Genomic DNA, 72,089 nt, shown 5'->3' on the forward strand with positions numbered 1-72,089 from the left:
TGAATAAAGCACCTTGTAAATAAATAAAGTTTATTTAGGAATGCACGGCCATGTCAGAAATCAAACTGTCCGACACCCAAAATTCCTGAATAAATCTCATGATTTTAGCACAGCTGGCTATGTGCTGCTGGATATCATAACCAGCTGCAGCCTATGTCCCTGCACCTTCCATAATGTGCTCACTCAGCACCCAAATTCACCAGTGTAATGCTACACGCACAACTCCACACTTTTGTCCAGCATCTTGTGTTCTTAACCCATTGCAAAAATAAAATACTTCTTTGGCCAGCTGTTTATGTATAGAGGAATCCAGGCAGCACTGCCAGGTCTTTCTCTAGACACCAGGTCCCTGTGTGTTAGTCGCATAGCTCGTATTATTCAGTGCGAATGGGTGGTTACCTCTGTAGGAATTCCTTGACAAAATTTATGGTGTTGAAGAAAAGGATAACAAATGACAAGAGTCAGGAGCTTCTTTTTACATGTTAATAACATTTAGTCTTTTGAAGATTAACAAGTACAGTCTTCAAAAATATAAAAGTCCAATTCATAGTAAACTAACTACATATAGTTTATATAGTTTTCAGAGACAAAGAACTGTGGCTTCAACTTATCAGATTCATTCAGTCACAACATACAACAAATTCCATTTGTGGACAATTATAGTTTGGGGTCAGGAGTCCATACCAAGACTGGCCTCCTCCAACAGTATCAGGGGTCCTTTTGTTCCCTTGGTGCACTTGACTTATACTGCAGTTGGGGTCGGCCTTTTGCATACAACAAATAAATTGTACTGAGTGAAACAGCGTACAATGGGCTAGACACTCAACAATTATATCTATCAAATTACCTTATGGTCAGTATCACTTTTTTATATAATTGCATGAGCTTTGTATATGTCAGCTTTTCACCAATGACTACTACCTGGGTGATTTGTCTGTGGAGCTTTTTCCTCATTATAGAATGGCACCATCTGCAGTTTAATCAAAATCAACCCTCGCCGCCACTTGAACTCCTAAGCATGACATCACTTGTCTTGGCTTTGCGTGGTTAACAGAAATAGCAATCACTGCTATATTCCCTGTGGGAAAAAATGGAAGCAAAGATCAACGCAGCTATTATTATAGTATTATAATAGGTGGGACTGCCATCTTTCATTACCAAAAGCTAGGTAATCCATTCTTCCCAGCGAATTGAGAACTTCCTCTTCAGAACACTTCAAAGCCTGCTGTTTATCACCTGCTAGAAGATCATCCCTCATACACGCACCACCACCACCCCATTCACACCATCCATTACCCATGTGCTGATCGTTCAGACACAGGAAATCCCGTCTTAATCCTAAAATAGCCTGTCTCCCTCCATAAAGGTCATCACGTTGCTTGAATTTTTGGACTTTGTTGAAAAATAAATTTAAGTATTTCCTATTTCTGATCGATATTCAATATAAAAGTAGTTATCCCAGAAGTTTAGCTAAAGTTCTTCTTTCAGTGTGCTGTATAATAATTGTATCTATTCTATGAACAAGAAACGAAGGGTGTGGGATGGAATGTGCACCAATCTTGCGTCGTTTTACTTGTCACCCAAGAGGGGGAGCTGTGAATCTTTATCATGAATTCCCTGGGTAGTCATGGATTTCTAACAGGCTGTTTAAAGAGGACAGCCAATCGAAAAAGCTAACTGAGACACCACCCCTTAGGTGTAAGATAAACCACAGTTCATTTTGTTTCTGTCAAAAATGCAGAGCTGTTCAAGGAATAGCAAGTGATCGGCTTCCAATAATATTAAATTATTTCATACTATGATGAGTAGAAGCACTGGGGGAAGATTCATTTCATTTCATATTTATTTTCAAGGCATTTTCTTAGTAAGCAGATATGGCCTCTTCAGAAAGATAGAAGGAATTGTTAAAACAAACCAACATTGTGTGAATTCCAGCAGACTGTTACATTACATTACATTACAGGCATTTGGCAGACGCTCTTATCCAGAGCGACGTACAACAAAGTGTATAACCGTAACCAGGGACAAGTGTGTTGAAATCCCTAGAGGGAAGTACAGTTCCAAGTGCAGACAGCGACTGCGTAGTTTAACTTGGACCCTGTAAGTTAATCTGATGAACACAAACAAAAGCAGCAGCAAAACAGTCTATGCAAATAATGCAGGCAATAATTAAACAAGTAGGCACAAGTGCAATAACTAAAATAAATGAAAATAAACAGCTTACCTAGCTACATACCTAAGCTTATATAGCCAATTAGAGACTACAGGGAGGTAGGGAGGGGTGGGGAGAGGTGCAACCTGAAGAGGTGAGTCTTCAGTTGTCACTGTGTCCTTGTTACTAGTGTGACATCTTAAGCTAGATAACACATAAAACATTTGATGTGATGCTTTTGATTTTGATAATTTCAGCAATTATCTATTATTATTAGCTATTATGAGTATGAAATTGTGCCAAAACATTTCCTTTTTTCCAAAACATTCATATGAAACAGGCACAAGCTTGTTTAAATAAAAACATTATTGCTGTATTTTAGCTTCTAGAGTCAGTTATATGGAGAACGTTCTTGCTATATAGGTATGTATTTTTACATGTCGTATTTGTATTTAATTTTACAAGTACGCTACTATTGTTGTGTTGTTCAGTGTTTTGTGGAATTTTTGCAGTTGTTGTTCTTTCTTATGGTTATTCCCTCATATTGTTTTCTCTTTCAGTTTTACAGGTTGGTATTCATTTAATTCTGTCATCTGGCCTGCCTTTCATTTTTCATTTTCATTTCATTTCCTTCTTTGGTGTGATCTGGGAACTTGCTTCCTTGTACCAAATGTTATACAATCAGTTCACCTTTATATGCTCTTGTTTTTAAATAAATCTGTCATGACACTGACCAGGTTTAGCCACTCAGAAAGCTCCTGACATTGACCATTACTCGAAGACAACCATCACTGATGCTCCTACTACTATTACAATTTATACTGCTATCACTACTGAGTTTACTACATATACAGAGAATACAACAACCACTACTTCTACCGAGAATACTGTACTACTGTACTCCTACTGGTAATACTGCTTCTACAGCTTTAACTATTGCTTAACTTCCTGCAGCTGAAGTCCTTCCTTCTTCCTTCTCGTACAACATTTTACTACAGATGCCTTACTCTAAGAAAGGCAAGGCATGTGTGCTATTATTTACTTATCAGATGGGTGCTCTTATGCTTAGAAATTTAACAATGCCTTCATGATAATGTTAAATAAAATAAAATGCACAAGGTGCAAGTCATCATTGGAGAAGCCACCATAAGAATAACCAGGCCACAGCTACAGAATAGTTTAAAAATGAACACCACTGTTGTGTGATCAAATATATACTACAGCTATAAGCTATAAGTTTTGTGACACACACTGCACTTTGCAATTATCCCTAAGACCAACATAACTGCAGTATTTGAACATAAGCATCAAACCTCATAAGCAACTTCAATTTTGTGTCAGATTGGAACGATCTGGTATATGGAATGTACCAGAGGATCCATCCATCTCTATACATATTGTAAGAATATCTACTGTCTGTTCTCACACTCAGTCATAAGTAACCTAGAATTAAAGACCTACACATGAAATGAAAAATACTGTGACAGATGGAATCTCAAACATTTCTCTCTTTGTGATCACACTTGTTCAGTTTGCTCAATCATACCACCATGCAGCCAAGGATTAAACATGCCTGTATTTTAAGAACCCAGAGACTTTGGGAGAGGCATTTGATCTGACTGGTGGTCTGTGTGGTTATACCTGGAGAGAAAGGAATCTGATGTGTGTCCTGCACAAGGTTGACTCTTGGGATCAACGTCCGTCCTCTTTTGCGTGGCCTGAGGAAGTCTGGAGCATAAGTTTTCTCCATGGGTGGGATTCCTGTCCATTAGAGAGCAATTAGCCAAATCCACCTCTTTAATTCTGAGCTTAAAGTCAGAGTCATAATGGCCACTGTCCTTTGCACCTTCAGTATGTCAGGAAAAGAGACCCACTCAAATCATGAGAATGTGTGTCAAAAGAAAAGGAACAGAAATTGTATAATTGCAAGAGGGAACATAATCATTTCATCACAACATGAGCATGATCATTTTTCAAACAAGGAAGCTTATAACAATGGTATTGCTTTTTAACTTAGGCAAGCAAAGGTCTCCTCCAAATGTGGTGAAATTACACATTGTTATACCTACAAATTGGTCTATTTAAGTCACATACATACAGTCTTTAACAATCATATGTCATCATATGATCTTTTTTTTTTTTTTTTTTTTGGTGCTTTGGGTTGTTTTGATGGCAGTTTGACCAGAAACAGGTCCAAGCTTCTTTTTACACTGAAGCTGGGGAGACTGGTTTGTGTAGATCCTCCAGAGTCTTGAGAGGAAGTAAGTTTGCCTACTGTCCTGTATTTCAAAAGAGAATTTACTGCTCCTTATACAACACCTCTCAGATTTTTCATCATTTCAATGGCAGAGAGCTAAATTTAGCAGGCATCTGAGATGTGGCTATTGAGCGATGCTCTCTACTGTAGACACGATAAGAGAGTTTAAAAGTCAAACAACTGTATGTATATTGAGCAGAATGAACACTAAACGATGCCTAGAAGTGCATGTGCAGATGCATTCTGTATTCTCAGTGATTTGGTGAAATTCTGGTATTAACACAAATTTCCCAATTCCCTGTGTTAGTGGTGACTAACATTTGAGGTGAAATTTCCTAAAATGTATCCTTGACTTCGGGAAAGGAGCTGGACTCAGAAATTAAACAAGTGAGATCACAATAGCCGCTCAATCATCAAACATGGAACAGTTTGTTTCTGATTATTCTGATTACTTGTACCCTGTCTGTACACGTTGTCAGCAAATGAGAACTGCAAAATGTCCTGCCAGGTCTACATAGTGTGTCTCATGAAATGAACTTAGTATGGCAAGAACGGGCTCTGCTCAGGACCAGAGAATGCTTTGATGAATCTCATTTTATAGCTCTCTGTCACCCAGTGGTGACACAACTTACTTTTGGCTAAGTGTGACCTCATGAAGGTGGGCCCCAATTGGAAGTAGCCATACTCAAGCACTGACTGGAGGAAACTAATTTTAAAAAAAACAATCTTGTGCCCTCTAAATGACAGGCACATCTGTGTCGATGCATGAATACCTGTTACTGCATTATATTTCAGCAGACAAAAAAGAAACAAAAAATATTTCTGCTTAATGGTGTATGAGAAACACATCTATGGTGGCCCTGAAGAACAGTCACTAGCATAGGACATATATGGTCTTGATACTGCATTTCTAAAAAAATATAAAGAAAATTTTACCACTCCTATAACTCAAATAATAAACAAGTCAATTTTTGAGAGCACTTTTCCTAGTGCCTTGAAACTGGCTATAATAACCCCTGTGTACAAATCTGGAGATAAACAGGAAGAAAGTAATTATAGACCTATGAGCATACTCCCCGCCATCTCCAAGGTCACTGAAAAGGTAGTAGCAGAACAACTGATTGCACACCTTGATTCCAAGGCCCTTTTACACCCTATGCAATTTGGATTCAGAAAAAAACATTCAACTGAAACGGCATGCTGCTACTTCCTTGAAGTCCTTAAAGCAAACCTAGATAAAGTTGGGGTGGTGGGAGCAGTCTTCCTCGACCTGCGTAAGGCTTTTGACACGGTTAATCATCAAACACTACTCAATAAGCTAGCTAACTATGACCTTTCCATAACAACACAAAACTGGATTAAATCATACCTAAATGGCCGACAACAGTGTGTGCGGATAAACAATAACTTATCACCTCTAAAAGCCTGCACTATGGGAGTGCCACAACGCTCAATTCTAGGACCACTGCTTTTCAGTATATACATCAATGATCTCCCATCTGAATGCGATGATGTTGAAATCTTGATGTATGCAGATGACACCGTGTTACCATGGGAAAAACGCAATAGAAGTCGCCACAAAATTATCAAAGGAAATGGAAAATGTTGCTAAATGGCTAAATGACTGCTGTCTTACTTTAAATGTTGGAAAGACTGTAAGTATGTATTTTACCAATAGGTACAAACTTAAGAGAGTGTCCTGACATCTGCGTAAATGGACAAAAAATTAAATACCTGGGTGTCACACTGAAATTTAACCGTGCAAATTTTAGACATATAAGAAACTCCCTCACGGTTGAGGCATCAAAGACCTATTTAAATGCAATGATTCTGTCACACTTTTTGTACTGGGGGGGGGGGGGCGCTTTGTTTTAGGGTTGGGATGTGGGGATTACTGTGTTTTGTATGTTTTTACTATTTTTGTATTTTGTACTTTGTTTTTTAATGTCCTTTCTATTTTACTGTTTAATGTACTTTCTATTTTACTGTCTTACTTACCTGCCCAGGGACTACGGGTGGAAATTAGCAAATTGCTATAACCCGGTACATTACATCTTTCCTTGTTTTATATAAGGTTAATGTTCTTTGTACACTGTCCCTGTCTAAATAAACTAAATAAATAAATAAAATTAGCTAACATTAGGTAACACAGCAGGTTTACTCTTTGTGCAGTTCAAAATGGCAATGTACCTGTATGTTATGCAGCGTGAACATTGTACAAGGCATTTAAAACTACAGTGTAAAAACGCCTACTTTTATTTTTCTAACATAAAAAAGTGTTTTAAGTTGTTATAAATTGTTAACATTGAGGCAATAACTTAAGTCAGTCCAGCAAACCAAGCTAGTTGTTTGTTTCAAAACCATTGAGTGAGTTATTAATACTTATATCTTTCAGTTGTGATTCAATACAAGGGGCGAAAGTTCTGATAACTCTTGCGTTCGTGTTGTGAAATGCGGGAAAGCTAACTTTCCGAGTTGACGTTTGTCAATTAAGTCCTCCACCCCCACCCCCAGTCTCAGTCTGGCTGTCTCGAGTCGGAGCTGGAGTCCACACAGGTAAGTTTTAACCTACTTTTTTTTCGTTTAATTAAGTTAAAATGGTGTCAGAATTTTTATTCAGTTATATGGTGTGATAAAATAATGCATAAAATAACTGTTGATTAACATCAACAGTTAAACACAAATTAGCGACTACCCTCAAACACACTACGTAATGACAACATTGCACTTTGGTCGTAATTTGGTAAGTCGCAACATTACCAACAGGTGACGTTGTGACAACATTGCTCTATGGTCGTAAAATAACCAGTCCTCATGGAGACTGTTCTGCAACGTTGCAGTAACGTTATAGAATTACGTAACCTAAATACAATGTAATTTAATAACGTAACGATTACGTTATATCACAGTCCTCATCCTTACTTCATTTGAAACATTACTAGTAGGTTGTCAGAACGTTTGTAAATGACGTATTGGCTTCTGTCTGTCTGCGCATTTACAAGTGGACCGTTAACGCGTTATATCCAATAAAGAGTTTTTTAAAAATTTTTATAGGATATGATGGATAAGCAGGTATAGGGTTCTAGGGTAGCTGACATGGATTTTATAGTAGGACTAGGTATAAAGCATGGAGGATAAAATATAGCTTAGGGTTAAGGGATTTAGAGTGTAAATCTATTGTCTGGTCCACACTCAGGAGCAGAAGGTGGTGGTAGGCTAATTCACCAATAAGCTGTATACAAACCGCTGTAAAACAAGAAGACGTTATTCTGGAACCTGAGCGCGTAGCGAGGCACACATCACCAGATAGCTAAACACTCTTAACTGACTTGACTGAAGTGGCCCTAGGTAGCTTCAATGATGAAGGAGCATAAAGTGAGTTATCAACGTGCACTTGTACGTCCGTTTAATGAAGATACAGCACTTTCATATGGTCAAGTTGTTGTAGTGTGAAACTGCAAACAATACAAAAGTGACTATGAAATAATGTAAACAAATATTATGAAATACAATGAAGTATGAACAGAAATAATTCCTACAAACATAGATGAATAAATCTACTCACAAACAAAGCTTCTCCAAGGATCACACAGGCAGATGGAACAAGATTAAAGGAGGTCTTGAATCATGCTGTTCTCTAGCTTGTTTTACAGGGAAAATGGGAAAATGATCATGTGACTAGCAATCAATGTGACTTTAAACAACCAAATAGAATGCAAACATCTGAAATAACAGGAATAAGTGACATTCACTTAATGGCCTATAGAAGGTGCTAGAAACACTTAAACAGAATGAATGCATGTAACATTACACTCCCCGCCTGGTATTGAACACAATACCACTATTAAAGACTGAACAGCTGTAGATTAAGAAAGAGTCTATGTAACCCTAGGGGGACATGAACACCACCACCTCAGTGATGGGGCGGAGGAAGGTCCTGGAGGTCCCTCCTCTGGCGACCTTGAGCTCCAACTTCCTGACCTTACCGTCGCTTGCAGGGAAGGCTTTCGTGACCAAAGCCATGGACCACTGGTTTCTCTTAACCTGGGTATCAGGAAGAAGCACTAGGTCTTCTTCCTTGGTGTTGGGATGGCTCTTCTGCCTCTTGGAACGATTCTGGAGTGTAGAGAGATACTCGCGCCTCCACCTCTCCCAAAAGCTCTTCTCCATTGCTGGCGGTGTAGATCTGCATCAACAGAGCACCCTGGAGGAGGATGAGGACTGCAGACTTTCTGAGTAAGGATCATGGTTGGAGTAAGAAGGGATGGAGCATTCGCATCTGTTGAGATGGTTGTCAGAGGTCTGGCATTGATTATGGCTGACACCTCTGCCATGACAGAACCTTGTGGGTAAGATGAGAAGGTTGGATCTGGGACAGCATGGAATCCAGAATCCTCCTGGAGACCCCAATCATCCTCTCCCACACGTCACCCATGTGAGAGGAATGGGGCAGATTGAAGATCCATATACAGCCTTTTTCGCTGAGGAACCTGGAGACGATGGGCTCCTTGTCATCTTGTAGGAGTACTTTCAGCTCTGTGCAGGCTCCCTTGAAATTTGTGCCACAGTCAGAGCGGATCAGCTTCACGGGACCCCTGGTGGCAAAGAAACGACGAAGAGCGTTTATGAAGCTCGATGTGTCCATGGGTCGATGAGCTCTATGTGAACAGCACACACGCTGAGGCAGGTGAAGATCACTCCCCACCTCTTGCTGTTGGCAGCACCTCCACGGGTGCGTCAAGTAGATACTCCAAGGGCTAAATACATCAATGCCTACGTTGGTGAAGGGCGGCTCTGTGCTTAGCCGATCTGAAGGGAGGTCAGCCATCTTTTGCTCGGCTGTCTTGCCTTGGAGCTTGTTACATATGACACACCTGTGCAGATGTCTCGCGATGCATCTCTTGGCTCCAACAATCCAGATGCCATCTGAGCGTATAGCTCCTTCTGTGAAGACCCGGCCTTGGTGCTCTCGTGGTAGTAGTTGATAAGTAGAGCGCCGATGTGGCTGCGACCACAGACAACGAGAGGGTGTTTCTCCTCTGTTATGAGAGTTGAGTGACGAAGCCAGCCCCCGATTCTCAGGAGTCCACCATCATCGAGGACAGGATCCAACTTCCTCAATGTTATTCGGGATGTCCATCCCTTGCTTCAGACAAGACATCTCAGTCTGATACGCTTTGTTTTGGGCACATCCAATGATGACTTGCTTCGCTTTTGACAGATTGTCAGGCATGTGGGCTTTCAAACATTGATGCCAGCCTTTACATTCTGTGTTCTGCTTTGAAGTCTTGGCTCTGATGGTCTCGGCGATGTGGATCAGAGTGGCTGTGGCTGTGATGAGAGACTGCCATGTTGAGAACCTTTCAAATCGCTGAGAGCCCAGGTTTATGTCGGTACATGCCGTGAGGTGAGATCGAACTTCTACATCAGACTCTGGGTCTACGAGGTTGTAAGATGTATCCACAGGAGCATCTTCTTTCATGGGTAGCAGCAGGAACTTGGGCCGGGTGAGCCAGCTGGTGTTCAAGAGCAGCACTGCAGGAACTGACCTGGTTGCTACATCTGCTGGATTCTGGCTGGTGGGTACGTAGTGCCACTGTTCAGGGCTCGAGAACTTCCTGATGCGTTCTACTCTGTTACTGACATACACATAGAACCTGCGGGTAACATTGCGAATGTAACCCAGCACGACCTTGCTGTCGGTGTAAAACCTTGTGACGTCAAGTTTGACATCCAATTCTCTGGACACCAGTTCCCGCGATCTCGACTGCTAGGACTGCAGCTCCTAGCTCAAGCCGTGGGACTGTATGGACTGACATAGGAGCCAACTTGGCCTTCCCCATGATGAATCCTACGTGGTCCACACCGTTGTCATCTAACACCTTCAGGTAGGCCACTGCAGCGGCGGCTTTCACAGAAGCATCTGAAAATATGTGCAGCTCCATGCGCTGGCCGTGAGAGACAGATGTGCTCGTGTAGCAACGAGGAGTCTCAAAGTGTTCAAGGGCTTGTAGTGAATCTCTCCAAGCGATCCACTCTGCTTCCTTTTCAGCTGGAAGGGGCTCGTCCCAGTCAACGGTATCGTGGGTGAGCTCTCTCAGCAGGAACTTTCCTTGTATGGAGATCGGTGCCACTTAGAGCCCGACTGATGCCAGATTTTTGGGTCCGATGCTGATCCCGAGTCCTAGCCCACCGATTACCGATGTTTTGACCGATATTTTGTCAAAAAGTGCAACATTTTCAAATCAATCTGAAAAACTTGTATTTTATTAAAGTTTCTATATTTAAGAACATTTAACTTATAAGCAAACAAATAAAAATAAACACACAAAGAACTTTTCAGATAAAAAAATGTAAAAGATGATATTAAATTAAATATATATATTAACACCATCTTTAAGTGTGTGAAATCAAAGTAACTCCACACCTTGCTGTTACTCCTTTCTTTTCCAGCCATCTATAAAAAATTAATTTAAAAAAATCACTTTTCCAGTTTCAAACATGTATTTTTATGAATATTATTATTATTGTTGTTGCTGTTATTAATTTGTTATTATTATTTCTTAGTATCTATTCTCAGTAAATTAATTATATTTTCTTATTTTATTCCTACTATATGATCTCAAAGAGTAAGACTTTATCTAGCGAGCTTCCCTGTCCATAAGAATTTGGTGGTGGAAATAACTACAATGCGCTCTGACGCGTGCCTAGATGACACACTCGCTCACAATAACGCATTAGCTATGGACACAGCCTCATTATTTCTTATTATATATTCTCAGTAAAATAAATGAATTATATTTTCTTATTTTATTTCTACCACATGATCTCAAAGAGTAAGCTAATGAGTGAATCAAGTGTAACGTTAGATGAAATTAAATTGACTGGATGAAATACGTGAAAAAAACAATGTGCTTTCGTGCAGGCTACCCTCGCTAACTGTTGGTTGATTCACTTCTCCAACAGCAATCCTTCTCTCATGTTATCACGACAAAGCTAGATAACATGGCTTAAAATGATCCACGTTAGAAGTGTTTTATCGGCGTTTTTACTGTCTGGTTAGCTTGCTACGATGACGCGTGACTAGATGACACACTCGCTTGCAATAACGCGTTGGCTATTGACACAGCATCATATAGTAGCTCATATCATTATCTCAGATAAAAAACAAATGTGTGATGTATTCAATCACCATTTTATTTTGGCTGGTTATTTATTTGAGAATACAGCAATGTCCTCTGGAAATGTAGATCCTACACTGCTTATGTGCTCACTGCCACTTCATAAAGGCTTGCTAGCCAGCTAGCTTGCTAAAGTGAACCAAATATGTTAGCTAGCTCGCTCGCTTGATAATGAGGATTGATAAACATAGTGGTCGTATAAACGCATTTAATTAAAAACTTTCACTAAATATACATACCTTTATTGCGGCAATTGAATCTGTGCAGACAAGTCTTGCAGTGGAGAATATTGGATGAGGCACAAGTGACAAACGTCTTATTACACGTCAGCTGCTGCAGTTCACACTTGTATTAGAGCTCCCTCTACTGGATAATTCTAGTAAATAGCAATTACAACGTTCGAACAGACAAGTACAAATAAATAATCAATGTTTCTTTTTGTTTATTATACTTATTTAAAAATCGGGACACATCGGCTGCATAACTGCCGATCCCGATGTTGTCAAAAAAGTCAAATAATGGCCGATATATCGGCTAAACCGATATATCGGTCGGGCTGTAGTGCCACTAGACCAACTGGATCGAACAAACTGTTCACAGTAGCAAGCACACCTCTGCGTGTAAAGGGCTTTTTGGTGCTGGCGACCCGGAAGGTGAACGTATCATTGCTCAAGTCCCAGTTCAATCCTAGACTGCGCTGCACTGGAAGAGAATCAATGTCTAGGTCGAGATCCTTCAAGTCGTTGGCATACTCAGAAGATGGAAATGCTTGCATGACTGCTGGACAGTTGGATGCAATCTTGTGGAGGTGTAAGTTGGACATAGCCAGCATACTTCGTGCTGCTTTGAGTAGACCGACGGCTTCAGTTACGAAGGGCAGAGATTTGAGGCCATCGTCCACATAGAACTCTCTATGTATGAACTCCTTTGCTGCATGGCCAAACTCATCTTCTCCGTGTAGAGCAGCTCGTCTGAGGCCGTAGATTGCTACCGCTGGAGAGGGGCTGTTGCCAAATACATGGACCCGCATCCGGTATTCCACAACCTCATCCATAGGGTCGTTGTTCTTGAACCATAAGAATCGGAGGAAATTCCTATGATCTTCCCTCACGATAAAGCTATGGAACATCTGTTCAATGTCTGCAGTGACCGCAATCTGTTCACGTCGGAAACGCATCAGAACTCCCAGCAAACCGTTGTTCAGGTCTGGTCTGGTCAGCAACACATCGTTGAGAGATACTCCAAGATGTTTGGCACTGGAGTCAAACACGACTCGGATTTGACCTGGCTTGTGGGGGTGATACACTCCGAATGGAGGGAGGTACCAGCACTCTTCTCCCTCTGCCAATGGTGGAGCCAGTTCTGCATGATCTTGGTCGAAGATCCGTTGCATAAAGGTGAAGAAGTGTTGCTTCGTCTCAGCCTTTCTTTCCAGAGTACAACAAAGAAAGTTAAAGCGACTCAGAGCTTGCTCTCTGTTGTTAGGCTGATGTAATCTTGACGTGCGGAAGGGGAGTGGGACTACCCAACTATTTCCTTCATCGATGAACATCTCCTTGTCCATTAGCTTGACGAACTGCTTGTCCTCGATAGAGGGGGCAACCCTGTTGTCATCCTCTGTGCGTTGGAAGATCTTGCTTCCCAAGGAGTCATCGTCAAAGCATGGAGCTGGAACACAAGCTAGCTGTGAGCTTTGCAGGTTGTGGGGACTGCGAGACCTTTGATTGTTCATAGTGAGCTTCTCTTTCAGGGTAAGATGGTTCAGGCAGGGCGTGAAGTGAGAGTGGCGCCCGTTCTCGAGAATATGAGTACGGAACACACTTGCGTCTTTGGTTTTGTGAGCTGCGCCTAGACAGGCTTCACCGATGATGATCCAGCCGAGATCCAAGCGTTGGGCATATGGCGTGTTATTAGGTCCGTTGCACTGGTCTCTAACCTTGTGGACCTGTAGGACGTCACGCCCAAGGAGAAGTAGGATCTGGGCCTCTGGGTCTAGTGGAGGAATGTGCTTAGCGATGGAGTTGAGGTGAGTGTGATGCTTTGCCACTTCTGGAGTAGGTATCTCTGACCTGTCTTCAGGGATGTAGTTGCACTCTATGAGAGTTGGGAGATTTATGCTGAGGCTTCCATCCAAAGGTTGCGCGATGAAGCCTGTGGCTCTCCTTCCAGACATCTCAGTGAGACCAGCACACGTCCAGAGTGTGTAAAGAGCATCTGTGCCTTTAAGACCAAAGATGTCAAAGAACTCTGATCTGGCAAGTGACCGGTTGCTCTGGTCATCGAGAATAGCGTAGAGTCTCACTGACCTGTCCGGTTGTCCATTAAGATGCACTGTGATGAGGCAGATTTTGGAGCAGGAGCGTGGGCTGTTGTTTTCTCCACAGACCTCCGTACACTTGGAGTACACAGTAGGAGATGGCTCACCCTTCTCCCCACCATTCTCTGACTCAGGGGTCCAACTATTCCATGGAGCTGGTCCGGGGTGAATAGCTGCTATGTGTCTGTCACTGTTGCACTCTTTACAATGAACTGCGATTTTACAATCTTTGGCGAGATGTTTACTTGAAGAACAACATCTAAAACATATGCCAGCTTCTTTGAGAAACGCCTTGCGTTCTTCTATGGTTTTAGTTCTGAAGCCTCTACAGCATTTAAGAGGGTGAGGCTTTTTGTGGATAGGACATTGGCTACTGACATCCGGCCTAGCACTGGGAGTCTCTGTAGTGTCAGAGTCAGATGTAGAGAAGACCTCTGTCTTGTGTGAGGACATGAAGTTTCCAGAGCTTCTCATCTTCTTCACTGCATTGTCTGGCTTCATTGTTGTAGCAGTTGAAGAAGACAGAAAGAAACTTGGGTCGTTGCGGATGTAGACCTCTCTGCAGACGAAGTCGGAAAAGTAAGCGAATGGTGGAAAATGCACCTTGTAGTGTAGCTTGTAATTACTCCCTTGAGAGATCCATTTTTCTTGGAGGCCGAATGGCAACTTCTCTACTATGGGGTTCAGGCCTCTAGCGGTGTCTAGGTAAGTCAGCCCAGGTAGGTTGCCTTCATGACGCGCTAATACTAGCTCCTCTAGCAGGTCACCAAGCTTTCTGAGCTTCTGAGGATCTTTATTGTTGATCCTCGGAAACTTCTCCAGTCTGTCTAAGAGAGCCTTCTCGATCATCTCTGCTGACCCATAACACTCCTGAAGATAAGACCATGCCATTCTCAGGCCTAGAGCTGGGTCGTTGACATGGACGGCTCGAATCCTCTTGACGTGTGCTGAAGACTGCGGGCCTAACCACTTAGTTAGCAGATCAAGCTCTTCACTGCAGGTAAGTCCTAATCCTTTAAGGGAGTTTAGGAAGCTTGACTTCCATGCCCAGTAGCCTTCAGGTTGATCGTCGAATTTGGTGAGACTGGAGCTCAGCAGTTCACGTCGAGCGAGGAATCTAGCAATGTCACCGAACCCTGTTTGGTCGGCAGAGAGAGTATGAGGAGCTTGTTCGTGGAGAGTGGAGTGGGGTGGCTGACGTGACCTCATGAGGTTGGAGCTGTGAGAGTTAGCATCAGGATGTGGCTTCACTAGCTGGCTGGTTGAGATATATGGCCTAGTCCTGTTGAGGCCACCATTGGAGAGGTCTGAAGCGGCACTGTTGGAGGCAGCAGGATTGCATTGCTGAGGCTGACAATGTGCTGAGTCAATGAGTGTAGGCTCAGGGGCTGCTTTAGAATGACATTCAATGTACTCGCTGGTTCTTTCTTGTGGAGATTGGGGTGGAAGAGCTGCGATGTTGAAGGCTCTGGAGCCTCTCTCCAATTCTGCTGCTGTACACTAGAGAGCGTCAGCCTCTGCCACTGCTGCTGCAATCTCTTGGTCTAGCTTTAGCGTCGCAAGAGCGGCGTCCATCCAAGCTTTTTCTAATGATAATTAGTTTTCTTTCTGAACGAAGGCTGTGCGGGCACGTGCAGCTAACACTTTAGCCCGTGCTTTAGCTGCGGCTAAGCTAGCAGAAGACTTGTTTGTGCTTGAACTGGAGATGCTAACCACCGACCTGGTAACAAACATCTCATCTGCTGGAGGAGCTGTCTGCTGTTCTTCTGTGAGTGGAGTAGCGTCCATCTTGTAGCTTATGAGAGAACAGGCTGGAACAACTGAAACGGCTAATGAAGAGTACTTGTCTTGTTCACGAGGGTATCTTCTGTGTAGAACCCGCTGTGATGCTGTTTTTTCACTATTCTGGAACTTGAGCGCGTAGCGAGGCACACATCACCAGATAGCTAAACACTCTTAACTGACTTGACTAAAGTAGCCCTAGGTAGCTTCAATGATGAAGGAGCATAAAGTGAGTTATCAACGTGCACTTGTACGTCCGTTTAATGAAGATACAGCACTTTCATGTGGTCAAGTTGTTGTAGTGTGAAACTGCAAACAATACAAAAGTAAAATAATGTAAACAAATATTATGAAATACAATGAAGTATGAGCATAAATAATTCCTAAAAACATAGATGAATTAATCTACTCACAAACAAAGCTTCTCCAAGGATCACACAGGCAGATGGAACAAGATTAAAGGAGGTCTTGAATCATGCTGTTCTCTAGCTTGTTTTACAGGGAAAATGGGAAAATGGCTGCTCTTATCATGTGACTAGCAATCAATGTGACTAACAACCAATGAGAATGCAAACATCTGAAATAACAGGAATAAGTGACATTCACTTAATGGCCTATAGAAGGTGCTAGAAACACTTAAACAGAATGAATGCATGTAACATTACAGACGTTATATCCAGTTAGGGCTGTCAAAAAATAAGTTCGAAAACTATTCGAAAATCTTTTCTTTTTTTTTTAAGTTCAAACCCCAATTTTATCATTCAAATTCCGCATTTTGTAATTAACATAAATATACAGGCTTTAATTGCATGCGGCGAATCATGTTCATGCACGCAAAGTTCATTTCCTGTGCTAACGTTACTGGTCAGCTAACAATTTAGGTTAAATAATGTTCCAATGGCAGGCTGTTTTTTTTCTGTTCTGAAGATTTTGATAAAATTGGATGATGAAAGAAGTTAAACAAACTAAACCGAGTATGTAATTTATGTTGTTTTAGGCTACAGGTATTAGCCGTTTGAATAGTTTTTGTGTTAAGAAAAAAACAGCCCTATTATTGTGATTAATAAATGCTGAGTTGTGGCAAATTACATCCATGAGAAAGTGCTTTATTTGCACATTCATTTTCACATTAGGCTATAGAAACTGCAGGAGGCTCATTTATAAAATTAACTTGCGTGCATACGTCAAGTGAAGTCCTGACGTAGAATCACATCCGTTTCCTCGGTCAAATCGAGTCATGTTGAAATTTTATAAATCACTACTCTGACGTCATTTTCTACATACGCGCCACACAGTTGATCTAAAATACGTTTTATAAACGAGGCCCCCTATGGTAGTAACCTAGTATGAAAGTTCACCGATATCCTCTATTCTACTGCCAGCTTGTGGAAAATAGGCTAACCCGCAGGCCAGTTTAGAGGGAGCGTCACGTGCATATTGCGCCCGAATATAAGCAGCTTATTTTTGTTAATTATAGGCAAATGATATTCGAATATATTTGAACGCTAACTAATTACAAAAGCTAATATTCAAACTCAATTTCATGGCACTTTTAACAACCTTATATCCAATCACATGCGCATATTGCTGTGATGTAAGAGGTAACGTCCTCTTGGAAGAAGGTCCTGTGGTTTAATTTAAGTTTGTCTTTTAGTTTTGTATTTATATTATAATTATTAAATTTTCAACTTATTTAGAACATTTATGTCTCTCATTGCATCGATTTATTTTGTTTTCGTCCCCTTTTTTAATATATATATACTAATAATTTTTTATTTATTCTTTTTTTTAATCTTAATTTTTATTATCTGCTCTCTTGTACTGAACTGTGTACTTGTTTATGTCTGACGTAACATGTACATGCTTGTTTGATTGTTAAATAAAGTTCGGGGAAAAAAATGGTCCTGTGGTTTCAAATTCTCCATGGGAAAATCTGGGTTTGACTGTGTTCAAGAGCAGGTAAGTGTTTCACTATGCCTTTATATTTTTAACTGAATGTATTGCAGACCTTTTCAGTTAGTAGTATTTGCAATGTAATGTTGGAGTCTACTTTCAGCATGCATGTTTGCAGTTCTAGCTGAATGTGTTGCTAATGCTTTAAGTTAGCCGGTGAAATGGTGATGTTCAGACCTGGCGTCCGTTCTGGGACTAATTTGAGTTAGTGTTCTGTTAGATAACATATTTGCTAGTTTGAGTATTTAACGCTAATATCCCAGTGCAAGTGTAATGTAAGACCAGCTAACATTGCCTAGCTGATCTCGGCGATGGCCTGTTTAGTTAGCTAACAATTGAGCTAATTCAACATGTATAAACAGCGGTCCGTAAAGCACCTTTATTCATGTCCTTTTAGCTAGCATTGTTGCCGGTGCCTCTTTTGAAAGCTAACGTATGTGGCGCTCTTTTGAAAGCCGTAATTCACCTTGTCCACGTCCTAATGAGATATCAACATGCTGGTGAAAATATGTATCATAAATATGATATAAAATAGTTGTGTGGTGTTCATTTGGTTTTTGGTGTTTGACGAACTGGAGCTAGCAAGCCTTTTCAAGCTAGCATTGTTGGCGCTTCTTTTGAAAGCATTTAGCTAAACATTATTTCCATTAGAAATAGAAAAACTCAACTTTTCCCCCCAAATCCTCTAGCAGTCTTACTCTATACCTGGTGTAATCGTGGCCTTGAAAAAAAAAAAAAAAAAAAAAAAAAAATTGCCTTTGGCTTCGCGCCAGTGCATTGTATAATCAATCTCAACCAAGTGACTTGAAAGAATTGAGGAAATATTGGGTAGCATTGCTTTGGAATACATCTTATTTAATTTTGGTGAGGCAAGATAGCCTATATTGTTTGTAGTACCGTAACTTGGCGTCATTTTGATATCAATACTTTAATGGCAGGCCTGGATTTTGGTAGTCTGAATGAATGAGTTATAGATGGTGTATGTCTTGTATGTGTGAGTAACTTGGCATTTTTGTATGTTGAAAACGTGTTTTTTATGAGATATCATGTCTTTTTGCAAAGAATTTTATTATGAGAGTGAGAAATGCGAAGTGACCCTGTAAGAAACAGTTGTGGATTATGGCTATCCTTCTGTGAATTTGTACAGTCTGATGAGCGTGTACCGTTTAGCAGTTTTGGTTTGCTATATATGTAAAACAGTGGCTGTGACAAAGCGTGCAGTGGCGTAAGTGTAAACGCATCAGAAACGCAGGTGAAATATGGCCAGGATTTGATGGCCATCCAACGAGACTTGATTGAAAAAAGAATCAGCAAGCCCGTAGAATTAGAGCTCCCTAGGTCGCAACTTATGTACCCTTCTGTCCTGCTCCATTGTCTGTTATTTCGTGGAGATGCACTTTTAGTGTTTGTAAGGTTTATAAGGCATTTTGATAGGCTTATCTGCAGGTAGGAATCCTCTTCGCTGTTTTGCTAAGCTAGAACCGGAAAACTTGATAGTGGAGAATAGGAGCAGACGCATATGTCTCAGCAGGCTTTGAATATGAGAAATAACAACAGTGTGAGAGAAATTAGAAGAAATGATGAAATTGCGTAGTTGAAACAATATGTTTTTATCAGAATGGGCATGTAGGTGAAGGTTGACATGATCACAGACTATAGTGCGAAGTAAATGAAGTGACCATGAGCAAGCTTAGTTTCCTTATCGAACGGTATATATAACAGTCGGTATAAAGCATTAGTTGTTAAAGTGGAGGGTTAAGTAACGTGTGAAATCTATTGCGCTGATGTGCTTTTCTCATGTTCAGTAGTAGTAGTTATAATTATGAGTGAGTCATGATTTTAAATGTAATGTTTTAATGGGGAGTTGCAGAACGTACATATGTAGTAATTGTTTGTATGTGGCTAAATAGAGAACAGGGCGAGGTAACATGAATGTAGAAACGTGGCGTTTGCTGATAAGAAGGTTTTGTACGGTAGCCAAGTGAAGAAATATAGTTAGTAGAAATGGCACAGTGGTGAACTGGTGTAATAAAAGGAATACATTTGCCGTCATGAAATGCATATGGGTGGCTGTGAGTGAGTTTTGGTAAGGCAAATATAAGCGTAAGAAAACGTTAGTGTAAAGGAGGAAATGATCTGCCTGAGGGCGAGGCGGGATTCAATCCTTCAACCGGAGGTTTACCAGTCTGTGATTTTGTTAGTGCAGCACCATGACATAGCTATGCAATGCGTGAAACATCATAAGCAAACCTGTCCGTGGTTTTAAAGAAGAACACAGGCCAGTAAGCACAGAAGAGCTCCCGTTGAATCCATATGGCTTTGCAATATTGTAATAACTGAACGTGCAGATGGTACGTCATAATGCAGTGTATACGTTCGGTGAACGGCGGGTAGATATGGTGCAAAAGCAATAATTGAGAAGTAGTAGACAATTATTAGTGAGGGTAAAAGCAGGTTAAAGAAATGTGTTCCTAGCTGGGCTTGAACCTATGACCCCATGTTCCCAAGACTGTAACCTTGCCCACTAGGCCACAGGCAGACTAGGTGTTTATACTGGAAATGTTTCAGAGTAAAATGGTATGGGTATTTTGCGTGTGTATGCGAGTTTTTGATTGGGTCGTGTAGGTGAAGATTTGGCTGGTGTTGGTAAAATGTCCAATGGGGAGACATGTTGTTAGTGGGATAGGCGGCAGGAAAAATAAGAATGAGAAGAAGAAGAAGAAGAAGAAGAAGAAGAAAGAGAAGAAGAAGGAGAAAATGCAAAATCCCCTTAGTTTGGGGCTTTTTTGTGTGGACATGTGAAGTTGTTTATGAATTCTGTCTGTTGAAATGGGGTCAGAATGTACAGAATTTAATGCTTTTAAGGGCTGCGTGTCTGTGGCTGTTGTGGTTATTTCTGTGGAGAACCCTGAAAAGTGCCAAACTCTCGGTGCTGTATAGGTATGGGGCATGCCCCCACCAAGGCGTAACTTGGCGGGATGGCATACCTGCCATCCCAATATTATCAAGAGTATTTCTCTGTATTTTCACCAAATACTGACTTAAATTGATTTTCTTTTGCAGAGTTCTCTACATTTGGTGCAACAGCTCAAATGGAAACTAGAGCACAAGATCAGAATAAAGGTAGTTATGGATAATATAGAAACAGCTCTTTGCTCATTGACTGTTTGTCATTGTCAAAACACAATTATGATTTTAGCCTGCTGCATGTGTTACTCAATGTATTTTTCTTAATTGGTCCAATTTCATATCCTTTCAGCTCCCACACATGGCCTTATGACTGTTGCCCCAGTGAAGAACCCGAGGTCCAGCCTTCCCCACTCAAGGAAGAGACAAGAGTGACTGTATTCCAAGTAGAACAATGCACGGGAGGCCTGTGAATTTTGGCAGTGTGATTTGGAACTGTATAGTACATAATAAGACTCTATTGAGCTCTTCTAACCTTATTAAATAGCTAACATGGAAAGCATTTCTGAAAATTAAGTAACATGTAAAAATGAACGTGACATGTCTTTAAGGGTGATTGCAAGCCTTTAAAAAGTCTTAAATTGTCTTAAATTTATTTTTGTTCATAAAATTGTCTAATACATCATGACAGTTGAATATATCATGGTGTATTTATCTGTGGTTACAATGCGTTTGTATTTAAATGGTAAAAGCCCGCAATGTGTCCTTTTCTTGGACCAAAATAAACATTTGGACAAATGTCAATGTTGTCGTTTTAGATCATTGTAAAAATGTCAAGTAGCTGAGAGTACAACTTTCCTGTGCTTACTTGTGTGGCAAACTGTCTTAAATGTTATTCTAAGAATCATTTAAAATGTCTAAAAAGCCTTAAATTTAACTTGCTAATGCCTGCAGACATCCTACTTTAATATGTGGGGGATCCTACCTTAAATGTAGTTCACCACTTGAAAAAGACAAAAATACTCAACACTGTTATAATGTTGAAATCATTGGTCTATGGTTATTACTGTCCTGAAACTACAACAATGCAAGACAATGTATATTTTATTGACAAGCAGTTTTGGGTGTTTTAATTTAGTTCTTGTGCACGTCAATCTGTTGACATTGTAATGATGGTAATGCCATCATTTTATCAGAAAAATACTAGGGAGGATGTAGTCATGATATTCTGTCAATATGCTGCAGTTGATGCTTATGATGGTGGCGGAAGTGATTATGGTGATGAGGAGGTACTGTATATTATACTAGCACTTTGGGGGACCTGCTATGGACATTGCACTAGTGCAAGTCACCCTTTTTATGTTCTTTTTGTATCTAGTTTTGTATGTTTGTCTCGTCTTCTACCATAATTATGCTTGCTTCAGCACATATTGGCTGCCTAGAAATGTAACTTGAACCTGATCTCAATGGTATTCTATACAATGACAGTAAAGGCTTCTGTTGGTGTAAACTTGTCATGTAGCTTGCAACATTCATCAAAACGGTATTCAGCGCCTTAAATTTTTCTCACAGTGCCTCAACCAAATGAACAGGGAAAAACAATGCTGAGAGTTCTCAACCACGTTTTGGTGTAATTTCTGGTCGCCTCTTCCCTCTCTCCTCTCCTCTCTGTTTCTGGGTGCGTTCGTAAATTCACTCTGAAAATCTGTTCTGATTTCAGAGCACTTCATTTTAGAACGGGGACGGTCTGAGCGCTCTGAATTTCCGAACGATCAGAGAGCACCCAGGGTGCTCAGAGCGTATTTACAAACGCACCCACATTTACTTGGCCTTGTTGCAAAGAAAGTGATGTGTTTTGATACATTAAAACCAAGTTTTGAATGTAGACGTTGCATCTGTAATTATTTATACATTTGATGGGAAGTTATTGTTCCTAATTGATAAATGTGTTACCTTAACTGTTGCAGTGTGCAATTTTAAATTACTCTAACTTGTTCCACTAATTCAACTCAACTGAAATTAAGTGGGTACTATGTACAGATTTAAATTACTCTACCTTGGATTAAAGTAGACAGATGAGAATTTAAAGTTGTTACAATGTGAAATTATAAATTACTGCAACTTGGAGTTGAGTTAACAGAAGTAAGGATTCAAAGTCGTTGCAATGTGAAATTATAAGTTCCTGCAACTTGGAGTTGAGTAAACAGAAGTAAGAATTCAAAGTTGTTACAAAGTTCCTGCAATTTAAAAGTTTATCTTTAATTGCCTAATTTTGCTGAAGTTTGTTGCCTTAAAATTTTGAGTTGTTCCAACTTTTTATTTTTTACAGTGAATGTACTTACAGTATATGGAGGGAAAAGAAAACAAATTTAAACATTGTCTCCTGCTGCCTAGTAATGTGACACTTGCAAGGATAACTGTGCAGGAACCTAACATGTAGGGATAATCTTCCAGTCAAAGACTCCCTACACACATATTCACTATCCATAGCACCAACCTTCCACCTAACATTGTGAGTTGCTCCAAAGCACAAAATAGTTTGAAAACCAGTGCCTGAAAGAAATAAAAAGAACATGCTATGGCTATATGGAAACAAAGGGCATTTTATAGTTACAGTTATGTTTTCTCAAATGTCTTTTGTTAAAGAAGCAGTGGAACTGAACAAAAATATGTGTGCCACCTGAGTAAATAGAAATAAAAAAGAAGTGTTGTTTAGACAGCAACCTTGAGTCAAGGGAAAGGCCATCTTAAAGCCAGGAAGCAGCTATCCTCCCCATTACATGTTCTTTCTACAGATGGGTGGCTGAGCTAGGAGACCAGCCATCCAACACAGCACCTCAGACACTGGTGAGCCACAGCCAGACTTTGCTTTGTCAGCATGTGAGCCTCTGCCTCCACAAAATCAATATTCAGCTCAGGTTATTTTGTAACTTTCTGTTCCACAGTAATTCCAGAGACCTTGCAAGACAAGTTGTCTTTTTCTCTGAGAGAACAGAGCAGCACATCCCACGCATATGTCCGCTGAGAACAAAACAATTACAACAATTCAGAAATTCCACATTTCGTAGTTTCCAAAATACAAAGGTACATTTGTGTGAACTACTCTAAAAGGATTGTAAATAAATGCAAGCCATTTTCCCTTGAAGTCCAGTAGTATTGTGCATGGTCTTTCCCACGGACCAGGAAAATAAGAGATTTCTGCAGTCCAGATAAACACTGTGTGAGGTAAATACATTGTTAGACAAATGAGCTGTTACTGTGAGAATGTCTTCTTGTTACATTAGATTTAGCCCAGATGAAGAAAGTGTTGTCTACTAAACACAGATCTTCAGGTTTAAAGGGAATCAGTGTAGAATCACTGGACGATAACCCACAATTACAGCCATGAAGTGTACCATGTTTTTGACTGGTTCTTTTTGGAACCTTTCATTAAGTAATGACAGAACAATATAATTACAGGTGCTGGTGCACAGTATTATCTGGTAAATTCCAAAAACATGGAATACAGAAGACTTGAGTGAAAACCTTGAGTTTAAAACTGAGTTTCCCACTAAGATTAATTTATTAAAGAAAATTAGTTGGATCCTAAAGATTATTGGGATCTTTGTTTCACAAATTCCAAAATATAAGGTGTGCAGTACCTTTAGGCAAGAGAAATCTCACTGCAAAGGTTAGTTTTTTGTTGTTTTTTGTTCCATACAATGTAGCTTCTGGATATGTCCACCCTAACTGCTAAGGAAACACTTTTAATAATGCAACACACTTGTTAATTAATATACAGAATGAATACACAGCAGTTATTATTAATAGTGAGCACCATTATAACCTGTCAAACTACCGAAAAATGCCCAGGAACACACTCAACTTATTTTGTAATAACATCCACTGGATTGCTGTTCAACTCATATTGAAATACTGTATCATGTGAGCTTCACAGCCTTTTTACTTCCTTCTTTATCAAAAAATTTCCCTATAGCTTACCCCCAATGCTGGCGGGTGTGGGCGCGTGTTCTGCATTCAAAAGACAAAGCCTTTCAGAGGAATTTGTGGCCGTTTTGAGCAAAGCTCCTAAAAACGCCTTTTTTTCAACATCGAGTAATATTAGCCCAATGTGCAGTAGTAGGTGGTAGTCTGAGCGGTCTGAGCGGCCGTGATATAGTGAGTTGGTCTTTTTAAAGTAGTTTTATATTGCATTTCACTATGTATCATTATGGTAAATTAATAGTAAATTATTGTTTGTGCAGTTTGCACAAACTCTAGCCTGCCAGGACATCGAGCACACAATTTACCTAACAGGAAAAGGAACGGTGCTAGCTTTCTTGCTTGGGTGCGTTTTGTGCAGGTGAAGAGATGGGACTTCACTGTTGCATTTGTTACAAAATACTCGGTATTAGAAGACCAATACTAGTTTTGTTATAGCCTGATACATGATAGCAAACTTTACAATGTTGTGATGTGAACACAGCGTTAGATATCGTTAGTGTTCATTCTACAGTCAATATCTGTGACTAAATATTTAATAAATATACAACCTTACCGTTGGTTTTACGCGTAGAGATGTCCCTTTTGAGACTGAGTGGTCATATATTGTCTTGGACAATCAGTTTGTGAAATATATGCATATGTGTGATGCCTGGTACCTTCCAAAATAGCTGTGCGTAATACCACACGTGTTGTTTACGGCGTTGTCGCCCTTTTAGTACAGTCTGGCTTGATTGGCAATTCATTTATTCAGTAGGTGAGAGTATAAGCTTTCTAACGATGTATAACATGTCTAATTTTGCTTTTGGAATAGCGTTTTTTAGGTCAGCGTAACCGAAAAAAAAGTGGCTTGAGAACAAGTCCATCAGGCTCATGTTTTGGCCTGGTCAGGGTCCAGATTTGAACCCTATAGAAAATATTTGGTCTCACATTAAGCACAAACTAATCAGGAAACTACTCATCAACTAAGCCATCAACATTGAATGGAACAACATTGACTCTTCTTTCTGTAAAAAGCTGTCTGCAAGTTTACCCACAAGGCTTAAACATTTAAAGAAATCAAAGGAAAAAGCTATCCCATACTAAGTTACTTCTATCTACTATCTATTTGTTTAATTCTTGCTAATTTCCTGACCAATGATTTGTTGTTAAGACCATTAAAAGCTTAATATTTTGCCATTTTGGGCTTGGCCCATTTTTTTTGCCCAGGAGCGTGTATATATATATATAGCTCTTACAAAGCTCTTACAAACTGAAGTCCCTTAAAAAAACATATTTACAGTACAATTGACCAGTGGAAAAACCTTTTTTCCTGGCTAGTGTCTGTAACAGTAATGTATTCCTGGTGGGGGGTATTCCTGTTTTACTTCTTGCACATTTATTTTTTAGATGCTTACTTTGTTGTGGTTTCTTCTTTGAATGATTACAAGCAGTATAGACTTGTTTTCTTTACTATGGGGCTGCAACCTCACTTTGGAGAATTCAGTAGGAAGACATCCAAACCTGTGCTTTGTCCGTTAATCTTTCAAGACAAAGCTGAACACTTATGTTGTAAGGCAACACATTCTTTCCTTCACGGCTTTGCTCAAATTACACTTACCCCCTCTGAAGTTTCTTGCACTGCAAGGCTGAACCAGAGCAAAACATAGGAAAGAAATACAAAAATATGGACCAGGACAAAAACATGTTGATGCTCTGTTTAAAAATAAATCAAAGGATTATTTTAATAATGTGTTCAAGCTAAGTTCACGGAGAATAAGTTAAGTTAATGTGTCTTAGGGTTTTGACCTGACAACAGTGCACTCAACTCAGGAAACACAGTGGGCGTGTCACATCTTAGATTATGAGGGGGGATTCCATATTACTTAACTTCATAATGACCCTCCAATGTGTGTGGGAGGCACACAGGGAAGTCACTTTGCCTTGGTAAATCTGACAAGACCATAAGAAAAGAGCATCATCATGGAGTACTGGTCTGAAAACAACAACAAATAATGAGACCTCCAGAGGAGAAGAGATGAACAGAGGTGGCTTCTGCAGCATACAAATAAGTGATTTGAGAAATGTCCTAAAACCGTGTGGATAGCTATTTTAAAAATAAGAAACCTGTCTCTTTAAATATGATTTTATTTGTTAAGTTACAAAGAAATGAAAAAATAAACATAAGTGAACATATATAACAATATAATGATCTGTTACCCTTGGACTTTCCCTGCCCTTTATAACAAGCATGAAACTCATTTGTGAATGGTTGAAATGGATTTTGAAAAGAGACACTTCATGCTACAATCATGATAACGGCAATGACTGTGCAGTGAAGTTTAGGCAGCAAACAAGGCTGAATCCTTTTGACGGAATGTACATAGAAACTATAAACTCAGATCACGTAGTTTCACTCACTGGGGCCAAGTGGAAGCGATAACGTTTCAGAAAATATATAACGTAAAAAGATTTAATTCAATGTTCTACTGGGAGTTTTGCCATTTATTGAGGGTGTGACAGAAAGTTTTGGTGACGTTGACTATAAGCAAATGTTTTTCACATACTGTACTTTGAGCAAGTACCATGCGCAGTAGCTACATTTTTATGGGTTAGTGCTGTCAGATTGTGCTAGCTACTTTACATGAGCCTTGTACGGCAATCAATAAAGGGTAACAGTACAGTAGCAGTTACTGCTTGTCACTTGTACCACCACTGTAATGAACAAAAAAAGGCTACAAAGTACCTTTTCTATGAGAAATGTGTTGTCGAGCTGACACGCATACACTGCTGGCAACATACTAAAGCTCCGTTTTGCCCTCCGTACTATATAGGTAGCTAGCTATGGCACGTCCACACCTCTGCAACGTTATTTGTTGTCCTCCATGTCCATACATGTGTATCAGTGGTTGTAGCTGTGTGTCCTTAGCTCCTACTGATGCGTGCAGGATAGCATCCATACGCGCTAACGACGTTAGCTAAAGTAGGCGAAACGCGAACATGTTAGGGTGAGCTAAAGTAACGTTAGACAATAAAGCTGTGCTTAAAAATGTTGTGCCGTACTTTAGCTAACCCTAACATGTTCGCATTTCGTCTATTCCGACTAAACGAAGGACCACCTGCACGTGTCCCGTTTCACCTACTCCTACTAAACGAAGCACCACCTGCGCACGCGTCCAACGTCCCTCATAGGTCGTCCCTTAGTGACTGAGTGAGTGAGTGACCACAATTTGCCACACATAGGCCACGGTGACAGTTACTGCACGCCGTGGGAAAAACAACCAAGAACAAATCAGACAGGTAGCACTGCCATTCAAGTATTCATACCTCATTTACTGTTTCAACAAGTGGCCATGCTGGAATATTGGTCCACTGAATCAATACAGCAGGCCAAAAAGGAGAAGTAGCTTGTTTTGGGTGTGCATTTACCTCAAAAATATATGAAAAGAGAAACTGGAAAGCAGGTGGTTTTGTTTGGTTAAGAAAAGTCCAGAACTTGCTTTCAAACTTCTTCTTTTCTGTTTGTGTTGGGTACCCCTTTTCTTTCAATATCATGGCAATAAATAGAAGACTAGATAGACTCAAGACTACATCTTGCAGTGAATGAAGCCATTCAATTACTGTAAAAGCACTATAGAATTTCTGAGGAGACAGCCCTGTTAAAAGAGTCTTTCTTCCATGTTTCATACTCGTGCTGGAAAGGAAAGTGTATGGAGACTGCATCCTTGCAGTTCTCCTCAGCACTTATTTTCACAGCTATACCTGAAAACTCAAAGACTTTCCGGGGTGGTTTTTACAAATGTGTGCGTGATTATATCCTTTGGGCGGTGAAGTTTATTCCAAGAACAAATTGGCTGTTTTAAAAAAGGGGAACTGAATTGGGTCAAATTGGGTCAAATGAATATTTGAGTGTTTGGCAGGGAAATAAAGTAGACATGACTTTCCTACAGTCTTTCTTTCATAAAAAGGTGCACCGTATGTCTGTAGGTGTAATTTAAGCATTACTGATGGTATATTTATACATTGCATTTCCAAAAGTATGTGGACTCCTGAACATCTCACCTATATTACTTGTTGACCATCTCATTCCAAAACCATGGGCATTAATCTGGAGTAGGACCCCCGTTGGTATTGAAACAACCTCCACTCTTCTGGGAAGGCTTTCCAGTAGATTTTGGAACATGGCTGTGGGGATTTGCTTCCATTCAGCCACAAAAGCATTAGTGAGATTGGGCACTGATGTTGGGTGTAAGGCATGGCTCGCAGTTTGCATTCCAGTTCATTCCAAAGGTGTTTGATGGTTTAGAGGTCAGGGCTCTATGCAGGCCAGTCAAGTTCTTCCCCACTAATCTCGGCAAAGGGGCCTAGCCCAAACCATGAAAAACAGCCACAGACCATTATTCCTCCTCCACCAAGCTTTATAAATCAAACTTTAGCTTTACGCATGGTGATATTAGGCTAGTGTATGGCTGCTAAGCCATGGAAACCCATTTTATGAAGCTCTTGGCACAGTTCTTGTACTGACATTGTTTCCAGAGGTAGTTTGGAACTCAGTAGTGAGCGTTGCAACCAAGGACAGATGATATTTACACACTACACACTTAAGTACTCAGTGCTCCCATCCTGTGTGGCCTACGGCTTCACGTATGAGCTTGTGTTCCTCCTACAGTGAGCACCATAATTCATTGGACAGTGACACATTTTTTGTTATTTTGGTTCTGTACTCTAGCACTTTGAGTTTGAAAGGATACAATGACAAAGAGGTTGAAGTGCAGGCTGTCAGCTTTAATTTGAGGGTATTTTCATCCATATCGGATGAACCGTTTAGAAATGACAGCACCTTTTGTACATGGTCCCCCATTTTAAGGTACTACAAGTATTTGTTGAATTGGCTTCACCGATGTGTTTCGTAAGGCAGGTATATTCATTTGTGTCATTAGTGAATGCAGAAGAGAGCTGTTGATGTCTAGTCTTGATTCTAGACTATGCAATTGCCTTTGGAGATTGTTGTTGGGGTGTGAAAACATGAGTGTGGCAAATCTGTCAGCACAAATTGACAGTGAACACCGAAGTTGCAAGAATAACACCAATCAAACCACCATGTTTAAATACAAAAAGATGCCCGGTTCAGCTCTTTTTACTGTGCTGCTGCTCGCCACACGGCATGTTTGTCTTCCCTCCCGACAGGCCCAGCCACTACTGCATATATAGGGAGAGAGTAATTAGTGACACTGAACACCTGTGCTAATTGACTCATCCCTGGCCGAGCAACTAGTGACCAGGAACACCTGTGCTAATTAACTCCCTCCCCGCCCTGTTCCCGTGAGCCACTCCCACCTGCCTCTCCCCTCAGTTGAGCCACACCCAGACCCACCTACAATGAGGAAGACAGCAGTGTCGATGCAAATTAAGCTGGCCGTCATAAGGCTCAGAAATGAAAATCAATCAATCAGGAACATTGCAAAAACCCTGGGCATACCCAGGTCAACAGTTTGGTTCATCATTAACAAGAAAAAAACAACTGGTGAACTCAATTACGTCAAAAGACCCGGTAGACCGAGAAAGACCACTGTAGTGGATGAGCGGAGAATACTCTCTATGGTGAAGAAAACACCCCTGACAACAGCCCAACAGATCAAAAACACTCTCCTGGATGCAGGTGTAGATGTGTCAAAGTCTACCATACGTAGAAGACTACACCAGCAGGACTACAGAGGGTACACTACAACCACTGATAAGCCTGAAGAACAGAAAGGCAAGATTACAGTTTGCTAAAAAGCATCTAAGAGAGCCCCAAGAGTTCTGGAACAAAGTCTTGTGGACAGATGAGACAAAGATTAACATGTACCAGAGTGATGGAAGGAGGAAAGTGTGGAGAAAAAAAACTCATCCGTGAAACATGGTGGAGGGGGTGTTATGGCTTGGCCCTGTATGGCTGCCAGTGGAAAGGGCTCACTTGTCTTCATTGATGATATGACTGCAGACAGAAGTAGAACAATGAATTCTGAACTCTACAGAAATATTTTATCTGCTCAGATAAAACCAAATGCCTCCAAACTCATTGGACGGCACTTCATCGTGGAACAAGACAATGACCCGAAACATACTGCTAGAGCAACGAAGGGGTTTTTGACGACCAAAAAGTGGAGAATCCTTGACTGGCCGAGTCAATCACCGGATCTGAATCCAATTGAACATGCATTTTACATGCTGAAGAGGAGACTGAAGGCAAAATGTCCCTGAAACAAGCAGGAACTGAAGATGGCTGCAGTACAGGCCTGGCAGAGCATCACCAGGGTAGATACCCAGCGTCTGGTGATGCCTATGCGTCAATGAGTTCAAGCAGTCATTGCATGCAAAGGATATGCGACCAAATGTTGAAAATGATTACTTTATTCTACATACGAAGCAGTTCAAGCAGGGCAGAATTGTGGCAAACTGACTTGTTGGAAAGGTGGCATCCTATGGCAGAGCCACGTTGAAAGTCACTGACCTCCAGTACGACCCATTCTACTACCAATGTTTGTCAATGGAGATTGCATGGCTGTATGCTTGATTTTATGCACTTGTTAGCAATGGGTGTGGCTGAAATAGCCAAAACCACTAATTAGAAGGGGCGTCCACATACTTTTGGAACTATAGTGTATATATATATATATAGAGAGAGAGAAAGAGAGAGAGAGAGATAGGTGACAAAGTAAAAACCAACATAAAGTGTCTTAGTACGGTGCTGGCCCACCACAAGCTACAAGAACAGCTTCAATTCGCCTTTGAATGGATTCAAGAGGTCTCTGGAGGGATGGAACATCATTCTTCCAAAAGATATTCCCTCATTTGGTGTTTTGATGATGGTGGTGGAGAGCGATGTCTAACAGGCTACAGGCCATGCCAAAAGAATAGACTAAAACACACCATCATAGGCTTATCTACAGGGATAAATATTCACGCACGTGCAAGGATAAAATAGGCACTCTTAAATATGTTAACCCATTGTTCACTAGTGAGGAAGAATCTAGGCTGTGGACTCTGTATGACAAAATGGCTGTGAGAACTAATAAATGTCTTCTATTGGTGTACAATGCAAACTTCAATCCTTTTGGTTCAAGGCCTATCTGGAATTGGCATATAGGCTAGGCTAGACCTGGAGAAAATACCTGTAAGGGCATCTTTGCTGCTACCACAGGGAGGAATATTAAATATGAGTATGAGTGTGAATATTCATATGAATGCGAGACCTGGCAGAAAAAAAAGTTAAAGTATTTCAATTTTTGCCATAGTGCAAAAGTATCTGGAATGACAAAAACATGATTCAGTAAAAATATTTTCAAATTTTTATTTATTTTATCTCGATTGAATGCATAATATTCAATATGGAATATACGGTTCTTCAGATGAAGACTAGAGATTCATGTCCCCTACAGGGGACAAAAATTACTTTCTGGGTCGTAGGAGGATATGGATAGGAACATGACCTTAATGTTAATATTTACGATATGGTCTCAACAACGAATACTGTATAATTGCCAGTAAGATGGTTTAGTTTTCATCATTCTATTAATTTCAATTCAAAAGGAAAATGGAAACCAACTCTCTAATAAAATGTAATCATAAATATCTTGGCATCACTCACGGCCAGCCCTAGGATTTTGGTGGCTGGATTTTGTCGAGTGGGGTGGGGAGGGTTCACTTGATAAAATCCTTCCTACATTACATTGCTATGAACTGTTCTGTTGCCGTTCCATTTTCAATTTACCGCTACCGCTAGTTCCGCAATAGTTCGGTGAATAATGTAAATACGAAAATAACGTTATTTACCTTAGATAAACATTGGATTGTGTGCCCCCCCACCCCTCTCGTGGTCGTGTAATAACGTTACAGAGGTGAGGACGTGCCATAGCTAGCTAGCTATATAGTACGGAAGGCAAAACTGAGCTTTACAATGTCGCCAGCAGTGTATGCACGTGAGCTCGACAACACATTTATCATAGAAAAGGTAGTTTGTAGCCTTTTATTTAGTTCATTACAGTGGTGGTAGAAGTGACAAGAAGTAGGTGGTACTGTGCTGTTAGCCTTTATTGATCGCCGTACGAGGTTAATGTAATGTAGCTAGCACAATCTAACAGCACTAACCCGTAAAAATGTACTGTGAATGGTACTTGCTTCATCGAACAGTAGATGTGAAAAACATTCGATTACAGTCAGTGGCACCGAAATTTCCTGTCACACCCTCAATAAATGGCAGAAGTCCTACTAGAAGATTTAATTACATCTTTTAAAGTTATATATTTTCTGAAACGTTATTGATTCCACTTGGCCACAGTCAGTGAAACTAGGCAATCTGATCTACGTAAATTACGTCAAAAGGATTCAGCCTTGTTTGCTACCTGAACTTTACAGCACCGTCATTGCCGTTATCATGATTGTAGCATGAAGTGTCTATTTTCACAGTCCATTTAAGCCATTCACAAATGACCAGGGACTTTGCAGTTAGAAGGCTGGATGTATCAAGTCTCCAGTGAAAATATTGACCTGGCTATTAGTCAGAACTCTGACAGAACCAACTGCCATATATGAGCGTGTAAAATCAACCATAAAATATAGTTTGCCAAATTGCGCCGTGGGTCTGGACGGTTTCGTGCTTGTTCTTTAATTAGTTATGGACAATGATAAGGCCAGGGGTTAAATTGGGGACTTTGCAGTTAGCAGGTGGGATGTATCAAATCTCCACTGAAAATATTGTCCTGGCTATTAGTTAGAATTCTGACAGAACCAACTGCCATATATGAGCGCGTAAAATCAACCAAAAAATATAGTTTGCCAAGTTGTGCCATGGGTCTGGACGGTTTCATGCTTGTTCTTCTTGGACAATGATAATAAGACAGCCAGACATGTCTCAGCCTAAGCCAGTTTCAGAGTCTTATAAACAGGATATTTTTTTAATGATGACGTTTAGTCAAAATTACATCATAACTGTTAATTTCATAAGAATGCAAATCATGTAAAATCATGAAATTAACAATTGTCCACGGTATTTAGCCATAATGATCCAAAGAGATCAGTCAGGGATTCAGGGGGTTGGACCCAGGCGCAGAGTGAAAAGAAAGAAAAAAAAAAAAACCCCCCTTGGGAGACTCCAAAAAGAAAATTCAGACAAAGACTTTACTTAATAAAAAAATGGAACAAACTAAAGGCCACAAGGGGCAAAACCACAAACACTAACTGAAAAAAACAGAACAGAACACAGGCAGGACAGAATACGGGCAGGCGGAACACACACAAGCAGGACCACAGACAGAAACACAAATGAAACGCAAGGAACCAGCACCCGAGTCAGGAAACAAAGAACTTAAATAGGCAAGGGTAACAAGACACAGGTGAACTCAAAGAACGATCAAACCAGAAAAGGAGGGGATAACAAGACACAGGTGGAAACAATGATAGAATAATTAAAATCAATAATACAATTAACACAGGGAGGGGGAACGAACTGAAACACAAAACTGAAGTGCCGCCATCTGTCGGCCAAAAGGGTAAAAATAGAAACAGAAAATACAGAACCATGACAAGATCAAGTGTATGATAGCAATTCAAAAATTCTAGTAACATAAATAATGTTACTTATTGGGATGACAGGTATGCCATCCCGCCAAGTTACGCCTTGGCGGGGGCATGCCCCATACCTATACAGCTCTGAGAGTTTGGCACTTTTCAGGGTTCCCCACAGAAATAACCACAACAGCCACAGAGACTCAGCCCTTAAAAACTTTAAATTCTGTACATTCTCACCCCATTTCAACAGACAGAATTCATAACCAACTTCACATGTCCACACAATAAAGCCCCAAACTAAGGGGATTTTGTGTTTACTCCTTCTTCTTCTCATTCTTATTTTTCCTGCCGCCTATCCCACAAACAAAATGTCTCCCCATTGGACATTTTACCGACACCAGCCAAATCTTCACCTACATGACCCAATCAAAAACTCGCATACACATGCAAAATACCCATACCTTTTTACTCTGAAACATTTCTAGTATAAAAAGCTAGTCTGCCTGTGGCCTAGTGGGCAAGGTTACAGTCTTGGGAATATGGGGTCATAGGTTCAAGCCCAGCTAGGAACATGTTTCTTTAACCTGCTTTTACCCTCACTAATAATTGTCTACTACTTCTCAATTATTGCTTTTGCACCATATCTACCCGCCATTCACCGAACGTATACACTGCATTATGACGTACCGTCTGCACGTTCAGTTATTACAATATTGCACAGCCATATGGATTCAACGGGAGCTCTTCTGTGCTTACTGGCCTGTGTTCTTCTTTAAAACCACGGACAGGTTTGCTTATGATATTTCACGCATTGCATAGCTATGTCATGGTGCTGCACTAACAAAGTCACAGACTGGTAAACCTCCAATTGAAGGATTGAATCCCCCTCGCCCTCAGGCAGATAATTTCCTCCTTTACACTAACGTTTTCTTACGCTTATATTTGCCTTACCAAAACTCACTCACAGCCACCCATATGCATTTCATGACGGCAAATGTATTCCTTTTATTACACCAGTTCACCACTGTGCCATTTCTACTAACTATATTTCTTCACTTGACTACCGTACAAAACCTTCTTATCAGCAAACGCCACGTTTCTACATTCATGTTACCTCGCCCTGTTCTCTATCTAGCCACATACAAACAATTACTACATATGTACGTTCTGCAACTCCCCATTAAAACATTACATTTAAAATCATGACTCACTCATAATTATAACTACTACTACTGAACATGAGAAATGCACATCAGTGCAATAGATTTCACACGTTACTTAACCCTCCACTTTAACGACTAATGCTTTATACCGACTGTTATATATACCGTTCGTAGGAAACTAAGCTCGCTCATAGGCACTTCATTAACTTCGCACTATAGCCTGTGATCATGTCAACCTTCACCTACATGCCCATTCTGCTAAAAACATATTGTTTCAACTACGCAATTTCATCATTTCTTCTAATTTCTCTTACACTGTTGTTATTTTCTCATATGCAAAGCCTGCTGAGACATATGCGTCTGCTCCTATTCTCCACTATCAAGTTTTCCGGTTCTAGCTTAGCAAAACAGCGAAGAGGATTCCTACCTGCAGATAAGCCTATCAAAATGCCTTATAAACCTTACAAACACTAAAAGTGCATCTCCACGAAATAACAGACAACGGAGCAGGACAGAAGGGTACACAAGCTGCGACCTAGGGAGCTCTAATTCTACGGGCTTGCTGATTCTTTTGTCAATCAAGGCTTGTTGGATGGCAGTCAAATCGGTGAGTAGATACACTGGCCATATTTCACCTGCGTTTCTGATGCGTTTACACTCACGCCACCGCACCCTTTGTCACAGCCACTGTTTTACATACATAGCAAACCGAAACTGCTAAACGGTACACGCTCATCAGACTGTACAAATTCACACAAGGATAGCCATAATCCACAACCGTTTCTTACAGGGTCACTTCGCATTTCTCACTCATAATAAAACGCTTTGCAAAAAGACATGATATCTCATAAAAAACACGTTTTCAACGTACAAAAATGCCAAGTTACTCACACATACAAGACATACACCGTCTATAATTCATTCATTCAGATTGCCAAAATCCAGGCCTGCCATTAAAAGTATTGATATCAAAATGACGCCAAGTTACGGTACTACAAACAATATAGGCTATCTTGCCTCACCGAAATGAAATAAGATGTATTCCGAAGCAATGCTACACAATATTTCCTCAATTCTTTCAAGTCACTTGGTCCTGTGTTTTGTAATCTTACCATTTCACAATGTCATGCAAACTTTGTGTCAGATCAAAGTGTCAAATATTTCCAATTGCCTCATGGAACACGTTGAAATTCATGTAGAAAACTGCTGGTGAGTAACTACAGGAAGCATATTTCTCCAGAAAACATATGTTTATACTTGCTTCTGAACTGCATTTGAGTAAATGTACAAGTTATTGTATATTTGCTACGTACAATAAATACTGCAGGTGACTTAGGTGCATTAACTGTCTTAACTACTGCTTGTATTTTTTCCATAGACTGCGTTGTTGCCGTTCTCGTTGTGTTAGTGTCAATCAGTTTAACCTTCAGGGTACAAGTTGAATTATGCGGTTGTTCCCTGCACTTGGGCCGGTACTTCTCTCTACGGTTTTCGTCATACTTGTTCCTGGTTATGGTTATACACTTTGTTGTTCGTCGCTCTGGATAAGAGCGTCTGCCAAATGCCTGTAATGTAATGTAATGTATACTTGCTTCTGAACTGCATTTGAGTAAATGTACAAGTTATTGTATATTTGCTACGTACAATAAATACTGCATGTAAAATACATATTGTACATACATACATAGACAACTTCTTTATCCCCATGGGGACATTTCCCTCGCAGCATGTTACATTCACATTTACGAACAGACATTTATACCAAGAAACATACAATCATTCACGCAACAGAAAGGTTGGGCAGCGAAATACATACATACCAATACAAATTGAACATATACACGCCTATTCAATCAATCTTGACTGTGAGAAAGCCATCCACACGTTTGGCCTGTCCATGTACTGCATGCTTATACACACAGGGCCAAGTGACTTGAAAGAATTGAGGAAATATTGGGTAGCATTGCTTTGGAATACATCTTATTTCATTTCGGTGAGGCAACTTGGCCGTAACTTGGCGTCATTTTGATATCAATACTTTTAATGGCAGGCCTGGATTTTGGCAGTCTGAATGAATGAGTTATAGACATATACGTCTTGTATGTGTGAGTAACTTGGCATTTTTGTACGTTTTTTATGAGATGGAACATACTGTATCAAGTCATTGCTATATAGCGGAAGTTCACATCTAAAATGCAAAAACAAAATGAAATAAAAGCAAAACAAAAGTAATTTTTGAGAGACAAAGTAAAAAATCATTTCGTTGGCCTCATATGCAAATCATCCTAAAATCAACAAATAACAAGATAATTCGGAATCCTCATTCATTCCAGAAATCCGATTAAATTTCTGATACCCTTATTTTCTGAATGTATTTATTTTGGTCGCCACTATCTATAGGATTATAATTTTCAATTCAGTAGTATTGACGCGCTTTAAGGAAGTGAAATGCAAATGGGAGAAAATGGCTTATTCATTCGGCACCAGCGCAACAATTTAAATAGCAAATTATTTTTTCAACTGTTGATTTTCTATTGCATGGGCGAGTGGATAAACCAGAGACTGTAAAAAATAAATTAACGAAGCTTCAACATCAGACGAGAGCTACGTGCGTACAGGAAGTGACGTTTTCATTTCCACAAGAAGAGAAGGAAGGATCTTAGACAGAGAAGGGCATACCTCCTGCAGACGTTGAGGTCATACATCGAAGACAGGCGCAACCAAAGAACTGGTATGACCATGTTTTCTAGAAGGGAAACAGTCGTAACCATGAGAATGAACAAATGTTATTAAAACGATCATTTACCATTGAGCTACATAAATTTAGCTATTGGTGTTGCAAGGCTAACCGTACAGGTATCCACTGTTATAATAATAATTTGTGTGCAATGTAATTCCGTTCTGTGTAAAATAACCTGTTTGGCTTATGTTAGGTTTTTATTGTTATTTCCATAATTTGCTATATTTATATTTTATTCGAATGGTTGTTTATTGTTGAGAACACGCCTTGTCATATTTGTAATAGTGCCGCAATGCAATCCGGTAAGGCGACAGTTGTGCCGCTGTTGTAACCACAGCTGTTACCCAGTCAGCTCTTCCGCGCATTGTCCAACATGTCTTTTAAAAAATGTTAGTTTAGCCAAGGAGGGCTAAATTATGTCTGAAGTATAATCAACGTTATTGCTCTCGTGTGCTCGCTAGCTGGTTGAACGCTATAGAATAGTGAGAGAAGCCGCCATCTTCGCCATCAGCGACCACATGGCGAGAAGCAGGAAGTTGTTTGACCTCGACCTTTATGGGTTTGCTAGCGAGCGCCTCCACGCTGATATCCTTCGGTCAAATTATAGAGCAGACGGAACAAACCAGATAAAACACACCAGCCTGTTGGAAGAATGTCGCTGTGAAACGGGTATTTTAACAACGTCTCGGGATGTGAGTGTAGCTAGCTGAACTACTGCGAGTAGGTAAATGTATTTATACTATACTTATGGAACTTTTGTAGTAATTCTCTCAATAATACGGCAATAATAAGGCTCGCATTACCTACAGTGGCACGGTTGACCCTTCTGATAACCGTCCGAGGTCATAAGCTTTGATATTTTTGTGTTATAATCATTTTAATTGACAGTACCTTTTCATGGACCTCAATCAAAGTTTGCAACCAACATTAGGAAATTATTTGCATAAATGAAACTCAAATGGTTAGATGAAGCATGTAGTCTTCATGAAATAAGAGAGATTAATAATTTTATGTACTCTAGGTATACTTTTCATCAGCCATTTGTCATGTTTGTTAATGCGGGGTGTTTCTTAAATACAGCACAACAAATGCTTTAGGCTCAGTCACCTAGAGTCATAGCTTGACACATTAACACGTTTCTGTATCTACTTGGAAGACACCTGATAAGAACTCGGAAAAGCAGGTCATAAACTGTCTTGGAGAACGATCAGATTTGGGGAAAAAGAAAAAAAGACAGGCTCTTACTGGGATGATTCCCTGAATGAAGTTCAAGTTCTGTTCCCCCCCCACTTAGGAAGTTTGAAGGTCATTTCTGTCAAGCCATTCAGGCGCCGCAGAAATAAGTAAACAGAAAGCCGTTCCTCGTTCAGGTCCACAGATCACTGGAGAATGCAGTCTTTTGTACAGTGATTTGTAAATCTGAGGAATCTGAATCGTTATGGCATGACTGAATTTGACCTGGTTTCATAGGCTGCGATTTTTCTGCCCCTTCAGTCAGCATGTCACTGTTAAAGGCCATGTTTCTGGTCTTGCAGAGTTATGTTTAAGAATGGAAATGAGACCCTAAAGACATCATTGGTAAGTAATTGTGTCAGGTTTTGTTACAAGTCTGATGCAGCCCATTTGACTTTGTGTACTAATCAGTTATTACTGGTTTCTCCATGGCATTTGTCCGCACAACCTCACTTTTTTTTCTTGGTCATTCTGAGTGCTTACTAGAAGGAACATTTCCAGAAGGGGGGCTGGCGGGCCGTAGTTCAGCTAACCAGCAGCTCCACTGCCAGCTTTGGGGGAAAATGCCCCTGCTGATTTGTCATTTAAGAGCAGAATGCTTGAGCTTTCAGTTGAGATGGAGACCTGGGGAAATAAAAGGCATGTAGTCCCTGGTCCCCTATCATGTGTGGTGAAGGGAGCCTGAATGAGATACAGAATTTCTTTGTGACTCTCACGTGATCTGGAATCGTAAAGGAACGCGTTGGAAGATGTGCCCTCCCCCTCGCTTACTTTTATTGGATTAACCCCAACGCCTGAGTCTCTGCGCTGAGAGGAATCCAGCCTGTGTTCGCCTTGGGACTGTCACAACTGCCCTATAACACACTTTTATGTTCAAGGTCTTTGCTTAAGAGACCAGTGAGCTCCACATGGCTCAGTGGTGAAAGCACAGTATTCTACCTTGCGTTCCAATCTGCAAGCCTCTTCTGCAGCGAATCTCCAGCTCTGTCTGTTGGAACACATTGCACTCTCTGTGTTGACGAGTTGTTAGGTGAGATGAGTGATACTGCGTAAGGATGGGGGGGGGGGAACATCATTATAATGAGGAAATGGCTGAGGTGTAATTGAAGAGAATTTGTCTTGTTCTGGCAGACACCCTTGTACTCTTATCAGAAAGTGTTTGCATGACTGATCTGAAGAAAAACCTACTCTGTTGCATGATAATCCGTGCCATTCCATGTCCAAATCTCAACGGCAAGTGTCATGATTAATTGTGCAAAGAAATGCGAGTCTCGATGATTTTAAGAGGGTTGTTGACATACTTATCTGTCAAGGAATTGAATCATTACTGTACCAAACCCCCACATCACATGTATGTACCTTGTTGTGTTCATTGGAATATGGTGGCCGTTTCTCACTTTTCTGCTATTGTACCCTTGAGTGCCGATGTAGGTATGGGCTTTTAAAGGATTTGCCTTTCCAGGGGCTAAAGCAGAGGACTGTTTCTGAACCCTGGGGTGATTGTTATAAGGGGATCCATCAGATCTCTGAATTTATCCTTTTGAAAAGGACCATTACAAATGCTATATGTCAGTGCAATATGACAGAATGAGAACATTCAAATAAAATATTCAAATAAAGTTCTGGGCTTTTAGGAAACAAAGGTTATTGTATTTTGAAGTTGTGACGCCAGTTGTTCAGAGGGTGTATGTGTGCGTGTGTCTGGTGGCAGGTGAGTCTGCGTATCCCCCTAATTCTTAATCACCTGGGAGGGCTTTGACGCAGATCTGGGAGGAGGGTTAGCGTATTTGGTGCTATGGTCTAAGCGCTCAGTTCTTAAGCATCTTCAGTTGACACAAAATAAAATGGTGACGAAATGGCTCTACCAGTTAGAAGTGGTTTTTGTGACGCTTTCTTGATCACCATGCTGGTAGGATGTGGGCAGGACTGCGCAGGATGTGTAGTCACATCTTGCGTGCGCCAGAGCCTGTTTTCAGCGCTGCTCGTCCTCCCAGACCCGTTCAGGGTGTTCGCTCATTCGCTGGTCTGCTTCCCGTTCACTCGGTCGTTAGCAACCGGGCCCCGCCACGTGGCCCCTCCCCCCCCCACTTTTCCGAAGCGAACCACGCGGTCGTCGCGAAAATGGCAAGCACTCGGGCTGTCGCATGCCTGGACCTCCTTGTGAAGGGAGCAGCAGAAGAACACGTCAGGCAGGTTTCTAGAGGAAGTAAGCGCTGAGGGCAGGGCGCGCTGCGCGGGAAAATTCTGCAGTTGACGTGAAGCGCCACAACCCGCCACTACTTCTGCGGGTGTCACAGGGAGGAGTAGAACGTAAAGAATGCAGTTTGCATTACGCGCGTAAGACCATTGTTCTGTTCCTAAATAGTAACTGGGTTTCTTTTTTTTTTCATTCCTCTCACCCTTAAGGAAAAATATATTATCTTGCTTGGTTTCACATTTTTCCCAAGGCAGTAAATGTTTGATGTTTAATGATGAATGACGAGTAATCCCATTTCAAAAACTGCACATTTGCGGTGGTGCGGTGGACCGTTCCATTATACTGGGTCGCAGGATAGTGTGATGGTTAGGGAAATGAGCTTTTGGGGAAATTAGCTTGTGGGCAAATCCGCAGTACCTGACGTTACAACTGCAAGACAACTGAATGATAACGTCCATTGCAGCTACACAATAGAGGCTGATGTATGTTTTTATAACCGTCAGGGGGAAATAACCTTATCAGTCTCTATTATGTAGCCGTAACCGTGACGTAACCGTGCAGATATCCTGTATTTGTAACATCTGTGTACTTGTTTTGCAACCAAGTTTGTTTCACTTCCCAGGAAAGGCACTTGCGGTGCACTCTTCAGCAAGGTGCTTAACCCAGACTCCTTCAGTAAGAGTCCAGTGTAAAATGACGTGTATGCACATTGAAGAAAGTAAGCTGAGTAAATGGCTCTGGGTAAGAGCATCTGCTGTACGCTTAAGTGAAGGGTAAGTTCAGACACCGCGATCAGGGGAGTAAATCCCTTTTCCTCTTTTGGCGTTCTACCAGATGTGACCTGGGCCAGGCCACACTGGCGTCTGTGCCAGCCAGTTGTGAACGGCGCCATCGCAAGGACACAAATATTTGATAAGTTGGCGGCTGTCGTTTTCAGAATGTCGATGAAGCTTGTTTGCCGATTGCACTTTAGGTTTGGACTCTGGGCTCTTGGCATCTTTCTGGGGGTTTGTGGTGGTGTTGCTGTGACATCAGAGGGTTGCCCTCTGCTGCTGGATACCTCTCCGTAGAGACGAACAGGCGCCAGCGGCGACCAAATTAGGGTTACCACAGTTTGAAAACGCCCAGAAATGTTCAGGTGCAATTAATTAAAAAGAAGGGTCTGTCTTGCACCACACATGATTGTCTACCTTATTTAATGCTATCGTGATTTTATAATTTTGCATGTTGGCTAGCCTCCTTTAAACAAGCCTACACTTTGATCTTGTTTGGGGGTGCATAGCCGGGTGTATTGCCGTCATTGCTCCGCCCCCTTCTCTCCCCAGTGGAGCAGCAGCATGTATATAAGGCAGGGCTGCAAGTTTCTGTCAGGACTTCAGAAGAATCTGGCGAATCCTGGCATTGTGGTCCTTGAGCTCGACTAGTTTTCTGTAGCAGACCTGGTATAAACTGCTCTGTGTGGTGGTGAGTGCTGTAACTTCTGCAGAAGTCCCTTGTTTGTTCACTGGAAAAGAGAAGTGGAACTTCAGAATGGAAACCTCTGTTTTGTTGGAGAGAAAGTGTTTGGTATCTGAAATTCAGTGAATTGGCTTTGTGATTTACCATGTTTTGATAAAAACCAGGATGGTGGCATTTCCAACTGAAACTTAAATTTTATTATTTATTTATTTTTTAGGAAGGGGGTGAGCAGTTTTAGGGACAACAGAACATTTATTTGGCACTTGGGGTGGAAATGTGTGTGGTAATGTTAGGTTAAGGGCAAGTGTGATTGCAGAAATTGCATCGCTTGATGGTGCACTTGCATAACAGCCGTGCATGAAATGTACATATTGACTAGTCTGGCCTCATTTGTATTATCTGTTTTCAGACTCACTTTTTAAATTCATGGTTAATTTTTTTCTTTTTTTCTTTTCTTTCTAGGCTGCAATGGAGTCAACAATGGGTCAAGCACGGTCAGCAGTGTCCAAACTGGTAAGTAAAATAATTTTGAGTAACTGCATTAAAAAAAAAAAAAAACAAACTCATGAAACTGATATAAATGGGTGATGTAAAAGTTGATGATGCAGAAACGACATCTTTAAATCATAAGCATGGTTTTTTAGAACAAACCCAAACATCGAGACACAGCACCTCTTACCTTTAAAGTGAGCGTTGAGACGGTCCTCTCAAATGAGTTGGTGTTGAAAAGCAGGGCTGCGCTCGAATGCGGCACGCTCACCTCTCTCCCACCCCCGGTTCTCAGTTCGGCGGAGAGCGCATCTACACGCGCTTCAACCCGGCGCAGGATGTTGACGGGGACAGCAGCCAGGTGGAGATGAAGCTGGCCACCGACGTGGATGAAGAGGCGCCCAGCTCCGCGGTGGACCGTCGCGCCCACAACACGAACGGGCCCCGGCTCCGCCGCCCCGGTAAAAACGTTGCCTTCATCGCCATCAGCATCTTTCTCATCTTCATCATCGGTAAGCGTGGCTGAAGGGAAAACTTGCTTTGCGAGAGTCTGCTGCCTCTTTCAATATTTGATATCTGCATTAAAGGATACCAGTTAATCATCCATTAATGGACACAATTTCCTTAAAAAAGGTATGCAATCTTACTAAGAACTAGCAGTTACTAGTTCAGGCTACTAAGCTTGCTGTCTTAAATGGGTAAACTGTTTTAAAAACGGATCTGATTAAGTGATAAGTATGTGTTACAGAGGATAAGGTATTTTCAGGTAACTAGCCCTAATCCGGCGAAGTTAACCAAGTCAGTTAATTGATGTTGCTTTCTGTGCAGTAATAAATATTATCAGAATGGTCATGATTATGATAAACTTGTGTGCAAAAATCTAATGCGTACTAGCATGGCTGTCCTCATTTAACATATTACATGTGCTTATCGCGCAATGCTACGTGTCTGTAGCTCGACTGCATGTAATGAGCTGGCTCTCCCCCACATACTGTAGGTAGAAAGTGGGGGGAAAAAATGCTCTTGCTCTTATTACCCATCGTTGTATCGAGACTTCGCGAGACACAGAATTTAAGTCTGATGCCTCCCCCTACTGACTGGAGAGTGTAATGCAGGTTATTTTTTAAATCTTTGGTGAAGACCAGATTCTGCCTAGATGCACCAGTTCAGCAATTTTTTTTACTTACTTTTTTTCCCTAAGTGTGTGATTTATATATATGTTTTTTATTTTGATGGGTCATCCAAATATAAAATAAAGGTTTTTGGTGTGTATTGTATTGATTAAACCGGGGCTGCAATCTGCTGCTTTAAGTTGTTACAGAGCTCTTTATCAATTAAAGCAGTTCATAACTTTGTTTCTTTGGTTTAAATTGGTGGCTGATTTCAGGATGGGGGGGCAAGGCAGGCTACCCCTGGAGTTGAACAGTTTCAGCATGTCTGCCCTTACAGTGAGACTCCGCCCCTAACACTTGTGCTCAATTTCCTTCCTTCCAGGGTTTCTGATTGGCTACCTGACCAACCGTAGGCAGGAAGCAGAATCCACAGTCTGCAGGCACGATGTTTCCACTGTAGAACCCCCCCGAAAGTGGCGCGATGTAGAAGTGGACCCGGAGCTGGACTGGAGCGATATCCGGAATCTTCTGCAGGAGAGGCTAACGGCCGAAGGCTTCAGCAGCAGGCTCAGGTATTGCCTAGCTGCAGTCCTGTTGAAATATGTGCTGAACTCCATAACACTACTCTTTACTTTAGAGACCATTAAAAGAAGTCTTTTTTTTTTTTTTTTTTTTCAGTCAGGGCAGGTGGATTACGAGTTAAATTTTCCTAGTACTTTTCAGCTGGTATATCTGTAGTCAGGCCTGGGTCAAATACGTATTTGTTTTGGATTCAAGTACTTTTCTGTGCTCTGTTGATCTTGCCTGGTGTAATTGAGCCTGCCAATATGACCAGAAGGTGGGGTTTGCACCTTTCAGAGTATTTAATTGGTTCCAGTACACAAGCCAATATCAGTAAAGCGTAGAAAAGTATTTGAATACAAAACAAGTACGTATTTGACCCAGGCCTGCCTGTAGCATTAAAATACTAACAGCGCAAATTATCAGAGCAAATTGGGATTATTCATTTGCCCATCACTGGCCTTTCTCCCTGGCTCTGTGTGCAGTACATGGTTTATATTCAAATTGTTCTTTAAGCTGTTAGTTTGAAATCTTATTTATGGTCTGAACCTATAGTAATCTGGTGTTCAAACCACGGCACACACTCTCTGTCTCTCTTTCAGTGAGCTCTCTCTGGACAGCCATGAGGCAGGAAGCAATGAGGACAGGCTGTTGGCAAATAAAGTGCATGATGCCTTCAAGACCTATGACATGTACCCTTGGAACGATGAGCATTTTGTTAAGATCCAGATCCTCCCCAGGTCAGTATCAGCAGACACTGTCATGGATGAACCACCTTTTATTTCCTTGTCAAACCAGGTTCACAAAAATAATTGATTTTTTTTCCCTGAGTCGCTCTCAAGTTTCTCTGTCATGGACTGCTTGTTTATTTATTTATATTTAGTGTTATATCCATAAAAAAAAGAAAATAATTTGCTTTGTTTTCCATTTGTAGGGACTCTTCAAACAGAGTGCTGTTTGGCCAAGAGCTGATTGGCGTAACCAGGGGATACTTGTCATACAGTGCTACTGGCACTCGACAGGTGCGTATCAACAGGGTCGAGACATTAATGTCATAGTTTTAGGCCATGGGAAATATACTTCACTGTATTTGTGCTTCTCTAAGTAATAATGTAAAAACTCATCACACTTCAGTAACTGGTTGGCTTATCATTGTACCGGCTGAAATTCAGAACTTAGTGGAAAATAACCCTCCTGGTACTAAGTGCTGCTTTTGTTTCTTTACAAAGCTGTGTTCATTATTGTGTCCTCCCTGAATTTGTTTGAAATGTGACCCACCTTCCATTGTATTTTTTTTAGGGCAGGGTGGTGTACGCCAACTATGGCAAACCAGATGATTTTAAGTACATGACGGACATGAAAATCGACTTGAACGGGACCGTCGTCCTGCTCAGAGCCGGCAAGATCAGCTTTGCTGAGAAGGTGAGACTGGGGTGAGGTGTGGGGGATGAGTGCTCCCTCTGTAGAACTGGGTGGGGCTCCTGCTTCATCTGTAAGGGCAGGAGGGGTTTAAAGCTTGCCTGTGTAATTATCTCTTTAAGGCGTAAGATCACAAATGTGATTAGAATGTTCTTAACTGAACATTCTAATGCTGATGTGGTTGTCATTAATGGTAATTGAAAGCAATAGAGTTCTAGAACACTATTGTTGCCAAAACATTTCCTAAAAACCTACTCCTTAAAGTGTTGATGTGCTTTTGAGCTTTCATTCTGTGGCATGTTTGACTGAAGGGCCCTAAAATGGCAGACCAGTCACAGACATGGGTGACTTTTCATCCCTTTTTTTTCTGTAGGTGGCCAATGCGGCCAAACTGAAAGCAGCCGCTGTGTTGATCTACCAAGATCCTGCTGACTATAGCTCTGTGTCCACCACTGAACTCTATGGTCACGTACGTATCAAGGACTGATATCTATTAACGTCTGCATATACTTATTGTTTATTAGACCTCAAGGAAGTAGCCGTTTTGCTATATTTAAGGGGAATTCTAGGGTGGAAAGCATCTCAACACTATTGTTTGCGTCATATTTCCAGGTCCATTTGGGGTCTGGGGATCCCTACACGCCAGGGTTTCCATCCTTCAACCATACGCAGTTCCCTCCGGTCAAGTCGTCAGGCCTACCAGAAATCCTCGCCCAGACCATCACTGCCGACATGGCCACCAAAATCGTCAAGTATGTCCACATTCTCCCCTGGGTTGTGTCCTCAGTGCAGCCTAAATTTGTAATCAACAAGAGACCCCCCCCCCCAATTAGACACACACTGTATTGTCCATACGCACACCCACTGTGATTGTACCCACTTCTGCCTTTGCCCTGTGTTTGACCTCCTAAACCCTGGATAATTCTGAGCTGCCCCCTTGTCTGTCTGCTGAAGCATGGTTCTCTCTCCTGATGTCAGGAGAGGGTTTTTTTTGGGGCTGTGGAGTAAAGGACATATTTATTCATGTACTAACATCTGTGTTTGTGCAGCGCTATGGTTATCAACATGTGGTGTATTTCTGCTTTTAAAAGCATAAACCTTGACCTTTTCGTGACTGGTATCTGTGGAAGAATTCACGGATTGGACCATTTACAGTTCAACATTTGGTCGTAATCCTCCAAAATGCATCTTTGATTTAAAAAAAAAAACAAGACCAGGTCAAAACCTAGTATATGGCTGGACCTAACACACTTCATCCAGGCGACCAATGGTGTAACTTCATCACTCAGTCACAGACATGCGCGCTTGTAGGGCTGGCCCCGCTGTTACGGTCCAGCCAAGAAAAAAAGAGGCCAGTCTGGAACAGGACTCACTGAAGACCCTTGTCCCTCTCTTCCCCCGATCCAACCCCCCTCCCCAGGAAAATGGGCGGCATCAGTGCTCCCAGTTCTTGGCCTGAAGGACGTCTACCTGGGTTCTCGAGGTATAATCTGGGTGGTGAAAACGACACCGTTACAGTGGAAGTCAACAACGTCCTCGTGGAGCGGAAAATTCACAATGTTTTTGGAGTTATTAAGGGACTTGTGGATTCAGGTACTTCAGCTTCATTGTCCATAGGTGAAAGTGGTTGGAAACTCTTTGTGTTTATAGGTTTATGTCTACAGGCATACATAGTTCTGATAGGACTGCTGTGCACTACGTGACATGACCTGAGGTTACATAATAGAATAGAAACTTCAACAGCTTCCATTTTTTATTTTCCAAGTTGTTCATTAACTGGAAGACTGGAAGTCCGACCATACCTGATTCCAGAACAGATTTCATTCAGCATGTGGAGAAAGCAACTAGTATGAATGCTCTTGCTTTTCCAGCAGTCAATGTGCGTTGGATATTTAACCTAGATCACCTACATGGGACATCTCTAGATTTATTATTGCTGTGATGTAAGCAAAGTACCTTTATCTGGGCTACAAAAATGTTCTTTTCTTAAGGAATGCAAATTAGCAGCCTGGTATACTACTAATAGCTTCCCTCTATTAACTAATCCAATAGTGCCCCTCACATTAAGTACTTGGTTAGGTTCTGAAAAAATCTTCAGGTTAGATCTGAAAAAAGATGGGTTTTTTGCAGTACTGGTTTCTCTTTTTTTTTTTTTAATTTAAAAAAAATATATATTTTTATTTGTCCCTCTCCCCATCAGATCGCTATGTTGTGATTGGTGCCCAGAGGGACTCTTGGGGTCCTGGCTACGGCAAGTCAACCGTGGGCACCAGCATACTGCTGGAGCTTGCCCGTGCCATCTCAGACATGGTGAAGAATGGTAAGACTTATGAAATGGATATGGTGCAAAGTATCGATGTTGCGCATGACGGCCCGTGGGTTTGTCTTTTAGATGAGTTTTTCAACTGAGGTCCAGACTCACTGTGGTCATTAAAGATCCCATAGCACTAATGGCAAAGAGTCTGAGTTCTCCAGTGTCCTGGCTGAATTCCTAGCCTGGCTCTGTCAACCTGCCAGCGAATCACCCCCTAGTTTAATTTGGTAAAAAAATTATTCCCTCCCTCTCCACCTCAGCTGATGATGTGGTGAGCATTCTGGCACAAAATGGCTCCTGTACATCACCCTGTTGAATGCTAAACATGATTGAGTAGTTTCTCCCTCATCACTGCTATGGGCTTTGAGTGTGAGAAAAGCTTTGAATAATAATATCATTCTTTGTCCCATGACACAGATTTGACTCTTTCAGACTAAAATAAAGAGAACTTTCTTGGCATGCTTTTTGTAGCATAGTACTGATTGCTGATTCAGTTGTCATCCATAAGAAATTTGTACAAATAAAGTACTTCAGAGATGACACCCTGCAGATTACATAAAAACCACAGGAAACGCCACATGACCACAAGGGAACAGTACATTCCTTTAAGTTCTGTATAGGAATACAGTTTCACAATGGCTTTTCTGAATAACAATATTTTCCATTGACAAAAGACTTCCAGAAATATCTGAATCTATGAACGTGAGCAAGGTCATCTTGGGGCCAGGCTTTTGCCCAAGTAGCTTTTAGAAGTAGTTTTTTTTAAAGATGGAAAAGACTATCAAATATTGTAAATAAGTCTGCAACCTACAAATTAGTCTTGGAGTCACAAGTGACAACTTCTCTTTAATAGGTGTGATGTATCAGTGGTTTTTCTGTGGTTTGGTGTTCCTCTTTGCAAATACACTAGTTCCTCTGTGAAACTGGCCAAATCTGTGGAATAATCCACTCTCTAGGAGCTAATCCCAGATTTTAGTTTACCCAGTAGTGAAAGGGGGCTTTTGTCGGTCTATAAGTGGGAATCCAGAGTTAGTTGTATATATGTATATATGTTCACGACCACCTCTTTTACTGTAGGTAATTTCCAGCCCAGACGAAGCATAGTCTTTGCCAGCTGGAGCGCTGGCGAGTATGGGAGTGTTGGTGCCACCGAGTGGCTGGAGGTGAGCATTGCACAGGCAGATGCCTCATTCTGTTTCACACTTCATCATTCTGTGCTGTATGGACTCCTGTGAATTGTTTGACTTTTTCTTCCTGTAGGGATATTTGACCAGTCTGGGTTTGAAAGCTTTTTCGTATATCAATCTGGATGGTGCTATTACAGGTGAGTTAAACGGGACTGATCACCATCTTCTGTGGACTTTATAATATTGTTTGTAATAATCTCCTCATGCATACTCTTACTCTGATGTCTTTCCCCAGGGCACGAGAAATTTAAAGCGGCTGCCAGTCCACTGCTTTACACTTTGATCCAGAACACAATGAAAGAGGTGATCATCTCAATGATAGCGCCTTACATGCACGCTGTTGGCAAAAGCTGGAGTTTTCTAACTCCTGTTTCCTGTTTCAGATTAAAAGCCCCATCAGGCCAGAACCCAGCGCGAAGTCCCTGTACGAGCAAGTGGCTGGGTCAGACTGGGAGGGGGCAGTGTGAGTAGCCTTGGGTAGACGTGTGTATATTCACACACACGCACACACACACACACACCATGCCTGCGCACTCTTAGTGTGCCCGATTACACTCTGGTCTGTCAAATCGGAAGGTTCTGTTGCAGAATGGTCACATTTTCAGGGCATTTTTTCATAATTTTATCTTATGGGTTTGGGAATAGTCCATTTAATGTGGGAGTATCTTACTATAAGCTGTCTGGATGTCAATACTCAGTCATTCTTTAAATTAAGTTGAAAAGAATTAATTCTGGAACCATGTTCAGTGGGTTTTTCATTTTTATTACCCCATTTACGATTTGCCAGTGTATTTCTGCATTAATTTGGTATGTAGATATTTTCAGAAGCTACGTTATTACAGTAAATGACCCCAAATGAAAATGGCTGCTTAGCAGGTTGTGGCCTTAAGCTTAGTTATGAAAGGGGGTTGTGCTTGCTGCGGTTCAGCGAGCACATGGCCACATAGTTAGTCACTGGCCCTCAAATTCACACCGTCTGCTTTCAGGATGGAGGCCATGCAGATGGAGGACTCCGCCTACCCCTTCATGACCTTCTCCGGCATCCCCTCGGTCTCCTTCCGCTTCGCTGCGCTCGAGGTGAGTCCCCGAACACGGGGGGGTGTAACGAAGCGTGCAGCAGTCGCGATCGACGTCTCGTCTGGTGTGTGCATGTGCGTGTGCACGTGCGCGTGTTGATTGACAGCTTTAAACACGTTCTCTGCACCAGAACGAAAGATTAATTGAATGTTCTCTTCCCAAAATGATTGCCCTCGCTTTCCTGAGTGTCTTTCTGAACGCCTCCGTTAGGGCTCTGGAGATTACCCCTACTTCGGCACTCTGCTGGACACCAAGCAACGCCTGGACCAGGCCGCAGGCCAGCGCACGGCCCAGTTCGCCGCCTCCGCCGCCCAGTTCGCCGGCCAGATGGCCCTCCGGCTGGTCCACGACCACCTGCTGAGGCTGGACGTGGAGCGCTATGCCCGCCGCCTGCGCAGCTTCGGGTCCAAGATCAAGTTCCGCGTCTACCAGGCCAAGCAGGTGAGGCCCCGCCCGCCGCCTGTACTGCGAGCCCAGAGGCTCTATCTATGACGGGTGCACATGCTACTGAGCAGACACGCGTACGTCACATCGTTGCCGTCGCGTTTAATTGGCGTCTGACACGTGTCCTACGTCTCCTACGTCTAAGTGTGATGTCCCTAAGGTTCTGCCTCTAAACCGATTGCCCCCTTGCAGATAATAAGGTTTTGTGCTACTAGTATGATTAAATCCTTAGTGTCTAAAATCTTTTTGACTATAGCAAGCCTTATGGAATTTGCCTGAAGAATGTTAAACTGTTGCCTCTACTTTATTTTGCGTAATAATATGCCTAATTTTTTTCTAGCCCCGCAGTGTACAAAAACAACACACTGTAATCATGTGAGGTACCTTACGACCTGGGCACTTATACTAGAGAGCAGGCCATAGTTTATAAAGGAAGACCAGAATGGAATTAAGTTTTGCAAACAAAATCAATAGTGGACCTCTTGATTTGAAGGTCATCTTTTTGAAGATCCAAAATACCACCAGATTGATTATTGGTTCATTTAACTGAGGCTTATGGCTACAAAATGAGAGTAGTCTATTTTGAAATAAAGTGACAGTTGTAGTAAGCATTTGAATTAAGAAGTGGTCTGAGCACTGCCCAACCAACTTTTGTGCTACTGTTGTCATTGAAATGGGGCTCAAAGTGCCACTGCTGTCCAGTATGGCATGGAATGATGCATTAAAAACTATGGAAGTATGTCGTTTTGCAACCATGGACAGCATGGTTTATTCCGGAAGGAAAGGACTGCAGTGAATGAAGAAAATTTTAGACTGAAACGAGAGATTGCAGTTCAGACCTGTGTGTCGGTCGTGTGGTTGGTTGTCATGTGTTGGCTGAGAGTTGCTCTCGTTCTCGTTCAGTCCGGCGTCCTTTCCGGAACACAGATGGAAGCGCTGTCTGTCGATTGGCTGACGTCCGCTGTTGGGTCCTACAACCGCGCCTCAGATGACCTGCTCAGAGACATAGAGAACAGCGACCTGAGCGAAGTGGAGATGTGCCGTACACTCAACGACCGCATGATGAGGGTAACCGCGTTACACCTGCCCACTTCTGATCTGCTCTTCTCTATCCGCCTGTTCCTGCCCTGTTTTTCTGTCCAATCGCTCGTTTCTTCCTGTTCTCTACTCTCCTGCTCCCACCCTATTTTTATGTCCAATCGCTCATTCCTGTTCTCTACTCTCCTGCTCCCACCCTGTTCCTCTGTCCAGTCGTATGTTCCTGTTATCTATCCTCCTGCTCCTGTTCCTCTGTCCAATTGCTTGATTCTGTCCGTTCTCTACACTCCTGCACCCTCCCTGTTCCTCTGTCCAATTACTTGTTTCATTCTGTTCTCTACTTTCCTGCTCTCACACTATTTTTCTGGCCAGTCACTTGTTTCTTCCTGTTCTCTCCATCCCTTCGCTCCAGGTTTCTTCTCCCCTATGCAAATTTCCCCAATCACCAGTCTCTGTGGGCTGTTTATGCAGATGATAGTCATACCTGGCCCTTGAGGCACATAGCTCTGCTGGGTCTCATTTCTAACTGAAATCGTTATTTGCCCAAAGTCTGAATCGGTCCCTGATAAGAGTAAGAATGAAAAGCAGCAGTATAGAATCCCAGCTCTAAGCGCCCCCCTCCCCCTTCTAAGTCAGGCATCGCTAATCCACTTTGTAACACCATAGATGTAAAGGCCTTTCACCGACCTCACTGATTGGCTGCAGCATCCTCGGTGAACACGGTGCAGTGCTGCCACACTAATTTAACAGAGATCCAACCTCCCCCACTCCTCAGGTGGAGAGTAACCTCCTGTCCCCCTACGTGTCGCCGAAAGACACGCCCTTCCGCCACATCGTGTTCGGCTCCGGCTCCCACACCATGCAGGCTCTCCTGGACCACCTGAACGCCATCAAAGAGCGCTTGCCAGACTCCGACCAAGACCTGTTCCGGAACCAGTTCGCCCTGGCCACCTGGACCGTCCAGAGCTGTGCCAACTCCCTAGCAGGCGACGTGTGGGCAATGAACAACCAGATTTAAGATCAACCCCGTACCCAGTGCAAAATGAAAAACCCTTTCTCGTTTCATTTGGTTGGTATCACAAATTGGGTTTAAAATTGAACCCAACTGGTAACATCCCCATAAAAGTCCTGTTCTCTGAAGTTTCTCATCAAGTGCTTAAAATGTATTTTTAAAGCTTTTATCGAAAGGCTATCACACAAATATAACTGGGCTCAAAATTAACATGAAACTGCAAAACAATTCCTAAAACTCCCATGACCATCAGAAGTCATATTTCTATCAGTCACAAAAAATGGGGCTGACGTTTCTGACGGAAATGGTCTGCAGCTTTCATGTACATTGGTGAACAAAACTCATCGTTGCGTTCACACACTGGCTTTTACACATCAACCCTAAAAAAAAAAAAAAGAAAAATGCATTCATGCAACCTCTTAGTTTAAAGCAGAGCGGTTGAACAAGAGAGGAACCTCACTGTTTGACATTGAGAATCTGTATTTATTAGTTGAATATTTATCAGTGACTGTGTTCACTATAAATAGTATTTAAATTTTGTATTTATCGGAAGCAGTGCCTTCCATAATTGTGACGGTTATACTGTCGGCTTTTAAAGCAGCATCTGCTACAGAAATACGTGTTACCAACAACTGTTACTAGGAAACTGTTGTGTGCTCCAGCACCCGATGGACCTTGGCCAGAACTTGATGATTAGTTGAAGATGTTTTGGTTATATTTTTAGGCCCACTATTAATGTAAACAGTTTGTTCCCACTGGGGCAAGCAAGCAAACATAATTGACATTAAAAAAAGAATAATAATAATTTGAAAAAATTATTGCACTTATGAACAGGTGATCAAGCTGTTTCTGGAACAAGTGATTTGGTACATTTTATTTCTAATCCTAAAATATTATCGGGAGCAGTGTCTTCCATAATGTGAAAAGTGACGGTAGTTTTTGCCTACCAGCGTGTGTATATCAGGACATGTACTTCGATACTTCCAAACACTCAAAGCCATCCTTTTAGTGTAATTTAATCGCTGCTTCTGAAAATCTGTTTCTGCTCCCATGTACTGAGTAGTTTACCTGTGCCTTGCCTTGTGCTTCTTGTAGAACAAGTTATGAGAATCCTCTTACAGTTTCAGAATTTGGTCATTTAAAACATCACTTTCACATTGATTTTTTCCCCCGTTTTTCAATTATCTTGGTGGCATGTCATATTAAAAGGTAAATCGGTCAAAGGTCAAAACATTATCACTGTTTGTAAACTGACATTACTGATTTGGATGAAGGATGTGGGTCAAACAAAAATGGAAGGATTTCAGGAAAGCTCTCTCAAATGTTACTTTGATGCATTTATGTGGAGGAATATTCACCCCTCCATCACTTTCCTTACTTATTCTGTAAGGTTAGCTAAACCATGGGATTAATTTTTGCATCATGCATTGCATGCCATATGAATTCATGAAATATGAACCCTTTGATGTTTTACATTGGGAACTGAATGATCAAGACTGCTCTCAGTTGTATTAAAATTATTTCCTCATAGATGCAGTCATATGGTCTTCATTTTTCCTTGGACTATTGTAGACTAAGCAACTGTCTTGATCTTTTCAAGAGTTCCTTCAACATATTAATATTGTTTTGATTATTTTAGTATTCCCATGGCTCAATACTTGTTCATTTTCATTAACAAAAACACATGCTTGTTCTCACATTACAAAACATGCTTTTTTATATTATTGGTTTGGTTTTTGAGCAATTTTGTTTGTTTCTGTAATTCTTAATCTTTTTTCTGCTTTAACATTTCTGCTGTTTATTTAAAATCGTTTGTCGTCAATGAGCGTTTTATGATTGAAGATTAAAAAATAATTTTGGTGTTTGGGACTGTAAAAGATCTTATCTGTTCTGCAATAAACCTCTACCCAGCTATTTTTTTCCCTTTTTAATAATTTTTATTGTCATTAATAATATCACACTTTCTCTAAGCTGTTGCCTGTACACATTTTCCATTTATGGCATTATTGGGATGGCAGGTGTGCTATCCTGCCAAGTTACGCCTTGGTGGAGCGACATGCCCCTTTCCTATACAGCACCGAGTGTGTTGCACTTTTCAGGGTTTCCTACAGAAATAACCACAATGACCACAGACTCTTAGCCCTTAAAAACATTAATTTCAGTACCTTCTGGCCCCATTTCACAAACATCTTCACACGTCCACGCAATGAAGGGATTTAGCATTTTCTCCTTTTTCCTGCCTGATTACATCACAAATGCTCCAAGCCCACAAATAATGTGTCCCCATTTGACATTTCAGGGCCCTCAGCCAATAAAAGCATCATATCCACATGAAAAAATTGCTTGGTCTTCTAGACGAATTCTAGATATCTCCACTTTAGTTTTGGCTAGTCATAACTCCAGTTCAAGATACAACAATTGTATTATGACTAGTAATATCTTAGTTTCAGCCATAGCTAGTTCAAACAGTAAGCATATACGGCAAGCCCTCTTAACATTTAATAGCCTCACTTGACTATCCATAATTACATTTTATATATCTACTAATGCATTTGGACTAGTTGTAATTACAGTGTAACTAGTCAGACTGATAATGCAAGATATCTGCAATTATAAACTGACGAGTAAGAACGATAATTCAAGATATCTGCAAATATATTTTGACTAGTCAAAATACCTTTAAAGATATCTATAATGAAGTCACAGGATTTGTCATTTGACTCGTCACACATACCGAATGATAATTAAGGATTTTCAGATAATTTTAAGATCTGAATTTGAATTTTTCCTAGTCAAATCTGATGTGACTTATGCAAGGCTTCACAATGGATATTGGGCTTTATGCTAACTGTTTGAACTAGTTATGTTCATGGCTCTGGGTAGCAGATACTTTATGAGAATTGGACCTTGTCTGACCTATATTCTGTAGTTTTTCCAACGACCATCGGTATACACGTAAAGCGTTTGGCAAATAAAATATTATGAAAATGTTATGTTTTGCAAAGCTAGTGTGATCAATTTTGGTTTAAGAATTGGTGGTGGCTGTTCACGAAAAAAGTAAGAAAATGCCACGACATGGAAAGAGATGGGGCGAAACATTCGTCTTGTTGCAGACAGTAAAGTTAACAGCTCATTTCTTGCACGGGCCGCAGCATTGAAAACCCTGACGCTTGACTCTGATTTAGTTTGGTCTGACATGGTGGTCGCTGTGTTAGTTGAACGAGGAAATTCTTACCAGGAGCCAGTTTTTGATATCTACAAATGCATTTTGACTAGTCAAAATGATAATTGAAGATATCTATAAATGTATTCCGACTAGTCAGAATGATAATTGAAGATATCTCCAAAATAATATCGGTCTCGTTTGAAGATATCCATAACTTATTTCATTTGTAGATATCTTAAAAGGACATTTAACTAGTAATAACTCAAATTGGAGAAATTGTGGAAGGGTAGTGCACTTAAGCTTACAGCCATCACCACTATAATGGTTCATATCAGGGCATTAACATTACTTATTACCTGTAGAGTTAGAGTGGTCAGACCATGGTCAAATTATAAAACCAGCAGAAACCTTCATATAACGTAAGCACAGTCTCCTATAATGTAAACATGGCCTTTCAAACAGACCATGTCATGAGTGTTAGAACCGGCAGGGGATGAATGAGATGAACACCTGTTACATGAAAGAAAGGGGAGGTGAACACATTTTTTTTATATAAGAAAAGAAGAGGGCTTGGAAATAATTGTGTAAAATCTGGGCAGAAAATGAGAAACAATGGTGTATGGGAAAGAGTCAAGTAAAACGATGTGTAGCATGTGCGAAAGGCCAAGCTTAAGCTCCACAACAGGAGGAGCTAAAAAGATAGGATAAAACGGAGTGTTCAGCCCCAGGGGAGTTCAGTGTGTCTTGTGTGTCTTGTCTGTGTGTGTGTGTGTCTTGTCTGTGTGTGTGTGCGTCTTATGTGTTTTCTGTGAAGTGTCTTGTGGAATGCTTGGAGTGTATTGATATGCGTAAATCAGCCCGGGTTCTTGCATGTAATCTTTGAATCACCTGCAATAAATCCATTTGCATCAGACTCTGTGAAGTGTATATTTTGAAGAAGCATTCAACAGCGTGAGGAGAACACCCAGCGCTTGGACGGAAGCCGAACGCCTGGACGGAACCGCTGACTCTCGGTTCAACAGTGGCCACAAAAGCAATAAGGTAAACAGAGCCTTTTCATAAGTCTGCATGTACGAGTTGAATCTAAGAGCAGTGTGTATCTGCCCGGGCCGAGGCAAATCGAGACCTGTCCTCCAAAGAATCTAAAAATACGATAAAAGCTATGGTAAGAGAAAAGAGTCTGATGTGATGTTGTGCCTGAAATAAATGTTATGTGTTTGTACTAAATGTTACGTGTTTGAAACGAATGTTTTGTGTATGAATGAAAAGAGTGAAGTGCGAAAGTGAGAGATATGTTGGTGTGTGTGCTTAGGATACTGAAAGTGTGTTGGTTCGTTGTCTGCGCTGTGTTTGCTGGAGGTTTAGTGCATTTGGCGCTGACGCAGCTCAGGCAGTGACAGTTCTGCGGATACCGCCCCAGCTGTGTTGAGGAAGTGTATCAGGGGGAGGTCTGAACGAGTAGAACTGACAGCACTCTAGGGCACTCATATTTGCGGAGGCCGTTTGGGGTGGGCGTCTGGGCCATTAATTTGTGTGCTTGTTGGCCCCCCCGGGGTTCTCGCGCATCCGGCGGTTTGCCCGTTCACAGAGGGTGTTCATTCAGTCAGTCGTGATGTGCGATAAAGCCGCTGAGCCAATAGCAGTGGGATGTTCGACTGTCTGAAAGGTATTCAGCTCCAGTCGTGGCCTACCTGCTGGCCCAGCGTGTTTTCGTTCAATTGGCGGCTTGTCTGTGCATCTGGTGTCCGTGCATTCGGCCGTGTGTTTGGGGTCACGTGGGGTATGCGTGTGCTCATTTGTTTGGTTTGGTTCGCCGGCCTTGGGCGTGTCACTGCTCGTCTGGGGGCCCAACAGGTTACAGACCAGGCCAACAATTGCTAAGGGGCCTATGGGACGGCGATTGAGGTAGTCGCTAAGGGGCCTATGGGCAGGGGTTAAATTGGGATTTGGGAGGTGGGTGAAAAAAGGTACAAACCAATGAATGTCTCAGCTCAAAATAGTTGTATCTTTAATGTATTGTGCACATAATTGTAATTAAGAAAAACAATGTTTTAAAAAGAATGCATACTATTGATGCAAGCTTTTACATAACATATTTCAAGTACTGAGTGTCATTAATGCTGAGAATTTTTTTACCCATGAAAATAATGCCATCCTCCCTTTTTTCCTCCTTTATCCATCTTTCGTAAACTGTCAAATTGAAACAAAATAAAACCAGCGGCGACTGGTGAGCTGAAAATTGGTGATGCGCAAAACTTTCCTTTAAACTAATCATTGATCTCAAACTGTTTAAATTAATTTTCAGTGATTAACAAGCATGCAAACAATCTGACTAAGCAATTGGAAAGGGACGCACAGCTTCTTCGCATTGTGTTAGGGAGATTAAATGATAAATGCGATTTAGAAAAATCTGTTTGAATCACTAAGCAGTGGCGGAATCTACCCCTGATTTTCCTTGAGTATCAATGCAATTAATCCACAAAATAGGCTACTCAATAGCAATACTATCATATATAGCTAGCTCTCACCAAATAGGCAGTTTTAGCGAGTAGCCTAGGCATTATAGCCTACATTTATTTTCATTTGCAGTACGGAATTGTGCAGCAGTGTGAAGCCAGCGACAGTAAGGACTTTCGTGCGGGTCTGAAAATTTCAAAATAAAGGTCCAGCGATTAAACCACTATTACATTCAGCAAAATGAAATTAATTAAGGACAAATCGGACTGCAGTTGTTCTAAAATATGAACTATTCGTTTTCTATTTGTACAATATTAAAACAACTTCGATTTTAAACACAGATATTGTAAAACTATTCACAACACTGATATTAATTACAAACAAATATGGCTTACTTTTTTCTATTTTTTCCCTACATATTTAACAATGACAATGCAAAATTTTAAATGGAGAATTAAAGATAAGATACACCCATTACTTTTAATTATTATTGCAATATCCAATACAACATTACATCAGTACATGAGTTTAACTGAATGGTAAGGGAAGAATTAGAGTCATTTAAAATGCATCACTTCAACATTCTGTGCTACCTTGTAACATCAACTATGCAACTTAAAACAAATAAATATGAAAATGTGCCTGGATATTGCACTAGTATGGGAAGGAGAATAGGACAGTATTAACACTTGTTTGTAAAGGTGAAAATATCACACACAGAATATCATGGCTGGGGTATAAGCATGCAGTACATAGGCAAATTTCATTCAATTAAATCCCAATTGCTTTCTGATAGTATAACATATATAATGCGCTGCTGCCTCCCCTGGACATGTTGTCTCAATGATATGGGGGTGTTTTGAAAACCTTGGACCCTCCACTCTTCAGATATGGTGTCACTTATATCAAATAAGCGTCATAGAAAATGTGGCTGGGGTTTGAACATGCAGTACATAAGGCGAATTTCATTCAATTATATCAATTACCTACCGCGTCCGCTTCCAAACAATCAAGACAATCAACGATATTTTTCTTTCTGTGCCTGTCTATAGGGTTTTTTTTTTCCTTTGGATTTTTGATTGGTTGAGCGAGTAACTGGCTAGAGGGAACACATGGACTGGAGCACACGAAAAATGGATCGTCATAGTTATTTGTAAAACTGCAGGTCAAATTTTTTTATTTATTTACCAAAGGTGGGTGGACGCCGTCCACCCGCGTCCACCCCCAATTTAACCCCTGCCTACGGGATGGCGACACTGGTCTTAGTTGTGTGATTGTGTAACAAACCGGGCTTACGATTGCTAAGGGGCCTTCGGGACGGCGACACTGGTACTGGTGTGATTGTGAAAGAACCGGGCTTACGATTGCTAAGGGGCCTACGCAGTGTTTCCCACAGGATTTTGTGAGACTACGGTGGGTGGACCTTGGACCCTCTAGGGGGGTCCTGGGGCATGCTCCCCCGGAAGAAAGTTTTGTACATTTTGAAGTTAAATGCATCAATCTGGTGCACTTTGAGAGCAAAATGAAGAGGTTAGATCTATGAAGAACTTTGTGCTTTTGTAAACAATTTTGTTCTCTAGCAAACAATTTAATCATAAACACATTGGTCAACACATAAACACAGAAGTCCACATTTCATGCATGGGGGCCTTTAATACAGATTTAGGATTTATGTTATAGAACCTATTCCTTACCACTTGGCACCTGTCATTGAAAGAGGGGACTTGTGGATAATGCAGTACTGCAGTGCAGACCCTGCAGTAGAAACGCTGGTACTTGCAACTAAAGGCGGAATGAGCTCCACCTCTGATCCACCCGAGCTTGGGGATAGCTCCTCGGGTGCCTAATACAGTAAGTAATGATTGGGCGATTTTATATTTATAAACTATTAAATATATATTTGTATATATTTGGTTTACCTTGTTCAAATAATATATTGAAACGTTAAAATACTTTCCTTAAAATAGGCTGACGATTGTCGGTTCAGGCCGAAAACTGTTCCACCAGAATGGTTATTCTCTGTTCAGAAACCTAATAGTAGGCTATGTGCCAAACACGTAATTTAATAACTGGTTATTTTTCTTTTAGGCACATTACTTGCTGCGAGTAGCACCTTCTTCGCTCTGCCCCCGAATTTAGCAAAATATATTTGAATTTTCTGTAGAAACTTTGTTTATATTTTGAGTGATATACGTTTCATATTGAGGCCGAGATTCTCAGTGCAGCACTGCACTGGCGTCTTTTCGAAGTAAATCCAATTGCAGTTTCGTTTCGTGGCCACGTAAGGGCGATAGAGCATAAAAGTTGGCATTCGAGGCTCTTGGGTAGTATCATAGACCGTATAAAAATAGGGTAGTATCTAATTTTTGTGGGAGCGAATGGATAGCGTCTTCTCTAAACTGGACTGTATCTTAAAATAAATAATTTCACAAAAATATTTTAAATTCATCTTAAAATAAAATCAATAGTACTAGAAATTTTGTCTAGCTTTGGTGAAAGAAAAGGTCAGATTTGTTTTATTGACTGAAGCTTAAAAGTATAGGCTACATTAGAACAAGTTATGCGCGGTTTAAAGTTTGTCGTAGTCTATTTTAAGAGCAAGTGTTCCAAAAAGTGGGCAGATGTGGAAAGTCCTGGGGTCAGAAAGTAAAAGTCCTGCCATGTGTTTCTCTCCCATCCATGAACTCACCCAGTTGATTTCAGTAATGAGTTCTACCTCTGCGGATTTTCCACCTCTGGAGATGGATAATATTAATTCTAAAATATAAACGTATACGTTACAATGCCTTCACATAGCAAAGAATAACCTGAAGAGTGCCATCTTGGGTCGCAACCTGCCCGTTCCACAACCTAATCAGGATAATGTCATTAGCTGATGTGGGATAAATCGCTTAATATCTGTGTGTGTTCCTTTAAGAGTGGGTTGACTGAATGGGAGCATGTGCGAGAAGGACCGAGGAATTGAGAGCAATGACGCTGGCTAATACTCTAACATGGGAAGAGTCAGTGTATAATGCAGGATGAAAAACTAATCTAGACTGATTCTTGTAAATGACGGAACCGTTTCTGGACGGGAAGACTGAAAAGAAAGCAAGAATCATCTAAGTCATTGAAGAAGGCAAACACCGCTGCGAGAAACCACAACGAGAAATTGACAGGTAATTACATTGACAAGGTAGCTTCTGTAGCTGTAGCTAGCCTGTTGGCTAATGAGCGAATTGGTTGTTGAGCGTGCAATCGCGTCCTAGGTATTAACTGGTGAACGAGCTGCGATAATGTAACAATTTGTGTGGGTCGATCGGCTTCTGCGTCATTATTAGTAAACCAGTAGCGGGCTTTCAACAGCAGGTCAAATCGGACTGATCAGGACCGCTCATGGCAAATACTTCGCAATTACGCATATGTTGCGTCCTGTTTTGCCTATTTCACCTGCGTTTCCGATGCCCGACACATTGTTTCAGTGAAGTAGGCTATAATAATTCAAGCCTCTTAATCGTTATAGAAGGCAGCCGATGCTCTTATTCTATACATTTTCATTTTACTAACTACATTAATTACGTGGGTGTATCGCACGTTGTGCACATGTAACGATGATATTCATAATAGCAGTTTATCGAATGTTGCATGCTTTTGTGATAGGCTGCTTAATTTGAACGTAGGGTATAATCAACGATACGAGTTGGCTACGGTCACTTTGCACCATAAGTGAAAGATAATCGAACCAACACCAATGATAAAGGCAACTTGAAATTGATTTTGCACCATGAGATCAGAAGTTTGTGGGTTTCATCTCCAGCCTGACCATACAAAAAAACACTTATAGTGTCGCTCTGCTTGGCTATCGGCGAAAAGTACATCGGAGGTAACGGCCTCGCAACAGCCTGGCGCTCTATCCTTACCTGCAGTTTTAGGTCAAGTCGCAGATGTCGGAACAAACTGGGATCTATTTGGACATTCGGGCCTGAACTGTACACCCATAAATGCGCACAAGAAATGCAGTAAAGGTGCTGGTTTCCGAGGATGGATTAAAACACAGTACCCTTAAGTAAGTCAAGGCACAGAGAAATGTGTTAGACTGTCATGTTATAAACGGTTATAGTCTTGGTGTGGACATGGCTATATGTATGTAGTTTGCACTGTACAGGAGAAAGCAAGGGAAGTTATTAAAGGGAATTCGTAGATGATGCAGGATGAAAACTTGATACCATATTCAGGTGGTCTCTGTGAACTGAGCCGGACTGAAAGTTGCTCCTTCTTCAATAGACCAAAATAACATTTAATTGCAAAGACTGCTGTGCTTCATTTCTATTTTGCACGTGCTGCAATGTACAAAATATGGTTTGATACAGACTTTATAGAAAGTGTAGAATTGGCATCCCAGGAAATATCACGTACTGTCAAGCAACAAAGAGAAATTGTTTCTGACCTGTCTTTTGAACAGGTTAAATAAATCTTACTCATTACTAAAATACTGATACGTATGCTTTAAAAAAAAAAAAAAAACCCAGGCTCTCCAAGCAGCATAAGGAATATGTATGTATGTATGTGTGTTATATATTCACTGCACTTTTTTCATAGTTGGTCATTTTGTGATATTATTTCCACTATGTGAGGAAAGGCACGTGGTAACTGGTATTACAGCAATGTTTGCATGTGGTGTTTCCACGACGGACTGTGGGTGTGTCCATCCATTGCCTCTCACTGCTGTGCAACAGTAATGGACTAACCAAATGGGACATGTACCCTTCGTACAGGAACAAACAGGTTTTCAGTATGCATCTTCACTTTGGAGTTAATGAAGTTAACTTGTGTCCCTCTGTGCTCGTGTCATTGTGCAAGACAGTGGGAGAGTGTTTGCGTGTGTGAGAGAGGCAGAGGGAGAGTGTTTGCGTGTGTGAGAGAGGCAGAGGGAGAGTGTTTGCGTGTGTGAGAGAGGCAGAGGGAGAGTGTTTGCGTGTGTGAGAGAGGCAGAGGGAGAGTGTTTGCGTGTGTGAGAGAGGCAGAGGGAGAGTGTGCATGTGTGTGACAGGGAGAGTGTGCATGTGACAGGGATTGTGTGTTTGTGCGTGTGACGGAGTGTGTGTGTGTGTGTGTGTGTGTGAGAGAGACAGAGGGAGAGCGTGTTTGTATGTGACAGAGGGAGTGTGTGGGTGTGTGTGATAGAGGGGAGGTTTGTTTGTGTGTGAGAGAGGGAGGGTGTGTTTGTGTGTGCCAGGGAGAGTGTGCATGTGACAGGGATTGTGTGTTTGTGCGTGTGACGGAGTGTGTGTGTGTGTGTGTGTGAGAGACAGAGGGAGAGCGTGTTTGTATGTGACAGAGGGAGTGTGTGGGTGTGTGTGATAGAGGGGGGGTTTGTTTGTGTGTGACAGGGAGTGTTTGTGTGTGACAGGGAGAGTGTGTTTTTGTGTGTGCCAGGGAGAGTGTGCTTGTGACAGGGATTGTGTGTTTGTGCGTGTGACAGAGTGTGTGTGTGTGTGTGAGAGAGACAGAGGGAGTGTGTGGGTGTGTGTGATAGAGGGGGGGTTTGTTTGTGCGTGACAGGGAGTGTTTGTGTGTGACAGAAGGAGAGTGTGTTTGTGTGTGACAGAGGGAGTGTGTGTGTGACAGAGGGAGTGTGTGGGTGTGTGTGACAGAGGGAGGGTATGTTTGTGTGTGAGAGAGGGAGTGTGTGGGTGTGTGTGACAGAGGGAGGGTATGTTTGTGTGTGAGAGAGGGAGGGTATGTTTGTGTGTGAGAGAGAGGGTGTGTTTTTGTGTGTGACAGAGGGAGTGTGTGGGTGTGTGACAGAGGGAGTGTGTGGGTGTGTGTGACAGAGGGAGTGTGTGTGTGACAGAGGGAGGGTGTGTTTTTGTGTGACAGAGGGAGTGTGTGGGTGTGTGTGACAGAAGGAGAGTGTGTTTGTGATAGAGGGAGTGTTTGTATGTGACAGAGGGAGGGTATGTTTGTGTGTGAGAGAGGGAGGGTGTGTTTGTGTGTGACAGAGGGAGGGTGTGTTTGTGTGTTACAGAGAGACTGTTTGTGTATGACGAAGAGTGTGTGTGTGTGTGTGTGTGACAGAGGGAGTGTGTGTTGTGCGAGGCCACATGGCACTTCCCACATCTGTTCAGATTGTCACTGGGCCATGTGAGGGGGCGGAGCCCCACAGGAAACCACCCCTCTCTGTGGGTTATTCCACCTTCACCTCCTTCTGTTTAAGCCTCACAGGCAGCCTCTGAGGAGTTGGCTCCTGTTTGGCATCAAGGCCAGGATAGAGTGGGAGCTGGTGCTTAAAACAGCAAACAGCAAATAAACCATTAAAGTTTTTCTGGTCAGGTGTATATGTGTTTCACTCTACCTGTAGCCTTATTCAGAGATGTGTCACATTTCTCACACCTGCTACATTGTCTTAAAGGCTGGATGCCTTTAGGGGAGGTGCATACCCTCCTCCCAAATGGCCTGCTACTTTGCAGGGTCAGAACAGCAGTACGCATCAGCGTCATTTCTTTTCCCAAACCACTTCAACGCAAACCACGCCCCATAGTTGCAACATTGGTCAAGATTTAGTGCAAACAACACGATGAGGGCGCTGATTGGTTAAATTTGGCTCATGTAGCGTCTAATGTTCGTCTTTTCAATTTACTGCATGTATAGTTTATGTATATATACACTGCATAGATTAACGTGCTGGCTGGCTGCAATTCATTAGATCTGTACCACGATTTGCTATTTATAGACATTTGCATAAACTACCATGTAATGTACGCTACATTCTTGTTTGTGCTTAGAGTTTGGTCTTTTCGATTTTCTGCACAATTTGATGCGTGGTTGTTTCAAATATTCAATTTGAAATACAGTCAAATCAAATATAGTTTGATTTGACTGTCAACTGTATTTGAAGACGTCTCACCAGCCCACCAACCAAAAAAACTACGCTATGCATCGTGACATGCTGCTCAGTCACTGCACTGCTGAATGAGTTCCATTCACTTAGCAAATAGTCTATACTTGGGATTATTATTATTATTATTATTATTTTATTTCTCCGCTAAAAGTGTCTGAGGCTCAGCAACCATAAGTTGTAGACCAACCAAATTTGGTAGGTGGGTTCTTATGGCCCCCCCACTACTCAGGCACTACCAATCACCTATGTCGGCCAGATGGTGGCGCTATAACAGGGTCATGTTTAAAAGGTCATAACTCCCACACCATAAGTCAGATCAACACAAAACGTAATCGGTGAATGCATCTGAATGTGCTTTATAACTGTGCTATTGGTACCACCTATGTCCGCCATATTGTTTGCCTGCCATTTTGACTTTTTAGTTGCGGCGTGGAAGCTTTCTCCGCTAAAATGTCTGAAGCTCAGCAACCATAAGTTGTAGACCAACCAAATTTGGTAGGTGGGTTCCTATGGCCCCCCACTACTTAGGCACTACAAATCACCTATGTCGGCCATATTGTTTGCTCGCCATTTGGACTTTTTTATTAGTTGCGGGGCGGAAGAGCTGTAGCTCCACATCTAAAGTGTTACAACATCTAGTAAACTCCTTTACGACAAGGGGCTACAAGACATCCATGGCGACACAACTAAGTAATCCGACGCCGTTGGGTCTAGTTTTTATCAGTGAGGGAAGGGTCTGAACTTCATAATGGACAATATTATCTATCTGGGAATTAATAAAAATATTCTTTCACCACTCAAAAATCTTATTCCGTCATAGCAACAAGATAAACCCGACAATAGCCCTAAGATATGCCAATACAGCAGTGAAAACACTGCTCACTGAGTAACGAAATAAATGAGACAACGTTTTAAAAAATGATAACATGTCATTCTACAGTCAACATCTGGGACTAAACATTGAATAAATATACAACCTTACAGCTGATTTTACGCTTAGAGATGTCCCATTTGAGACTGAGTAGTCATATATTGTCTTGGACAATCCCTTTGTGAAATATATGCGCATCTGTGATGCCTGGGTAGGCTACCTTCAAAAATACCTGTGCGTAATACCACACCTGTTGCTTACGGCGTTGTCGCCCTTTTCAGTGCAATTTGGCTTGATTGACAATTCATTTATTCAGTAGGTGAGAGTATAAGCTTTATAACGATGTATAACATGTCTGATTTTGCTTTTGGAATAGCCTTTTATAGGTCCGCAAAACCGAACATTTTCTTATCGAATTCACTTAGCCTACGTATTCACTCTGGGGTAGCAGTAAAAGACGCTGCACCTAACCAAACGTTGTCAACGATTTTTCATAATTTCTTGGAAAATACTATTATTATTGAGGACTTCTGGGCATAGCTAAGCCATATGTTTGCTGATAGACCTATCTGACATCGTTTTCTGGAGCAAAACAGAAGCAGATAGTCCTATCATTGATTTACTGACTCTGTTTCTGTCTACTAAACACAGATAAAATCATTGCTATGTAAGTATTACTGCTCAAAATATTTTGGTTCGTTCCATTGCTACCATAATAGGGGTGTTCAGAGACGTCATTATCTGTATCTGTATCTGTATCTGTTCAACCAACAAAATTATCTGGATCTGTATTCGGATAGAAGACAGGAAGTGGACGTGGTTTATACCGGAAGTCACGTTAAATCGGGCAAACGTTGCATTTTCTAACCTAATATTAATTGGCAATGCAACTGTTGTGCCTTCAAAGCATCAAATTGATTCAATATTGGCATATAAATAATTATGAAATATATTTCCACATCATCATACTGTACTTTTCATCTCTCTCCTTTTCAATTTTTTTTTTATTTTTAACTAAACTAAGTTTTATGAACTGCAGCGCAGTGGCTCAAAGTTTGTTTGTGTGTGTGCCGGAGTTCCTGATACAGCTAGCAGCCGTGCGTAACCCCCCCCCCCCCCCCTCTGCCCCTGTAACGTTAGATAGAGCTTATGAGAACTCGACATGGAGCTGACTTTTTTTTCCCGATTCCGTATAATAACGAGCAACTTCGGGTAGAAGAAATATCTGTTTCCATCGCATTATTCGTGCTTTCCCGAATACAGTATTTGGATTCGGATACATCCCTGTACCATAATATAACAAACCTTCTTGTGTCTACAGCTGCAAAAAAAATGCAATTTGCTGTAGTCTGCCAATATCGAAATTAATAATATGATACTCTGCGGGCAGCACGCAGGTAGCAGGGATGGTGAGTTTTTCGTTTTTTGTTTCGTTTTTTTCAATGTCGTATTTATTATTTGAAATATGTATTATTATACTATCTGTCTCTGAGGCGCTCTGAAATGTGCATTCTCTGCTAAGCTGAGCAATGGATTGGAATACGTGTCTGACGTAGTGTTGCACAGTATAACTAAACTTCAGCACCTTTTCGGTACTTAAAAAAAAGAAAAACAGTTCGGTATTAGAATTTTCCGACGTTCAGTACTTTTAGGTCAAATGTAAAAGCCAAGGAAATGTGTCTCCCACATTACTGATTGAGAGGATGAAAGGTGTAACTTGTCAGTATCTTCGCTAGATGGCAGTAGCAACTAAGGTAGCCAAGTCAGGTGACGTGCCCTCGTGCATTGGGCCTCGTTGATACAGCGCAAGCTTTGACTCAGTACACTTCAGTAGCAATAGGTGTTCTAATTTGGAAACATTTTATTATAGGAAGATGTTGTATTGTTGTTAAAATATGCTGGGTTTAGATCTATTTAAAAGTGAAAGACCCGTTTAAAGATTATTTAGTTTACAATTGTTAAATTTTTGAAATATATTTATTATATTATATTTCAATTATCTGTTGTTTAGTGTTGTAACACTGTAGGCCTATGCTTATTAATATGTTGAACAGGCTTCAACTTAAAGGTTGTTCATAAACCATGAATTCAAAAATGAGGTCAACCCTTGTGGACATTATGTTTCTGATCTATTAAGGTAATTTCAATATCGTTAGGTACCGAGTATCGAATCAGTATCGTTTATGTTTCAAGTATTGTTTCAGTATCGAGTATCGTGATACTAAACCTGGTATCGATATCAAAGTCCAAACTTTGGTATTGTGACAACACTAGTCTGACGCCTTTTTTAGTTGCGGCGCGGAAGCACTGCAGCTCTACATACACGCCGGGTATGATCATGGCATATGATCATGAGGACAAAACCATTTTAAAATCGCTCCATAGGGGGCGAAATTGTGCCAATGCTTGGACCCCTCCCAACGCCGCTTGCGGCTTTAATTATTCTTATTATTATTATCCGACGCGAATCGGCCCCTGCTCTCCACAGCCACCTGTGTGGGATATGATGAGTAATGTACCCAATTGCATAAAAATTTCTCCCTGGTAAAATAAATTCTGCCAGCTGAGTACTTGCTCTTGCTTTGGAGGCACAGTGCATGTCTGTGCTGCAGTGCCAGTACGAAATTATGGTAACAGTAGAGTGAAATTTGTTATTTTTACTTTACGCTTAAGACATATGAATTTGCGATCAGAAGATGAATATGAGACAGACGGTATTGACTATCAGCTTTTACTTCATGGTATTTACATGTGTGTGTTTTTGTGTGTAGTCCCCCGAGGGCGCTGCACGCGGCTGGCCTGGGAACGTTCGTTTTTGCACGTACCAAGAGCCGAGCCGGCTAGCGCTCTCCTGAGCTGTGTCGGCAGCGCTGTGACGGAATCCTGCTCGTCTTCGATTGGCCGGGAGCCACTCCCAGCGAGGCCAGCTTCCCCCGCTGTTCTGTAACGCGAGGCCATTTTCTGCGTGGACATGTCCTAGTTCTGTTGCACACGCGGGGGCCTGTGGAGCTATTTTTTCCTGCTGGCACGCACCCTCCCACCCGGTGTACCATTTGGGGTAGCATCTGACCGTTCACGCTTTTACAGCGGGGAACTGGTGCTCCAGAAATATGGGTCACTTACTGTGCTAAAGAACCTGCTGTGTGCCACTTTCTCATTTCGTTTATCGTGATGGTTAAAGAGCTGGGATCTAAATCCTGAGGATAGATTCGAGCTGAAGGCTTAAATCCCAGGTGTCGAACTTGCTGTACCCCTCAGCAATGTACCAGTTAATTGGCAATTTTTAAAAAGTGTACATTTTGTAGGGAGGCCCAAGTGTCTCTAAAGCAAAGCAATAATAATAATGAATGCTGTCAGTTCTTTCGCTTTTCTGATGGTCTGTTCAGTCAGATTTTGGATACTGTTTTCTGTTGCAGTGTTGCTTAAAGAAACCATTTGTTCAACCCCCAGACCCCAGTCATGCATTTTTAGTGTTCAAAAATGTTTTTTGTCATGCACGTAAACGCACGCACACACATGAACACACCCATGTATGCACACGCACAATCGATCAGTTCTGTTTTCAACAGTGCGTTTCATCTGTTAAGATGAATACAACCTTTTATTGTTTTTGACTCAAATACACACGCAAATGCTCAACTAACTCACACACAAACGCACTATGAATATACAATACATGGCCAAAAGTATGTGGCCACCTGATATCCAATTAGGCAGTTAGGCCTGGCTCGTAGTTTGCTTTCCAATTGATCCCAAAAGTTTGGAATGGGGTTGAGGTAGTGGCTATGTGCAGGCCAGTCAAGTTCTACCAGACCGTTGTTAACAAAACCATTTTTGTATGGACCTTGCTGCGTGCCCCGGGGGAATTGTCATGCTGAAACAGGAAAGGGCCTTCCCCAAACTGTTGGGGAAGCACAGAATCACAGAATGTGATTGTATGCTGTAGCATTAAGATTTGCCTTCACTAGAACTAAGGGGCCTAGCCCAAACCATGAAAAACAAGCCCAGACCAAGGGGTGTCCTGATACTTTTGGTCATATAGTGTAAGTTACATAAGGTTTTAGTCAATGTAATTTACAGGTTGTGTGCACAACTTCGTGCTGGTTGAAATGCATGCTGTAGGGGGAACCTGTTCAGCATTAATTTCCATTCGTTTACTGAGTGGAAGAGCAGCAGTGATTGGTTCTCCGGCCCTGGCTGGTGCCTGATATCTCCTCCTGAGCAGCAGATTTGCTGGGCCGGCCGTCGACATGCCGATGACTAACACCATGGGCGTTGTAGTCCTGCCCCCGGCCCCGCCCCAGTCCAGCCATCTCAGCTCATGTAATGTTTGGTTTGCACCTGTGCTAGGAAGAAGGAAGTCCGTCTCGCACCAGGATGTTTCACTGGATCTTCTGAGGAGGGAGGCAAAGGCAGGGGGGTGTGTGTGTGCGCGTGTGTGTGTATGTATGATTGTGTGGGCGTGTGTGCACCTGTGTGAGTGTGTCCATGTGCATTTTGGGGACAGAGTGGGACCTTAAAGGCCATGGTGGCTTTTCTGTGAATTGACACTGGTAGGCTTGCTGGCAGGTGGGACCAGCCTGGTTCATGTGCTGTGGAGGTGTTGTGTGTGGGCGGGGCGAGAGCGGCGGGTGTTCTCCGCGATGCTTCTCGGCAGCAGGGGCCCGGCGGCCAGAAGGGCGAGAGTGCGGGAGGGGGCCCTCGGGGGGGCCCGGCGCGGGGGAGGGGTGCTCCGGAAAGTCCGGATGTCCGCTCCCCCGTCCACGTCCTCAGCGGAGAAAGGGCTCTTTTTTTTCCGGGAGCGGAAATGACGGCTCCGCCCGTCTCAGGGCACGGTGCCACGCTCCCCAGGTTTTCATAATGACTGCAGATGGATGAAGAGGCCCTTGTGAGTGATGTCAATGAATGACTGTGCCTGACGCCTACAAGTGGGGACAGAGAGAGGGAGAGAGCAAGAGAGAGGGGGGGGGAAAGAGTTGCAGGAAAGAGAGCAAGAGTGAGGGGAGAGTAGGAGCGAGTGAAGACAGGGAGGGAGACAGAATGTACCTTCAACAGGGTTATCATCAGTATTTCTCCATTCACAGATGGCACGTAGTCTTCCCACACACACGACTCAGATGCCAGTGAGTTCATTTTCCCCCTCAATTTAATTCCTGAAAAGTAGCAGATGAGGAGCTCTATTTTTAAGACAGTGCTTACAGCGTGTGGTGTCT

At 41.6% G+C, this 72,089-nt stretch overlaps 2 protein-coding genes and 1 long non-coding RNA gene across 5 annotated transcripts in view; all 3 read left to right on the plus strand.

Moving 5' to 3' along the window:
* Nucleotides 1-6,903: 6,903 nt before the first annotated feature.
* LOC118225339 lies at nucleotides 6,904-22,389 on the plus strand. Its single transcript, XR_004764815.1, has 3 exons — nucleotides 6,904-6,965; nucleotides 20,706-20,765; nucleotides 20,902-22,389. It is a non-coding gene; the product is annotated as an uncharacterized LOC118225339 (long non-coding RNA).
* Nucleotides 22,390-37,834: 15,445 nt separating this feature from the next.
* LOC118225464 (transferrin receptor protein 1-like) lies at nucleotides 37,835-55,416 on the plus strand. 2 transcript variants are annotated; one of them, XM_035413907.1, is made up of 19 exons: nucleotides 37,835-37,952; nucleotides 43,312-43,362; nucleotides 43,634-43,850; nucleotides 44,833-45,022; nucleotides 45,614-45,751; nucleotides 45,946-46,033; nucleotides 46,311-46,433; nucleotides 46,804-46,899; nucleotides 47,043-47,182; nucleotides 47,851-48,023; nucleotides 48,631-48,750; nucleotides 49,822-49,907; nucleotides 50,005-50,068; nucleotides 50,167-50,234; nucleotides 50,315-50,394; nucleotides 50,918-51,008; nucleotides 51,219-51,449; nucleotides 52,356-52,520; nucleotides 53,266-55,416. In XM_035413907.1, the coding sequence occupies exons 2-19, from the start codon at nucleotides 43,318-43,320 to the stop codon at nucleotides 53,506-53,508; spliced, it is 2,358 nt and encodes a 785-aa protein (XP_035269798.1). In that variant the 5' UTR covers nucleotides 37,835-37,952; nucleotides 43,312-43,317; the 3' UTR covers nucleotides 53,509-55,416. The 2 variants fall into 2 exon arrangements, with proteins under 2 accessions (XP_035269798.1, XP_035269796.1); XM_035413905.1 differs by lacking the exon at nucleotides 37,835-37,952 and adding an exon at nucleotides 42,746-42,855.
* A 6,622-nt stretch (nucleotides 55,417-62,038) lies between these two features.
* Nucleotides 62,039-72,089, plus strand: part of LOC118226302 (activated CDC42 kinase 1-like) — a 42,555-nt gene continuing 32,504 nt past the window's right edge. Inside the window, exons 1-2 of one of the 2 annotated variants that reach the window (XM_035415833.1) lie at nucleotides 62,039-62,283; nucleotides 63,031-63,170. The gene's annotated coding sequence lies outside the window, so the exon portion shown is untranslated. The remainder of the gene's footprint in view (nucleotides 62,284-63,030; nucleotides 63,171-72,089) is intronic. The other variant, XM_035415831.1, reaches the window with a different exon arrangement.

Source organism: Anguilla anguilla, chromosome 4 (genome assembly GCF_013347855.1).
Source record: "Anguilla anguilla isolate fAngAng1 chromosome 4, fAngAng1.pri, whole genome shotgun sequence".
Classification (NCBI taxonomy): Eukaryota; Metazoa; Chordata; class Actinopteri; order Anguilliformes; family Anguillidae; genus Anguilla; species Anguilla anguilla.

Coding starts and splice junctions, on each gene's coding strand:
- LOC118225464 (XM_035413907.1), top strand. CDS start 43,318: ATGGAGTCAACAATGGGTCAAGCACGGTCAGCAGTGTCCAAACTG. Junction 43,363..43,633: donor GGTCAGCAGTGTCCAAACTG/GTAAGTAAAATA, acceptor CCCGGTTCTCAG/TTCGGCGGAGAGCGCATCTA. Junction 45,752..45,945: donor AAGATCCAGATCCTCCCCAG/GTCAGTATCAGC, acceptor TTCCATTTGTAG/GGACTCTTCAAACAGAGTGC.